The 72089-nt window shown below is 29.8% G+C and overlaps 3 long non-coding RNA genes across 9 annotated transcripts; all 3 read right to left on the reverse strand.

The window, feature by feature from the left end:
• Positions 1–29525: 29525 nt before the first annotated feature.
• LOC129969402 (uncharacterized) lies at positions 29526–34521 on the reverse strand. Of its 7 annotated transcripts, none has more exons than XR_008784506.1 (9): positions 34348–34521; positions 33174–33287; positions 32876–33031; positions 32509–32786; positions 31841–31928; positions 31313–31465; positions 31029–31130; positions 30642–30935; positions 29526–30020 (listed from the first exon to the last, which is right to left on the reverse strand). It is a non-coding gene; the product is annotated as an uncharacterized LOC129969402 (long non-coding RNA). The 7 variants fall into 7 exon arrangements; XR_008784509.1 differs by having other exon boundaries at positions 32863–33031; XR_008784505.1 differs by adding an exon at positions 33384–33564 and having other exon boundaries at positions 32509–33031.
• Positions 34522–37467: 2946 nt separating this feature from the next.
• LOC129969051 (uncharacterized) lies at positions 37468–42655 on the reverse strand. Its single transcript, XR_008784458.1, has 3 exons — positions 42129–42655; positions 39867–40037; positions 37468–39146 (listed from the first exon to the last, which is right to left on the reverse strand). It is a non-coding gene; the product is annotated as an uncharacterized LOC129969051 (long non-coding RNA).
• Positions 42656–44399: 1744 nt separating this feature from the next.
• On the reverse strand, positions 44400–53748 carry LOC129969543 (uncharacterized). The gene is made up of 3 exons (XR_008784535.1): positions 53618–53748; positions 44597–44716; positions 44400–44494 (listed from the first exon to the last, which is right to left on the reverse strand). It is a non-coding gene; the product is annotated as an uncharacterized LOC129969543 (long non-coding RNA).
• Between the last annotated feature and the right edge of the window lie 18341 nt (positions 53749–72089).

Here is a 72089-nt window from a genome sequence, read left to right on the forward strand (position 1 = left end):
CTGGAAAAATTATGAAAATTTAAGGAAAAAAGGAGAGATTTTAGAGAAAAATACGAGAAATGCTTGAAAAAATAGGGAAAAATGTTCAGAAACGTAGAGGAAGTTTTGTCGAGAAATAGTGAACATTATAGTGTAAAACAGGAAAAATTATAAAAATTTAAGGAAAAAAGGAGAGATTTTAGAGAAAAATAAGAGAATTGCTTTGGAAAATAGGGAGAAATGTTCAGAAACATACAGGAAGTTTTAGACAAAAATAGTGAAAATTTCAGTGTAAAACTATAAAAATTATAAAAATTTAAGGAAGAAATAGGGGGAATTTTAGAGAAAAATAGGAGAAATGCTTGGGAAAACAGGGAGAAAGATTCAGAAACATAGAGGAGTTTTTGTAGAGAAATAGTGAAAATTTGAGTGTATAACTGGAAAAATTATAAAATTTTAAGGAAAAGAAGAGAAATTTTAGAGAAAAATAGGAGAACTGCTTTGGAAAATAGGGAGAAATGTTCAGAAACATACAGGAACTTTTAGAGATAAATAGTGAAAATTTTAGATTAAAACTAGAAAAATTATGACAATTTAATAAAAAATAGGAGATATTTTAGAGAAGAATAGGACAACTGCTTTGGAAAGTAGGGAGAAATATTCCAAAACACAGAGGAAGTTTTGGAGAGAAATAGTGGAAATTTAAGTGTAAAACGAAAAAATATCAATATTTAAAAAAAAGGATAGATTTTAGAGAAAAATAGGAGGTGCTTGGGAAAATAGTGAGAAATATTCCAAAACATAGAGGAAGTAGAATAGAGAAATATTGAAAATTTTAGTGTAAAACTGGAAAAATTATGAAAATTTAAGGAAAAAAGGAGAGATTTTAGAGAAAAATAGGAGAAATGCTTGGGAAAATAGGGAGAAATCTTCCAAAACATAGAGGAATTATAGGAGAGAAATATTAAAAATTTTTGTGTAAAACTGGAAAAATTATGAAAATTTAAGGAAAAAATAGGAGAGATTTTAGAGAAAAAAACGAGAAATGCTTGAAAAAATAGGGAGAAATGTTCAGAAACATAGAGGAAGTTTTGTAGAGAAATAGTAAAAATTGAAGTGTATAACAGGAAAAATTATAAAAATTTAAGGAAAAAATGAGAGATTTTTGCGAAAAATAGGAGAACTGCTTTGTAAAGTAGGGAGAAATGTTCCAAAACCCAGAGTAAGTTTTGGAGAGAAATAGTGGAAATTTTAGAGTTACTGAAAAAATTATGAAAATTTAAGGAAAAAATAGGAGAACTGCTTTGTAAAGTAGGGAGAAATGTTCCAAAACCCAGAGTAAGTTTTGGAGAGAAATAGTGGAAATTTTAGAGTTAAACTGAAAAAATTATGAAAATTTAAGGAAAAAATAGGAGAGATTTTAGAGAAAAATAGAAGAACTGCTTTGGAAAGTAGGGAGAAATATTTCACAGAGGAAGTGTTGGAGAGAAATAGTGGAAATTTAAGTATAAAAAGAAAAATTATAAATATTTAAAAAAAATTATAGATTTTAGAGAAAAATAGGAGAAATGCTTGAGAAAATAGTGAGAAATGTTCCAAAACATAGAGGAAGTAGAGGAGAGAAATATTGAAAATTTTAGTGTAAAACTGGAAACATTATAAAAATTTAAGGAGAAATGCTTGGGAAAATAGGGAGAAATATTCAGAAACATAGAGGAAGTTTTGTAGAGAAATAGTGAACATTTTAATGTAAAAAAGGAAAAATTATAAAAATTTAAGGAAAAAAGGAGAGATTTTAGAGAAAAATAGGAGAAATGTTGTAAAAATATGGAGAAATGTTCAGAAAAATACAGGAAGTTCTGGAGAGAAATAGTGAAAATTTCAGTGTAAAACTATAAAAATTATAAAAATTTAAGGAAGAAATAGGGGAAATTTTAGAGAAAAATAGGAGAAATCTTATATTTCAAAACAATATTTTAATTTCAAAATATTTCTATATTTAATCCGAATTTCAAGAGTCAAGTTCGCGCACATGCGCAGAATCTACTCGTATTCTTAGCATTGTGCTTTTAAAACCAGATTTACACTGTACTTAAAACTTTTGCAGAGTCGTAATGAGGTTGTTAGACCCTTCAGACGCTCTCGAGGTACGAGACTTGGTGGCTAGATCGGCATTATGTGCCATTGTATTTTTCTGGTCTTCTGTTCGAATCTCGAGAGCGACAAATAATTTTGTAATTTTTCTTTTTTTGTAATAAATTTTACCTATATTTCTCAATTATTCATGCAGTTATGATGAATTATTCCAAATCATATATTTCAAAACTCTATTTTAATTTCAAAATATTTGTATATTTAATCGGAATTTCTTGCGGCAAGTTCACGCACATGCGCAGAATCTACTCATATTCTTAGCATTGTGCTTTTAAAACCAGATTTACACTGTACTTAAAACTTATTTCCGAGTCGTAATGAGGATCCTAGAACGTTAAGACGCTCACAAGGTACGAGACTTTGTAGCTAGATCGGCAGGATGTGGTGTTGCTGGTCTTCTGTTCGAATCTCGAGAGCGACAAATAATTTTGTAATTTTTTTTTAAATAAAATTTATTTATATTCCTCAATTATTCATTTAGTTATGATTAATTATTCCAAATCATATATTTCACAACTATATTTAATTTCAAAATATTTCTATATTTAATCAGAATTTCAAGATTTAAGTTCGCGCACATGCGCAGAATCTACTCGTATTCTTAGCATTGGGCTTTTAAAACCAGATTTACACTGTACTTAAAACTTTTTGCAGAGTCGTAATGAGGTTCTTAGACCCTTCAGACGCTTCGACGTACGGGAATTGGTGGCTAGATCGGCAGGATGTTGCATTGTATTTTTCTGGTCTTCTGTTCGAATCTCGAGAGCGACAAATAATTTTGTAATTTTTCTTTTTTTTAAAAAAAATTTAATCTATATTTCTCAATTATTCATTTAGTTATTATTAATTATTCCAAATCATATATTTCAAAACTATATTTAATTTCAAAATATTTCTATATTTAATCGGAATTTCAAGAGTCAAGTTCGCGCACATGCGCAGAATCTACTCTTATTCTTAGCATCGTGCTTTTAAAACCAGATTTTCACTGTACTTAAAACTTATTGCCGAGTCATAATGACATTTTCAGACCCTTCAGACGCTCTCGATGTACGAGACTTGGTGGCTAGATCTGCAAGATGTGCCATTGTATTTTTCTGGTCTTCTGTTCGTATCACGAGAGCGACAAATAATTTTGTATTTTTTCTTTTTTTGTGATAAATTTTACCTATATTTCTCAATTATTCATGCAGTTATGATGAATCAATCCAAATCATATATTTCAAAATATTTTAATTTCAAAATATTTTAATTTCAAAATATTTTAATTTCAAAATATTTCTATATTTAAGCGGAATTTTAACAGTCATGTTCACGCACATGCGCAGAATCTACTCGTATTCTTAGCATTGTGCTTTTAAAACCAGATTTACACTGTACTTAAAACTTTTGCAGAGTCGTAATGAGGTTGTTAGACTCTTCAGACGCTCTCGAGGTACGAGACGTGGTGGCTAGATCGGCAGGATATGGCGTTGTATTTTTCTGGTCTTCTGTTCGGATCTCGAGAGCGACAAATCATTTTGTAATTTTTTTTTAAATAAATTTTATCTATATTTCTCAATTATTCATTTAGTTACGATTAATTATTCCAAATCATATATTTAGCAACTATATTTAATTTCAAAATATTTCTATATTTAATCGGAATTTCTAGAGTCAAGTTCGCGCACATGCGCAGAATCTACTCGTATTCATAGCATTGAGCTTTTAAAACCAGATTTACACTGTACTTAAAACTTATTGTCGAGACGTAATGAGATTTTTAGACCCTTCAGACGCTCACAAGGTACGTGATTTGGTAGATAGATCGGCAGGATGTGGCGTTGTATTTTGCTGGTCTTCTGTTCGAATCTCGAGAGCGACAAATAATTTTGTAATTTTTCTTTTTTTGTAATAAATTTTACCTATATTTCTCCATTATTCATAGATTTACTATGAATCATTCCAAATCATATATTTCAAAACTCTATTTTAATTTCAAAATATTTCTATATTTAATCGGAATTTCTTGCGGCAAGTTCACGCACGTTCGCAGAATCTACTCATATTCTTAGCATTGTGCTTTTAAAACCAGATTTACACTGCACTTAAAACTTTTTGCAGAGTCGTAATGAGGTTGTTAGACCCTTCAGACGCTCTCGAGTTACGAGACTTGGTGGCTAGATCGGCAGGATGTGCCATTGTATTTTTCTGGTCTTCTGTTCGAATATCGAGAGCGACAAATAATTTTGTAATTTTTCTTTTTTTGTAATAAATTTTACCTATATTTCTCAATTATTCATGCAGTTATGATGAATTATTCCAAATCATATATTTCAAAACTCTATTTTAATTTCAAAATATTTCTATATTTAATCGGAATTTCTTGCGGCAAGTTCACGCACAAGCGCAGAATCTACTCATATTCTTAGCATTGTGCTTTTAAAACCAGATTTACACTGTACTTAAAACTTATTTCCGAGTCGTAATGAGGATCCTAGAACGTTAAGACGCTCACAAGGTACGAGACTTTGTAGCTAGATCGGCAGGATGTGGAGTTGTATTTTGCTGGTCTTCTGTTCGAATCTCGAGAGCGACAAATAATTTTGTAATTTTTTTTTAAATAAATTTTATCTATATTTCTCAATTATTCATTTAGTTCTGATTAATTATTAAAAATCATATATTTCACAACTATATTTAATTTCAAAATATTGCTATATTTAATCGGAATTTTAACAGTCAAGTTCACGCACATGCGCAGAATCTATTCATATTCTTAGCATTGTGCTTTTAAAACCAGATTTACACTGTAGTTAAAACTTATTGCCGAGTCATAATGAGGATCCTAGAACGTTAAGACGCTCACAAGGTAGGAGACTTGGTGGCTAGATCGGCAGGATGTGTCGTTGTATTTTGCTGGTCTTCTGTTCGAATCTCGAGAACGACAAATATTGTAATTTTTCTTTTTTTATATATAAATTTTATCTATATTTCTCAATTATTCATTTAGTTATGATTAATTATTCCAAATCATATATTTCAAAACTATATTTAATTTCAAAATATTTCTATATTTAATCGGAATTTCTAGAGTCTAGTTCGCGCAAATCGCTGAATCTATTCATATTCTTAGCAATGTACTTTTGAAACCAGTTTTACACCGTGCTTAAAACGTATTGCCGAGTCGTAACGAGAATCTTAGACCCTTTAGACGCGCTGGACGGACGATGCTTGGTGGCTAGATCGGCAGTGTATGCCATTGTATTTTGCTCTTCTTATGTTCAAATTTCGAAAGCGACAAATAATTTTTCTTTTTTTTTAAATAAATTTTATCTATATTTCTCCATTATTCATAGAGTTACTATTAATTATTCTGAATCATATATTTCAAAAATATATTTTAATTTCAAAATATTTCTATATTTAATCAGTTTTTTAATAGTCAAGTCACGCACATGCGCAGAATCTATTCCTATTTTTAGCATTGTGCTTTTAAAACCAGATTTACACCGTACTTAAAATTTATTGCCGAGTCGTAATGAGATTCTTAGACCCTTCAGATGTTCTCGAGATACGAGACTTGCTGGTTAGATCGGTAGGGTGTGTCTTTCTATTTTTCTGGTCTTCTTTTCGAATCTCGAGTACGACAAATAATTTTATAAATTTTCTATTTTTTTTTTCAAATAAATTTTATCTATATCTCTCCATTACTCATTGAGTTACTATGTATTATTCCAAATCATATGTTTCAAAACCAAATTTAATTTCAAAATATTTCTGTATTTAATCGGAATTTTAAGAGTCAAGTTCGCGCATGCCCAGAATCTATTCCTATTCTAAGCATTGTGCTTTTAAAACCAGATTTACACCATACTTAAATTTAATTCGTTTCGTTAATGATACCGAGTATTTGCATATAATTAAATTAGTAGCATTCAGCATATTTGGAGAACTCATTGCTTTTATTTGGTAGAATAGAGATATATTATTATATTTCAATCTTATCTAGTTTTTCTATTTTTAAAAATTAATTTCTTACATAAAATAAAACCCAACCCAAACCATGAGGTATATTCAAAATTTCGACTTTTTTTCAGGCTGAAAAAATGTGTCCATAACATGTACCATCCTTGTTAATTTAGATTACCGTATAGCCGTTATAATTAGGAATCTAACAAAATGTTAAATCTGACATAGTGTAGGAATTATTCCGAAATTATTTGATGTGAAAATAGGGTTTCTGACACAACTGTCAACTTTATTATCCAGGGCCAATTCCTATGCAATAGGTTATTAATATTGCGAATCAAATTCAATATGACAGAAGATATAACAGCTGAAGAGTGAATAACTGCCTAAAAGCACATTTCCTATTTCCCAACTTTCTACATGAAACCTTTTTAGAGAAGGGAATCCAAAAAATTTATGTACAGTTTATTCAGTTATTACAAACAATTAATATCTCTTTAGTTAAAAATAATGTGTGCAAATATAGATTTTTGAGAATCGGATTATTTGAATTTTTGAACGTTATTATTCAATATTGCTTATAAAACTCATTAGTGGAACTACAATAGATTTTAATCAGGTTACCTAACTGATGCCACATCATTTGTGTAACTACAGATGGCAGAATTGGCCAAAAGTAATAAATTAACGGTCTTGGGAAGGCCGTATCTGAGGTTTCACAATCACTTGAACACACATTTAATTCTTCAACTCTACTATCTATTATTTCTAAACATCTCCTGGACACTGCTGATTATTTAGATGGTTCTCTTATAGAATTCTCTTTGGACGGGAGTTCTTTTAATGTTAGTTGCTTTTTAAATATAAATATTACATTCCTTGAATCCTCAAAGACAGAAATTGATGTTGATGTGAAATTCAGTGAGAAGAGTGGAGGGATACTCCATTCTCGTCATTTGTTTTTCTCAGATAATGATAGTAATTCAGAGACACTTAAAACTAAAATTCTTCATCTGCCATCTCAGCATTTGTGTGCAACTTAATGCTTCATTCACTGCGGTTTTTTCAAGAAAAACAGTAATTATAAGATATGCAATGCACTTTAGATCAAACAGTGTTTTCTGGCATGTATAAATGATGTCTTTATTTATTTATGAAAACACTAGAGTTATTTGGGGACGGACCTCATAATATAGAACTGTGGTCAAATGATAAGGATGACATCTGAGCTGATATCCTCTATTAAAACTTCCACATCATCAAGAGAACATTTGGCCCCGACAGATTTAACGTGCACAAGACACGCTCATACAACGGTTTTTCGATGAAATTGGTCTTGAACCTGGAATCCTCGAGTCCCAAACAGGAAACCTTACCATCAAGCCATCACGACTTTCATTACAGTGGGTGCATTTCACCCATTGAGGTAGACTATATGTCGTTTAATCAGTCCTATATGCACTTCCAATCTTCACTGAGATCGAATAATGATTTTGTGATACTCTAAAGCCAAAATATAAACATCAAGCCATCATAATCTCGATGTTTATATTATTATACAAAAAATTGCTTTAATCCTATTGACACAAAGTAAAATTTTCGGTGGAACTAAACCATTTTACCAGGAAATATTCTTATAAATCAAGAAAAATCAAACCTGTATTAAAAAATGAAACCTCATCAATTTACTTGGTCTCCATGAAATAAACTAAAAATCGAATTCAATCTTAACTCATAAATCAGTAACAACTGTTCTTGAAAGATAGTTTGATTTAATTCTTTCAATCGATTTATGGATCAGTTTATTGACAGGTCTAAATTTTTTTTCTTAACAGCTTAAATATAAATCCTTTTATTCTGAAAAAATACTGATATGACATCGCATTTTTTTCATTTGCTGTTAGTTTCATATAATTCACAAATTGTCAAACTTAACGATTTAGAGGAAATTTTCTAAAAAGAGGAAATTTCCAAACTAACATTAGTTTCTCTTTAGAAATAAAATTATTTTTATTTATACACGATTGGCAATTATCATTAAATATTTTCTAAATTGATAAACTTGTATTTTGTATAAAAGAAAATTTCAATGGTTATATAATAAACAAATTTAATAAAAATAATTTTTATAAACCAACACTAATGAAAAGTTATACAATTTAGTACACTAATAACAAAGTAATTTTTTATACATTAATAAAAAAAAATTATTATTGTACTGAATTGTAGATTTTTATATTTTTATTAGTTATTCTTTTTCCAACATCAAATCCATGTATATAAAAAGTAAAATCAAATATTTTATGGATGTTCAACTAAAATGTATTAAAATTATCAGTTTGTCTATAATTTAATTCTTGGTATATTAAAGTAATGTAATGTCGTCGACATAAAATGTAGTATTCCAGGACATAAAACGTAGTATTCATAGTATATAGGAAGAAAATGGAAAATTATTGAAAAATGACGACTTTATAATCGGCAAAAAGTCAGTTAAATAATTAGTGGGAATGTCATTTTTCTATGTCATTAATTAACACTTAGAAATAGCTTGTTCCATAACAAAAACATACACAGTGGTGGCCAAAATTGTGGACACTTTTCAAAATTTTTAAGTTTTTTAACTTTGTATGCTTATATAAAATATAACGTTCCACAAAATGCAAACTCTTATATCTCATTTTAAAGAGAATTTATTACTGATTTCAATACAAAAAGCAAAATTCAAATATTTACAATACAAAAAAGTTGAGCGGCAATAATTATCAAGATACATTAGATGTTGATGACTGCAGTGAGTTATCAGTACTTAGTAGGGTAGCCTTTATTTTTTATTACAGCTCCACACTGTTTTATTGAGCTGACAAGAGGTTTAAGCTCTTCCTTCGTTATTGCATGATGTCAGGAAAAAATTATACACTCAATTAATTCTGTTTTATTTAATGAATGCTTCATATGTACAAGAGTTTTCAAACGGTGCCATAATTTCTCAATAATTTTGATTTCAGGTCGGTTTCCTGGCCATGAGGATAATTCATTGCTCTCTGTACTAAACCACGCTTTCGATATATTTGCTGTGTGGCAAGAAGTTGAATTCTGCTGAAAAATAAATGATGTGTTGTTGGGAAAGAGATCACCGACGAAAGGTATAAGTTTTGGCTCTAGAATAGTGTCAATGCATTTTCTTGCATTTAATGTCCCATAGATAATATGAAAGAGACCACTACCGTCTGCTGACATGCATGACCAAGTCATAACACTAATTGAGTTCTTCATAGGTGTTTGAATGCAGTCAGGATGTAGCTCTTCGCCTATTCTACGTCCTACATATTTTCACTACCGAATAACAATATTTTTGTTTCATCACTCCGTATAACTTGAGATCAATGATCATTGGTACAATTAATGCGTTCCTTTTCCCACTGTAATCTTTTTATACGCTGCTATGAATTGAGATAATTTTTTTCATTGAATTCTACCTCTTAGTTCAAAATCAAATAATCTCCCGATTGTTCTTGAACTGACATAAATGCCAGCATCATTCAATTGACTTCTGATCGCCGCTGATGGCTATCTTGGAGACAGTCATTTTATTCTTCTATCATCAGCAGATGCGGTGCACCTTTTTCAGCCATTTCCTGCTTTGTTTTTAATTGAATTTGTCTCCTGATATCGTAAGCAAAACTTTCGGACTCCTGATATAGTCACTGATCCACCCACATGTCTTGCAATTTCAGCATAGAAAAGACCACTTTCATGTAATACAATAATCTTAGTTCTCTTTCTAGGTGTCCAATTTATTTGATGTCATCACTTCTTAACTAAATATTATAAATATTTACAAAAATTATAACTATATATTATAAAGTTTAACAAAATTTCTAACTTGCAATTTGATTACATAAAAAACAATCTTATACAGAAAAAAGCACAATAATGACTTGTTCCAACATTAAACATGATGTCAGCTTTTGCCAGCAGTTATTAACATTTGATTGGTTCCCGGAACGAGAACAGTGATTTGTCAGGAAAGTTAGAAATTACAATCCATTTCATCACTGTGTTTGTTATTCAGATTAAAGTAAGAATAACTTTTTCTGCTTTCTGTATTGGAATTAGCATTAAATTCCCTATAAAATGGTATGTAAGAGTTGGCATTTTGTGAAATGTAACATTTTCATTAAGCATACAAAGTTAAAATACATAGCCATTTTCAAAAGTGTCCACAATTTTGGCCACCACTGCACATCAGTTAAAGCATATATTTTTTTATATATTTTTAAGCTTTTCGCGATTAATTAGTTAATACGACCAAAAAAACATTCTCGCGCTCTCGCGTGCGTGCGTGCGTGTGTGTGTGTGTGTGTGTGTGTGTGTGTTTGTGTGTTTGTGTGTGTGTGTGTGTGTGTGTGTGTGTGTGTTTGTGTGTTTGTGTGTGTGTGTGTGTGTGTGTGTGTGTGTGTGTGTGTGTGTGTACGCTGATAAAATCGTTTATCCTGAAGATCACTTGGTCATCTTGTCCATCATTATTCTAGTCGAAGTTGCAACTAATAACATCTTATAGAAATGTGAATACGGCAAAATAACAATTAATGGGCGGCACATTTGATAGAAACGGATACTTCCATCAATTTCAGCATATTTGTGCCTTAACAAAGAACCGTTGAAACGTGAGCGTCAAAGCTGTCACTAAATTCAGTCGAGCATTATTAACTTTGTGTTGAATATTGGTTTGAAACCATTCAATTTAGTGTCGAAAATGTAAGCATACTATATGGAGCGTAATATATGTTACAGGCATTGTTGCTGCCATTAGCATCATCTGTCGCCAAATATTTAATATACGTATGCCATCTCAATATTAGTCCTCACATCAATCCTGAATTTGCTTGTGTCTTAGAATGGAATAATAATGGTTGAATTGTTCGATTCATATGAGGCCAAATATCGTCGTCTATTCCCTAAGTAAAAGTGTTTGCTTGAGATACATAAAGAACTTTTTAAGTTTGATGTAACCCATTCCCATCACATTGTGCAATATTGGTTTAAAATTTTGTGAAATAATATATACTTTAAAGAAGTATATATACTTGTTTTATACTTCTTTATGTTAAGCATTTTTTTCTTTTTTCTAGTGTCGAATTTACAGAAATTTGAAAAAATATCAGATCACATAAACCTTTTTAAATGACAGTGAAGTGGTATTAGGAAAAGATTTCATATGAAAGTGAGGAGAAATATCTGAATTGAAAGATTTTGATGAATTATTTGAGATAATCGTCAACCAAAAAGTAGGTACTCCCACCCTGCTGTATCATCCAGGGTGTCTCCATTATTATGTAGCTCGTACGTTCATCGCCCACAAAAATGTTTCGACCCAACAACGGAATGGAGATAATTCAACACTACATCATTTTTATATCCACCTAGGAAGAGCGAATATCTTACCTATATGGAACTTCCTCATTTCCGTATCTGAGATGTTCCCAGTGTGACTTTATTTGGGATATCTTTACTAAAAGTGACGGTTATAAAATTTTCATTAATAAATAATGCGTGATTTTTTTTTTCAAAATAGAATCTATTTAAACTAAAATTTGCAAAAAAAAAAAAAAAATATTTCAAAAATGTAGGTTTATTATATACTATTAATATCAGAAGCAAAACCAAACATTCTATAAAAACAAACTATTTGGGAAAATTGATCACGTTTCAAAGAAATTAAATATTATTGTTTTTCTCATGAAGTCATATCAAAAATTTATTGAATGTGCAAAAAAAAAAAAAAAAAAAAAAAAAGCCCTTTGAAAAAAAAAAAAATGCTTATAATCTAAAATTTCTACGTGAAGTTTCTTTATAAAATTCGCATTTCACTATATTCGCATAATAAAATATTATATTTATGTAATTTGAATTATAATAAATATAATTTAAAACAAAATTGAACTTCGCCTGCATATGTCTAATCCATAGATGGTGGAATTTCTTTTTCTTTTAAAACATGATTCCAGAAAGAGAATGTTATACTGAAAATTCCTCGTAAAAATGTTGACTGGAATATTTTCCGGAAAAAATTACTGTGTATAGTGTATTTTTAGCGCTTCAATGGGAGAGGCAGGAGAAAATTAAATTTCTGGCACTACTGAAAAGAAAAATCGACACCATTTACCTAGATGTCACGACATGTCTGAACAAACAAAAGCTGAGCTGTCTCCAGCTTTATTTGAAAGTCATGAAGGTAGGAGAAATCCTGTCACGTTCTTCCAATAGGCTGATTGACGTTGGTAAAAAGTTAAGTTGCATCACAAGGAACTAAGACTTACTAAAATCGTTGGCAATGGTCAAATGCTGAACTGAATAAATAACTTCTTTTTAATCCAAGGATAACCTAACAATACCATTAAATAAATAAGTCATAATAGTTTTCTATATCTTTTATAGTGTCATGTTTTATTTTTCAAGTTCTTACACTTTTTTTCAATGAGATATTTCTTTTTTTTTTGTGGGGGGAGGGGAAGGAAGGATATGATTTATATATGGGAATAAACTTGTAATATAATACATGACGATTTAGTAATACTGAATTGTTGACCAAAACTTAAATGGGTTGATGAAAATTCTTTGTTTAAATATTTTAGATACTGGGTTAGATAATTTAAATTCCTGATCTTTAAATAGGGAACTAAATAAATAATTCCTTTTTAATCCATGGATAATATCATGATACCATTAAAGAAGTCAGCCATATTAGTTTTCTTTATTTTTTATAGTGTCATGATTTTTTACAAGTTCTTAAACTTTTTTCAATGAGATATTTGGGGGGGGGTTGTGTGGGGGACGAGAATAGGATATGATTTATATGTGGGACTGAACTGGTAATACTTTTAATTGCAAGAGGGTTTAGTAATACTGAATCGGTGACCATATATGGTATACATGGTTTAATATATATATATATATATATATTTGTATTTTAGATACTATATTAGAAAGTTTAATCTTATGATCTTTACAGTTAAAATTTTTCACCATTTGATTTGAATATTATTAAAATAAGGTAAGAAAATTTTGCTGGTAAATTAGATAATGAATGTAATAATAAGCAAAATATAACAAATAAAACTATAAAAACTTACTGAAAACAATTTCTAAGGAATAATAATAATTGTTATTAAATCATTAGAGATAAATGAATTCCTTTACATCCATGGTGTGATGATAACTCCTTTTCTAGATACCTTGCTCTTTTTCTTCCATTTTTAATTTTAAAAGATAAATTCTTCATTACTAGCTTTTTTCAATTTATTTATAAATAGCCTTTTTTCAGGTATAAAAACTTTTAGTTATTTTTTTAATTATATCTTCAATGAAAAGAAGGAATTGTGACCATAATTTTATCAGAATATATTGAATTCACTTAATTTGAAAGAAAAATAAAAAAACATAATGAGAAAACAACAATGCACAAAACGAGTAAATTATTTAATGTTAATTAAAGTGCCTGTCTTATATAAACATTCCTGTGTTCTAATAATTTGATTTAATCATTATAACTAATTGATGTTCATATATTCATTTCTTCATCCCAAAAGCGCTAATTATTTTCTTTCATTTCTTTTAAGGGAATGCTAATTTCCTTTTGATGGTTCTTATCCATCAGAATATTTAATTAAATATATTTAGGTTGTAAATTATCAAATTTATTGTAACATGACTCCTAAGATTTTTTAAAACTTAATATTAATTAAATGTTTGTGTTCTTAATTGAAGACGAAAAATAATGAAACTCTATCTAAATGAAAAATAGTTCATTGGGCTTGGGTTCATAACAAATTTAACAAAAAATAACAAATGGAGATTTCATTATTGTTGTAGAATATTTGTATCTCCTACTAAATAAAAAAAGATACAAAACATTTCAACTGCATATTTTTTAAGAAAATTGCCTTTTTTTACCCCCATTTACTTTGTTTTGTGTCCTTTGTCTCTCAGAGTTTCAAATTTTTCGACCTGAAATTCAGAAAATATTTTGATTTTTACATTTTTCTTCAAATTTGTTTTGTAATAAAAAGGTTTTGAATGATTTTTTTTCTGTTTAAAAGTGTATTTGATTTGTATTTTGCAAATTTATTTATTTTTACAAAAGAATTAACTGTTGAAAATTTATATTTATTGACCAAACAGAGAATGAAAATAGTCTTTAGTGACATAAAAAAGATCCATTAGTGAGAACTAAATTAATCAACTTTTTTATGCTTCGTCAAAACTTCAATAATTTGTATGTCCTTACCGGCCTATTTATCCTAAGTGTGCTTTAAAGATTGACATAGAAAATTTCTGACTGTTTTTATTTCATATATTTTACAATGCTTTATATAATTGCTATGACATTCTTACGATAATGCACTTCGTGGTTATATTTTGCTTAAAAGTGATTTGTATACTTATTTTTCTTCATAAAAAAAGATGACTGTTAAAAGTTTCTATTTTTATCGAATAAAGAGAAAGTATAATTTAGCTTAAACATAGTTTACCGCATGTATACATCTAAAATTTTCTTATTAGATTGTAAAATATATCACTTATTAAATTTTACTTAGAAATATATGATTAAATTTGCCACTTACAACAACTATATAAGTTTTTAATCAAATGAAAGCACTAAATCCGTTAACCTCTCTTGGAGAAGAAACTGCTGTTCATCTAACATATAACCTGGAGGTGATCGAAATTGTGTCTTTCAAAATAAAAGACTTCTTTCTCAAAGAGAAAAAACTGACACTTTGTTCTCAAACCTTTTGTCTAAAAATTTTCGCTTGTCATGAAAAGACGACAAAATGAAAACTTCTAAAGCTTTTGTCACTCGCATAGATGACAAAGTTCAACTGAAAACCATCAAAAATGAGAAAACGAATACAGTGCTTGTCTCTTGTTCTTAAAGATGTCATTTAGAGACTAGTGTTTGATCATATTAAAATAATGCGAGGAAATTATTTCTAAAACAAAATATAATCATTTTAATTGATGTAAATATTTCTGAAGACTGTTACATCTGGAAAGATTTTTTTTTCCTTCACATGATTAAAACTAGCAATTTACGTTCTTATTTCTATTATAGTCTATTATCCTATATTTTTTTTATAAAATCAGTTTTAACTTTAGTTTTCATTATCTATATATAGAAAGATAGAGAAACTTAATTTAAAAAAAGAAAAAGTAGAATTTCAGGCAAAGTGATCCACGGCGTGAAAGGGCCATGTACATTCAATCACAATGTTGCCTACATTGTTAGTTGTCTTGTTTCAGTCAATTTTCAAATGCAGTTAAGAGGAAAAGGGCCAATTCTTAAATGAGCTTCCTTAATATTTTTTTTTTAAAGTTTAAGCACAATTAGGGTTTAAAGCTGTGGCACTTGACAACTTTTCTTTTCTGATTTTGTATAGGATAATTTAGAAACATACATGTCGTAAAAAAATTTCAAGTAGCCGTTTTTGTTGCCGTTCTGCTTGACAAATTGAGTTTTATTATTAGCTATTTCAAACTTATTTGTCAGTATTTGCACTTCTTTTATTCGTTAGTCCATAGCTCATCTTTACTAATATGTTTACAAACACTTCTACCTAAAACTTTTCGTTTTCAAAAAGATATTTTTCCTGTGTTTATAGCATTATATTTAAATTTCTCTTAACTTCTTAAAACCTGTCAAATGCCTAGTTAATATTGCAAAAATTTAAACATTTTTATACGACTCAATTAAAATTTTCTTTTTTTTTTCTTTTGAAATCACAGATTTACTTCTCATTTTATAGCTTTGTGTCACTATTTTAACCTCTTTATTCCTTTCATTCAATGACATTATATTATAATCTGCAAAAAATACAGTAGTTTCTATTCTTTTTTTTTTTTTTTTTTTTTTTTTTTGCATCAGTGTTCCATGATTCAAGATGTACTTATGATTCATAGTGCAGATGTGATAGTTTTATATTTTTCAATCTGGTAATCTTTAATATGACATTTTTAATGTGGAAACCTTTGTAGTTCGAATTTACAAATCGCATGCAATCTTACTTATTAACTTATATTGTACATAAAAGAATAAGTGAGAATCTTAAATCAATTATTGAAATTGACAAATAAGAAATATATAATTCTCCAAACATTTTATACTTTTATATAAAAACAATTTAACTATTAAATTGCTTAAAGCACTTGAATGTTAAATGTTGACTAATTTTTTTTCAGACGAAACACATTAATCAAACTGGTGGCCGCTTCGTAAATGTTTTGATATGATCAGTGACAGAACCACATTGTAGTCTTAAGCCTAGCCAATGATTATTACTAATAGAGGGTTAGCAAAAAAAAAAAAAAAATTATGCGCAATTAATGATTTTCCTTAGTGCTGCATTCTTCAAAGGAAATTCTGTTGAACTATCGAATTTATTCGCTTTTGAATTCTGAATAATTCTATTAATATGTTCAAGACTCTTTCTGCTCAAATAAATATAGGCAAAATCATTGCAAATTTTATAAACCTCTACAATTTTAATGCAAAGACTATACGGCAGAGTTCATTCATTTAACTTATTGCATTCTCTAATCATCACTTTCACATATCCGCGAACAGATAAAAAGTTCTGCCGCTGATAATTTTTTACAGTAAAAAATCTGCTATAGATTTAAAATTTTGACTGTAAAAAAAAACCCCGCTCAACAGTAAAATTGTTGGTTTTATTCCATTTTTATGATCTTCTATTGTCTTCTTTTTATTATTCAAAAAGTTCTGAAAGAAGAGAATTTTCTAACAATCTCGAGACTGAACATTTTTGACAAATATAAAATTTAATAGAAGAAATTAAGAGTTTCTGAAATTCAAAAGTCTTTGAGGAAGAAAAGGAATTCAATCTTTCAGTTCAACCCTCTATTGTATTATTTATTGATATTTTCCAAATGAAGTAACTTTTGTTTATCTAAAATAAAGAAAAGACCCAACACCGACCCTGAACCAAACCCGTACAGTAATTCGAATTCATATATTCATATAATTTCTGTTTCAATAATGATTCATTATTATTAGAAATATCAATTATTATTATTATTAGATTTCTATATAAAAAACATATTGTTTTCAGGCTTATTAATCAATGAGAAATCAGTGTCGTATCAAAGGTAATCGACATTCGAAGGATTATATAATCCCCCCCCCCCGTTGTTATTAGAACTTTAATAAGAATATGGCACCTCCTGGAACATAGCACCACTTTTTCGCATTTTCATGACATTTCATTTTAAAAAGCGCGCTAATGTTTAGTTTCCATATTTCCTCATAAAACTAACACCCAGGACATCTATAGCCCACTTGCACTCTGATCACTACGTCTCTGCTCAAAATACGATTTTAAATCGTATTACAAATTTACATTTGCACACTAGACCTCAGTTAGTCAGCAACCATGAACATTTTAATATTTCATTACATTTAAGATTTAAGTAGAGCCACACAGTTTAATTTCTGATTTGTTTTAATTTAATACAAATACAAAATAATACAAGTTGTAATCATTATAATAAGTCTGTATGAACGGAATTTATATTAAGTTCTTTTTTTAAATTTAAAGTTAAAGTTTTTAAAAAAGTTAAGGGTTGTTTTTTTTTGTTTCAGAAATTTTTAAGAAATTTAATGTATACATACCGTATATAGACTACTACATTGTAACAAAATCCCTACATTTTGTTTCTAATAGTGACCGATCGTCTTTGTAGACAAACTAAGAAGTACCTAAGATTTTTTATTACTCACCACCAAACGCAATGACTAAATTCCATGATGCTAAAGAGAAAGTGTCCGCCTAAATGAAACAGTAGAATAGCTTCAAAGTGCGACAAAGACGGTCGGCTCCTTGAACAACTTTAATTAAATGAGCACCTATTCATTTCGTCTATTTACTTCCATGGATCTAAAGCCTCTTGTTTTGTGAGACAGAGAATAAAGCTACAGCCTCTGGAGACCACCTGTTATAGGTCAGTCTGAGCTGTATTGTCTAGATCCTGTGAAGGAAATCGAAGTAATTGGGAGAGAAGTGCAAAGCGGGTGGAAGATTAATGGCACATTGTAATAGTAGATAGTAGTAGTCTGTTGTTTTAAAAAGCTTAAAACAAGATTACTTAATCTTAGTCTATCTTCGAAACAAATTTCCTATCAAATCACAGCTATTTTTATTGGAAATTTTATATCACTGATCAAAAAGAAATCAAAGTTTGTAATATGTGAGCATAAGTTTTTTTTATTTAATTTATTAAATAAACTGAATGGTTTTTATGGAAGTATTATTTACTAACATTTTATTCAGGTGTCCACTTTAATTGTGACCAAATAGTTAATTTCTAAAGAAAAAATTACATGCATCCAATCGGAAAAATTTTCTAATGATGTAAAAAAAATTCTAATTTACGTTGTTTGAATCAATAAATTTAATTTTGAAAAATTATGATCTACATTTCTACAATTCCTTTGCTCTTTTCATCATAATTCGAAAAATATTCAGTACTTGTTTATTATTTATAGCTCGCAAATTCATTTGTAGATTTTTAGATTTTATCTCAAAGTTGCCAAGTTTCCTAATATATAATGTAAACAATTTTGACTATTTAGTTCGCTTGGCGATGAAACTTGTAGGTATTAAATATAAAAAAACCCAAATATTCTTGTCTCAATAACATATTGCTCCTTTTATAAATTTCTACTTTTCTTGAATTATAATTAAGTGAGTTTTTATTTCATTATTTCAGACCAATCAACGGCTGCCTCGAGGAAACGCATTAGTTTATATGTGAGTTTTTCTAGAAACTTCTATTGAAATGGTTTAAAAATCGATTAAAATATTTGTATTCCTTAACATTTATAAAACATTATTATTAAAAATAACAAATATTTATTATAATTTTAAGACAGAATTACTGAATTACGAAATATGCAATCCAAAATAATCCTCGGCTAATATTTTTTAGTTCTTTTGTTTTTTATCTGTCCACCAAATTCATAAAAACTATCGAAATTATCACCCCCTTCCGTACCATTGATTTTTTCAAAGCATTTTTTTTTGTTTGTTTACAACATTATTTTTCGTCTATATTTTTTACTTCTGTTACTTGGTGTTGTTAAGCAGCGAGAAGAATCCAAATTCGTTAATTTAAATTTGAGTACTTTTTATATTACTAACACTCGAAGGGACAAAAAGCGATGCAAATGGTGAGAATATAAGTGGGATGACATTATATCTTTCTTCATAAAATTCTTGTAGTTGAAATCCAATCCAATAACATAAACTCAAAAGAATTCAGTGTTTCTCTGTCTCTCTCAGAAAATCAATTCAGTTACTCATCTAAGTTTCACTTTTAAAAAAAATCATTTTGTATTAACATGCCTTGAGGAATCCTTATCTTAAATTTAGTCTGGACCAATTCTTATAGCTCTGATGTTCTTTATAAACTAAATTCTATTCAACTGCATAGCTACTAGCAATGCATGTCGATCTTAAATATTGGTTTTCTTCTTCTTTGGTCTGAAAAACAGAATCAACAACTGTTCTAATACCCGGTGTTGAAGAAAACAGCCAGAAGGCGATCTGGTGCTCTTAAATATTTAAATCAATGCTTCAACTATTTTTGGCTCAATTTTCCATGATTCCCGAGGGAAAACTTTTGAATTCCTTGTATAATCTTTTGAATAATCCAAGATTTACCAGGAAACTCTTAATTTTAAGTTCCAAGTATAACTAGGTGTTACTAAGAATACTTTTTAATAAAAGGTTTCGGAAATGCAGGACTCATTTTCTGGACCTTATTTAAAATAATTATTTCCTTCTTTCACTAAAAAATTCATAATTTCCTGATTCTTACTAATTTTTATTATATAAAATGAATTTTTTTACGTATTGTGATAAAATAATTTATTTATTGTATACAAAGTAGAGATGAAACAAATTACTTGGATATTTATTCACTAAATTTTGATAGAATGAATGCCGAAATAATTTACCAAAATATAGTTGATTACTATATATTTTTTTAATAGTTTTATTCGCATAAAATACATTGCAAACATTGGTGCAAACGATTAAGTAATATATATATATATATATATAAACAGACTCGTAAAAATTCGTCATCAAGCATCCAATTTTGTTGATATTTTAAGTTAACATTCACTTACGCTTATACTTTAATTAAGAATGACTAAGACAGATTTTCATTAGTGGTAAATTATAAAATTTTTAATACTTTTTACAGCTTTCTACTTAGTGCATGAAAACTTAAAATCTAAGAAAGGAAACATTTGAAAGAACTTACCTGGTTCCGCATGAATTAATAACAAAAGATTTTAAATTCATTTTTTTAAAAACGGAGCTTTGCTTCTTGGCTATTATCTAAAGGTGTAGTTTTCTACAGATACTTCAACTATTCATTGGTTAAGTGCTTTTGAAAATCCTTCTCCAACCAGAACAAAAGAATTTTAACACGAAGAATTATCCTCATCCTGTCAAAACACTCGAGGTAATATGAACAACCATCTCGAAATTATCATGAATCTGTATGAAGCAACATGAAAACGATTACGTTTTTCTAAGAGCTATCATTAGTCACGACCCATCTTTTCACACTAAAGACACCTGCAGTTACTGAAATAGAAGTGTTTCAATTTAAAACAATTATTATAATTTAAAAGAAGCGATTACCTGAAAAATTCTCATTCACTTGCTCATCGACCCTCCAGGAAATGGTTGTGTTCTCGTTTCCTTTAACACCTTCACGAAGTTAATGTGGTCGCTATAACAAAACTCGTACTCAAAAAGTCTTGAGTATGCTTACATATGAATTTAATTCTACCATTAGATTGAAAATTTGTAATTAGATAATTAATGTATAGAGATATTTTAACATCAACTTTACAGCTTTACATTTTTAGTTGTACAGTTTTAACTTCACCTTTACAGCAAGCACATTTTCCCAATTCTCATATTTTAAACTTTAAGGAATAAATTTTTATGAATTTTTAAAACTAACTTTTAAGGCATTTAATTAAAGTAGATTCATATTTTTAGGCTATTACTCTGATATGTATATTGTTATTTCAAATATCAGGATACTGGGCCAATAAAACGATACCTCATTTTTTCAAAATACTTATAATCCAGAATAAAAATAAGGGACCCCTAAACTAATCCCAAAAGAATTAAGTGTATTATAGATGTTTGCACTAGATATTGTAAGGAATGAAAAGATTCGAGTGAAAAAAATGCACGAATAATTAATCCATTTTATACTTTTGCTTTGTTACTATTCAAAGAAGCAGTTACTTTTTTAAAAAGAAGTTTCCTTAAATAAAAAATCGGAAGATGTTTGATTTCATTGTTACTATTTCAATTAGGTATCATCATTGAGTTTTCCTATTTGAATTAATGTTGTTTCAAGACTTCCTAAAATATTTCTTTTTCTAAAACGATAAATTTTTTTTAAGATTAAGTTTTATTTCTTAACAAAGAATTTTTTTTGAAAGTTTGATTCGAAAGAATTTGAAAGTAATTAAAAATGCCTTAAGCCCTTTTAATATTCAAGACATGTTCCAATAAATATTTGTTTTCTATACTCTCTAGATTAGCTATTTCACAGGTTAAAATCTTTACATTTCAATGATAAAAATTCTGCTAGCAATATGAGTGATTCCACACTTATTATTCAACTTCAAAATAATAGATTCTGTCTTAAAATTGAGTCTGCTTTCATAAAATGAAAAAAACATCAAGATGTTTTCATTTTATTAGTATTAAATCTGTATTTATGTACTACAAAATAATAGAGGTATTACAAGAATAACTACGTTTTTCACAGTTTATTTCTTATGATATTTTTATTAAACTATCATCTTACTTTATTTTTTTTATATTATATAGATTACTTGAGTAAAAGAAAAACTTTTGTGTCATGGAAATGTACATTTTCATTCTACATCCGTCTTAATAAATTATCATTCATTATATGCCTTACGCAATGAATGATATTATTTTTAATTGAATAATGTATATTTTGGTTTGGTTAGAACATTAAAGAAAATCTATAGCATCCGATAATTTTCTGAAATATCAAAGATTTCAAATAGAAGATACAGAATCTCTTACTTGATTCGGAATTCAATCATATATAAAAGTATTATTGTACTTTTTATTAAAATTGTATGGACAAATTTAAACATTTCAGTACATTGAATTTATTTTACACATAATCATTTGAAAAATAAAAAATAAAATTCTTTTTTCAAATGATTACGCATTTCGTTGTGTTTTTATCAAGGTTTGTATCCGTTTGTAGGTATTTTTATCAAGAAATCATGAAATATTTTGATAAACAAGAAAACAAAATAAGTAAAAAAAAAACAAAAAAACCCTGCAAATTATCTTCATATAGTGAATAAGTTCTGTAGTGAAAATTGTTTTAATACATGAAACATAGATAGTTTTATAGAAAAAAAGTGATAATTTTTAAATTGGAAATAGATCCATGTGTTACAGAAAGATACAAGCAGATAATTTTTTATGCCATTTCATGTTGATTTCATTGCATTCGCGCATTTTTTTACAATATATATGTCACATACAAAGTATATATTATATAACAAATCATCTAATTAAAAAAATTTTTAGTTAATATATCTTTATTGAATAAAAAGTTTTGTTTTCACAATTAATATATTTTAAAGAATTTTTCTTGTTTGCTTAAAACTTTGTATAATAAAATATAAACATCGATCTAATAATTTCTTTTTATTCTTTGCAAACATTTAAAAAATATAAGTATTAATCTTAAAAACGGCTGAAAATTTAAAAAAAATATGTAAACATTCTAGATACGAACAAAAACTTATGTTTGTTTGTTTTTTAACTTATTTCTATTCTTAGAACTTATTTCTAAACTAACGGATTTTTTATTCATATTTGTTTCCTTATTCTCCTTACTTTAGATCACTGAGGAACTATTTTTAGAATAAGAATCACCTTTATGGATTTTTTTATTCAACCTTTACGTCAGAAGAAAATCGTCTTTCGTCTTAAGAAACTCGTAGCTTATATGAAAAGATAACTGTAACTCAAGACAAACATTAAAGTCTCATTTATCTCATCTGATGGATTTTTCCAAGTTCAAGTTCCACCTTTTCTCGAAAGCTAAATATTCGACAGGTTATCTTTAAGTTGTGACACAATGTACACAAAGAAGAAAAAATCTGTAACTTAGTCTTCAGAAATGTGAAAAAATGAATTTATGCATTATTATTAAAATAAAATTGTAATATAATGATAGATGTCCTTATTAAAATAAAAAAATGGATAAAGAATTTTATTCCGGAAGTATACTTTTTTATTTGGTGTACATAAAACAGCATGATATAATTTTATGTGAAATAATTTAAATTTAAAAATAATAATAACTTCTATCTTTTTTGAGCAACACGCCCATAATTGTTTGTCGTTTAATGCTTTGTTTGAACATTCTAATATTTCATCTCTTTTTACTTTTCAGAAATTGAATATTCTGATATTACATCTTTTTTTTTTACTTTTCAGAAATCGAAAAATCTGATATTTCATCTTTTTTTTACTTTTTAGAAATTAAACATTCTGATATTTCATCTTTTTTTATTTTTCAGAAATTGGACATTCTGATATTTCATCTTTTTTTTTTTTTTTTTTTTTTACTTTTTAGAAACTGAACATTCTTATAATGCATCTTTTTTTTTTACTTTTTAGAAATTGAACATTCTTATAATACATCTTTTTTTTTACTTTCGTTTAAATGACATCTATTGTAGAATTTGAAAAAAAAATTGGAAGAATGTATCTTCATCTCTTCTGAAATAATTATAAGATATTTAACATACTAATGTGTTTAATATGAAAACATGTTGTTTGTTTTTCTCTAATGGAGACTTAAAGCACATAATGCATTTACGAAATAGCAATTTTATGAACAAAAGACACAATTATCTAATGGCACGTTTTTGAATACATTTCCTTTCGTGTCAGCTTTGCTGTATTTTCAAACCCTGCATGCGATATGTACTCCATTAAAATGTTAACGAATTTTAGAAATTGTGTTGCTTGACAAGTAGTTTTTGGAATGAAAAATTACACTGAGCAATGTAATCCATACTTTACTAAAAATGAAAACTACTTTTAATTGTTAAAGATGAAAAATTAAAAGTTCCACTTAAAAAAAAGTATTATTTATTTCATATTTATTTTCAGAAATATCGAACAAGAATTTTAATCCAATAAATAAATCAACTGTACAGCAGAAGATGATTAGCTCTTCTCCTGCCTTTCTTAGGATTTTTTTTGACACTGCCATAGAGACTGAAGGCAAATGAATATAAGTTTTGTTTCTAAACGACGTTGCGATAGTATATTATTTTGTTGTTGAACTTCATTATTACATAACTCATTTGAACCAGACGATAGTAGCAAATTTAATTTGCATGTTGAATTAATACCCTCTTTTGACATTGGCATAAAGATTGCAGACAAGGGAATATAAATGCACTAGAACTATTCTTAAGAAAGTGGGCATCCGAAAATAAAAATGCTTTTGAAATTATTTAACGTTTTAAGACCATGTATTTTATCTATAATTTACTATAGTTTAGTAAGATAGTATAATAACTATCTTAGTATACTATCTTATTATAATTTAGTATAGTATAAATTTAGTTTGCATGTTAAATAAATGCACTCTTTTGAGACTAGCATAGGGAATGGAATGAAGGTAAGGGAATATAAATCCTATTTCTAAACAATGTTGTAATAGTATATTGTCTTATTGCTGAACATCATAATAACAAAATTCGTTTAAAACAGATGATAGTAGGAAATTTAGTTTGCTTGTGAAATGAATGCTTTCTTTGGCATTGGCATTGGGGCTGCAGCTAAGGGGATATAAATACACTAGCACTAATCTTAAAAAAGAAAGCATACAAAACACAAAAATGCTTCTGTAATTATTTCACATTTTAAGATCAAATATTATGTGGAATTATCAAGTATGTATGGGACGATTGAAATCATTTTAATCTTGATTTCATTTATCTTTAGCTATTTCATATAGCGGCATCGCTCAAAATTAATATTTATTTATGTATAATATTCTTATTTTAAAAATTAAATGTATATAATATATACAGTCTTTTTTATCCTCGAGGCCGTTTTAGCGCGAACAAAGCAGCATTTTGATACCTTTTTGTTAGGCGTTTTGTTTGAATTCCTTACCTCCAACTTAAAAAGATTACACACACATTTTAGCGTATAAAACTTTTATATTCACGCACTTTATTAATCTTTAAACCTACACGTGGTATTTCAAATTTAGTTTTTTTTTTTTAATTTTTAAAGAAGAATGATAGTTATCGCCACGCATCGAATTTTCGAACCAGATAAAGCTGTCACCTCTCGAGTTGCGGCATTAAATCATGTGCCGCCTTTCGTGGACAAAGCATGAATACACATCATGGCTGGATTGAGGCCTCAGATCTTGATCACATATAATCTATTAAATTTGTATGGTATCTCAATCCTTTTCTTTCTTTCAATTCTTTTAGACTCAATTAAATAACTATCTTAATCCAATTTTAAAACATAACATGAAAACTTCAAAAAAATAGTGAAAGATTAGATCATAGTCTTGCTGCTACTGTAATTCAAAATCATCTGTGTTAAATTTTCAAATTAATAGTTTTTTTAAAAAAATGACCCTGAAAGTACAACACTGCATTGATTACATTTTAAATATTAAGATGGTATTAAATCATTCCTTGTATGGTAATTTCTTTTGAAATTATTGCAGATAAATAAAAATTTCTAATTAAATGAATATTTAAATATCTTCGACTAAAATATTGACGGTATTCTTTCTTTTGATTTAATGAATATGGGGAAATTAAGTTGCCACCTATCCTATCGCTTAGAAGGAGAGGAAGCTATGCATGTGTACAAGTTCTAGAATCATTTAAATTAAAATAAACCGCTACCTAGCCATGATTATAGGTAATCTGATAAAATATCTCTTTTGAAACGCCGATTCGCATAAAAATATTAATTTTGAAGTTTAAAAAATTTCCCAATTAATTTCCCTGTTTTTCTTCACATTAAAACTTAATCAGTGAACAACCAAGTTGCAGAGGGATGGCAGAAGATAAAAATGCTTCAGTTGCCACTGATATCCCAAAATTCATTTGGATGCTTATAATGCTTTGTTGGTCACATTCGCTGGATCAAAGTCCTTAAAAGACTGTGCAACTTCTTTGATTAACAACAAAAATTGGTAATTGCGATTTCAAAAGTTATCCACTATTTGAATAAATAATTATATCCTTCCTGAAGTACGATATCATATCCCATAATGAAATCAGTTGAATTTTAAAGGTTAGTGTAAAAGGCTTACATGAAGAAATGGTTGATGTAAGGGGATGACAAACTGCACTCAAATTTATGTTAGCTGTTACTGGAGAAACTAAAAATTAGGAATTGTTTCATAGTGCAATCCTTGAAAGAAACAATTTTTTTAATGTTCTACGACTTAATATTACTATATACAGAACATCTATTCGAATCTATGTTCAATGGAAGTTCGACAGATTGGCAATTGAAGAGAGAATCCAATTCTTATAATAAAAAATTTCTCCACAATACAGGGCTATTATAAATAAATATCCCAACTTTGCAGAGTTATTAAAAGAAAAGGAAAGGAAAGGAAATAAAGTGTAATTTTTGATTGAAAACAGCATTACAAGTAGCCATGGAAAAGTAAATTTAACACAGTCATAAATATTCATTACAAGCCCCATCTAAAAGAACTATTAAGAAAAGATAACTCGTGCCCTATTTTTTCAGCATCCGATATGATGCTTTGAAAGCCTGTCGAGTGGTATGTTTTAAGTTCAGCGTCTGTAGGTGGTGATGAAATAGATGTTAAATGTAGTCCAATAAAATAAAAATTCTAATATTTCAATACAAGCATATATACATATGCTCGAAGCTTCACATCAGGCAAACAAAAAAAATGCAAGACTAGTTATAAGTATCAAATGCGAGTCAACATAAGTGTCGAATTTAATCTTTCAACATTCAGTTATTTTTGATGAACAAACTATTGAATATTTTCATTCAATAACCTTCCAAAGTTAGAATATTTATGATCGCTTTGTAGTAATTGTAGAAAAGATCCTATTTGAAAACTAGTACAAAAAGAAGTTCGGGCTTGAATTGGCGATACATACAAGTATTTATTCTTCCTTCATTAGAATTCTTTATCTAAATAAAATTAAGTAATTTTATTGTGGAAGTTGCTATTCAAACGAAAAAATAAAGATTGGAACTTCAGAGTAAAAAGATGCAATTCACAACTTGCACGTTTTAAAAGATTCAGTTAATGATCTCAAATATGTATTCACTTGCGATTATAGAAAGGAAGATGAAAGGAATAACGATGTTTTATTTTATAGATTGGAATCAAGATGAATTAAAATAACATAACGTTAGATGATATTCTAAGAGGAAATTTGAATTTCTATTTGCCTTCGAACTCGCGCAATTCTACTTTGTTTGCGGAAAATTACCATTCTCAAGCATTTTTTTCATTCAATTCCAGAAAAATGAATTTAGAGAGATTTATATTTCAATATAAATCCCATGACTTTAAAAATAGACTAGAAACAAGTTTCATTAAATCTAGAAATGTACACATTAAATTGTCTTGCTCAAATGAGTAAAAATTGCTTTTACTGCTGTGTGCAACTGAAGCGAATGAAAATTCAGTACATAAATTGCTCGAGTTTCGAGTTTCCAAATTCTGCCAAATAACTCAAGCGTAATTCATAAGAAATAATTTCAAATATTTGAATACAAAATACGAAAGCTTTATTTGCTAAATTTCTATACAGATATATGCAATGCAATGGTTAACAAGATTATTGCAGCAGTGAATGTAATGCATTTAAAATAAAAATTTAGTATATACTAAAGTAAAATATCAAAAGCAATTTTACATTAACTAGACATACATGCATTCAAGTAGTTTAAGTAAAACATTCAATTTTTATTCATATGCTCCAACTTAAAATTAAATAGCACATGTATGAATTTTTAATGAAAAACTAACATTTCCATCGATGATTAATAAAAACATAGCATGAACGGAGGGAAAAAAATCACAACACATCTTTACAAATTACTACATAATGGATAACGGAATTTTTTTTATTTAGAATTTTTAAATGTATAATGCATATTTAAGATTTTATTAATATTTAACATTATACCATAATATTTAACATTTCATTAAATTAGGAAGAATGTTTCGTGCAAATTTTATTCAGTAGAAACTTATAATTCAAAATTCCTAACTTTCCCCTAATCATAATTGGAAAACGAAAATTAAAAATTAAACTATACCATTTACCATTCATTTCATCCATTCGCTATTCTAGAAATAAAACGATATTCCGACAATCTATCCCCATACAATCTCTTAAAAAAGCATTCTGATCACCATGGTGATCAGGCACGGTGATCAAATGCTTTTGAAGAGGACAAGAATATTTCCATTGGTTGGCCGGCCGAACCAGTCAAAATATCCTTTGTCCGCGGATAAAGATTTACAGAAAATTTAGAGCCAAAATGTAAAATATATTTAAAATTCACGATTTAAAATTTTCTATTGATATTGCTAAATTTTATTTTAAATTTAATAAAAAGATTAGTTTTTAAAAATATTTATAAATGGATGCAATGAATAGACAAAGGTAAAATCTCTGAAACTTAAACTAAATTAATTCTTTGCATATATTTTTAAAATTTTAACTTAAGAACAATTAAAGGCTAGAAATTAAGATGAAGATAATGCATGCAAAATAAATCTTGCAATATAAAAATTGTTCTCAAACATTCAAATTAGAAATTTGTTTAAAGACATTTCATATTCAATTAATACTTCTATGCAATTATAATTTATTTTTCAAAACTCGGGATTCTTTCATGTGTTCCAATACAAGATAACTGCAATATTTTCAACCTTATTTCAAACGATTAGAAAAACCAATATATTTGTTAACAATGCATCTTCCTACATCGTATACATAAGACAGAAACATTTTTCCTTTAAGGAATATTCCATACATTAATCAAACACAAGTACATATTAAACGCCACATATTAATAAACTTGTAGATTGAAGCTCTGATTATCGAGATTTCGAGATTGATAACTAAGGGAAATTTAATGAAATTCATTTACATAATTGATACTAGCATTACAGAGATCAAAATCCAAATTTCGTTATAGATACAGGAATGAAACACCTATTCGAATATGAAGGATTCTTTTATAATCGACATTCAAAATCACAAAATGAAGATTTAGAAATAAACAAGGTCAAGAAATGGCTTCAGTTACAACGAAGTGGTTCAGTTTTCTTTATAAAATTGGTTTGTAAATGGAAAGAAATTCTGCCGATATAATAGAAAGATTACAGTAATGAAAATCCAAGATTTTTAAAGTTGTATAGTGGCAATCTGTCATGTCAAACAATTCTTATCAAATTTAGTAATAACAAATATGTTCTCAAATGCAATTTATATTATTATTTGCGAAAATTAAATCTAGGTTTTGTTACAAATTTGTTATACCGCTGTTTTTATAATATCCGTTTCTTCCATTGAGTCAATTAGTTCCGTTTGAAATTTGCTTCTGAACATATTGATAATATAAAAATTCAAATATAGTCTTCGTCCGTAATTGAACTGTGCAGCATCCGCACTCCAATATGCGCTTGATGAAGGGTCCAGGTATTGTCTTATTCCAGGATCACATCGACGAAGGCGTATTCTTAACAGACACCTGAAGGGAATATTAAATATTTTAAATCAATTCAATTTCAATACCAATTCCATTGAATGTCAAATATCATTAATATTTCTCATAAAGTGTAATCCAAGAATATGATTATAGTTGAATAAATTGCCTATTTAATCTTTTTAAAGTTCATACCAAGAATTAAATCCTAATAAAGCTATTTGCACTATTTTAATTGCACTTTTAGAATTTATCTAAATATTTAAGTTATTTATCATAGTAAAAAGCCTTTTCCTGAAAGTTTCGAGTATGTATTATTTAAGATAAACTGTGATGACTAATAACTTTGCTTAATGAAGGATTAATAAACGTTTCTTCGCCAACCACCCTTAAAATACTCTCCAAATGGACGTCTTATATACAGATACAATGAAATGTCGCTTGAAAAGCATTTAGTTTTCATTCTGTGGGCAGAAACCAAAATATTGGGATTTTCACATTAGACTCTTGAAAAAACAATGTAATTAATGCCCTTACCAAGATAATATATTATTAAAAATAAGGAATCATTGAGAAGAGGAAATTGAAAGTCAATAGCAAATAATTTTATGATCCTTGAAAATAAGTTAATCCGGAAATAAAAAGATTTAAAAGAAACGCAATTACCCAACATTTCACGTTCTGTCACTGTACGTGAAGCGGCTTATAGCAGAGCAACATTTTAGTGGTGAGGAGGACTTGCAGAAGGCTGTCACATGGTAGATTCATTCTCAATAGACCGATTTCTACAGACACTATAGTTGCAGAAGTTGATCTCGGAATGGCAAGCGTTTCAAATTCGACGATTCCCATATTGAGAAATAACTGGATATGCTGCTTCTGTTTTGCTGGATATTTACAGATGATTGTGGTTTGTCTCCTTGTGGTTTGTCTCCTTGCAGCTTACTGGAAATTTGCCTTCTACAAGAATAAAAATGATTAGAAAATGTCATGTTCATGCTATTTAATTTGATTAAGAATTCGAATGTATACTTAGATTTCCAATATTTTTACGTCATCAGTAGTGAGTATTTCATAGCATCCAGCTTAGTTGATGTCAGATCAGAGCATGTGTGGAGCCAAGAAAGCAGTATCTTCTGGTGATAAGTGATAAACCTGTAGTCAGCAAAAGATCATGACTATAGATCAAAACCTATTCGGAATTATGTTTAAAAAATATTAAGTTATAAGAGGTAATAAGTCAAATTATAAACCTATTTTACATTCGTAAAGTAGGTTATTTAATGATCAAATGTATGAATGAATATATCCTATATTCATTTCCGTATGACAATTACCGAAATTCTTGCAACATGCCGATATCGCTTCAGAATCATTCAGGTAACTTTCTTCTGTTGAGAAATAGCTGGAAAGCCCGCTTCTGTCTTAATAGAAGCTTCCACATAAATTATATGTAGTTTGCCTCCGCATGGCTTCAGAAAACTTGCTTTCTAGAAAAAAATATTTGAAAATGCCATGGCGTTTCGATTATTTCAAGTAATTAATAAGATTATGCATTGATTGTATTTCAAATAATTCAGTAACTGAAATTTAGCAATGCAAGTATATAGTCATTTTTGGCGACTATTTTATAATATGCAGCATAAATGGCGTCAATTCCAAAGCTATATGGAATCACGAAATCCTTATTACTTCATGGATGGATAACATGTCTTGATTCAGAAAAAGACATTTAATATAAGCAGTAGGTACTCCAAATTTTATATATCTATAAAAGCAAAATGATGTACATTGATTATTAAATTGCAACTTTACCAAATTCTATCTATATTTTGGTACGACTATTATCAGTTCTTGCAACTTACCGTTATCTCTACGATACCATTCCGAGAAAATAAATTTCTCGATCACCCAGATTGCTGGTAGAGAATTTGTCAGAAACTGAAGTAGTCGCTACAAATGAACATTGAAATATCGTCATTAAGAATTTTATTTAATCAGGTGTACATGCATTGACATAATTAAAAATAAAAAAAGCAAAGTACACAAGAATTCATTTCTTTTGAAGCTATCAAACGCTGGCAGCATTTTAAATATATTTGTAAAAAGATCTAAACTTGTTATTGATCATACTAATGTGTTGGTTCGAGAATCTTTCGTGAGCTATGCAAATGTTTAAAAACATAAGTTTTGCATTCAATTAAAATACAGTCGATAACTGTCTAATGAAGATCGCTGTACAGTTTCTCCACCAATCTTCATTAAATGCTCTTCAAATAAAAGCCATCATAAAGCGATAAAATTAAATTTCGTTTGAAAAACATTCATTTATTTTATGTAAGAATCCAACTGAAATTTTGTTCATTGAGGTATTGAGACACTCGGGAAAGCGTTTTATACTTATTAGTTGCATATATATTATATCTAATTAGGAGTAATAGGATTAAAAATGGATTTTTTACAAATTAACAGTAAAATGCTTATTCAGAAAATCAGATCCTCTATATCCAAAAGCTTTATGAAACAAAATTACCTGGAAATATTTCTTGTTCTATTTCTGCACATTAAAAAGGTTTCTGGCCTGGCAACATTTTACTTGTGACGAGGAGACATGCAAAAGGCTGTCGCATGTTGATTCCATGCTCTGGCGATTGATTTGTTCGGTCCCTCTACTCACGAAAGATGATCTCGGGATGGCACGCGCTTCAGTTCCTCTGCTTTTCTATTTTCAGAAATAGCTAGAAATTATGCATCCGTTTTAATAGATGTTGACGAGTAATTATGGTTTGCCTCCTTGCAGTTCAATGTTTTCTGGAAAATCAAATAAAATGGTTAGAGAATGTCATTTTTGTGATTTCAATATTATAAATAAGAAACGAAAGGATACTTGATTTTCCAACATTTCAATGTCATCTGCAGTGAGCATTTCACAACATACATCGCAATAGATGTCGGTTCATAATAAGTGTGGTAACGGAGACAGCAATCTCACTTTTAGTGTAAATGGGGACCCTTTATTGAACAAAAGGTTACTATGCATCAAAATCTAATCCAACCTACATATAAATATTATAAAAAATACAAAGTTTAATTATATAATAACCTACTTCACATTCGTCAAGTTATTTAATAATGAAATGAATAATTATATTCTATATTCATTTTGATATGATAATTATCAAAATTCTTGCAACTTACCTCAATTATTCTGAAGGATATCAGTAACACTAACCAAGTCTTATTACGTTGATAAATAATTGTAAATTCTGCTTCTGTTTTGATAGATAGTTTCAAGTAGTAATGGTTTGCTTCCTAATTTAAGAGAAATTTTTTAGAAAAATATTTGTGAATACCATGGTCTTTTGGTTATTTCAGATAATTAATATAACTATTAATTCAGAAACTAACTATATACATGCGTTGCCAAAATGGGTCATTTTAGTGAGTATTCCATCACATTCAGCAAGAATGCCGTCAATTTTGGACATATGTGGAATCTCGAAAGTTAATTACTTCATGGGTGGATAGTACGTCTTTATTCAGAAAAACAAGTTTAATATAGACAGCATGTGTTCCAATTTGTATATACCTATAAAAATATAAAGTGTACATTGTTAGCTACAATTTAATAGTTAAAACCTCTATTTTGGCATGACAATTATAAATTTTTGTAGCTTATATTTATCTCTTCGATACTATATTGAGAAGAAGTTTCCATATCATCCAGATTGCTGCCGAATATGTGTCAGATATTGAAGAGTCACTCTACAAATGGACATGGGCACATCTCCAATAAGAACAGAAATCTTATTCCATTATTTAAATCGGATATACATGCAATAAACACAATAACATTTTTTGGAAGTTAACAGCAATTTAATTCCCAATTGATAATCAAACTACTCTCAGTATTTTAAATGCATTTGTAACATGTTAAAATAGTTTTATTTATCCTAGTGTTAGTTTCTCAATCTTACGAAGGGTATGCAAGCGTATTATTTTAATGACAAATGTTGCCATCTATTTATTAATCCTCCTTTTAACAATCATTGATTATACTGAAGATTACAGTACAGTTTTCCCTCCGAGCGCCATCAAATATCCTCCAAATAGAAACCAGCGTATAGTGATAAAATGAAGTTACGCTTGAAAAACATTCAATTTTCATTCTGTCAGACGACAGTTGAACTGTTGTGGTTTGACATATTTAGACGTTATAAAAACACTGCTTTGTGATCATAATGACCTACATATACACATCTCATTAGGACTAATATAGGATTGGAGATATTTTTTTCAAACCAATAGTAAAATATTTCATTCATCCAGAAAAATTCTAGGAAAGGCAAAGACTTTAAAGAAAGAAATTTACCTGGAAAAATTTCTTGTCCTCTTTTAGCACTTCAAATGGTTCCATCCAAGGTAGGCAACATTTTCCTGGTGAAGACATTCAGAAGGCCTTTGCATGCTGGCTCCATTTTCAGGCGATTCATTTATTTTATTCTTGCATTTGCAGAAGTTGATCTCAGAATGGCAAGAGATTAAATTTCAGATATTTAAGTTGAGAAGTAGCTGGAAATGTTAAATCCGTTTTGATAGACGTTTCCAGGTAATTGTGATTTGCAACTTTATTAGCTTATGGGAACCTGCTTTCTAGAAAAATAGAACGATTAGAGAATGTCGTTTTTTGAAATTTTAGTATTATAATTAAGAAGCCTACTATACTTGTATTTTAATATGTTGATCATCTGTAGTGAGTATTTCTCAGCATCCAATATACTTGATGTCGGTTCAGTTCATGGGGGGGGGACCAAGGAACCCTTTTTCATGGCGATTGGTATTCAGCAAAAAGGTCATTACTATAGGTCGTCAATTTTCTAACCTATGCATACTTAATGTGCACATTAGTAATGTTGCAATTTAATTATCAGATTGAATGCTTATATTCTATAATCTGGCATGATAATTGTCAAAATTCGTTTAACTTACCGTTATCTTCTATAGCATTCTGAGAAAGTTTCCTAATCGTCCAATTGCAAGTAGAGAGAATTTGTGACAAACCGAAACAGCAGTCATTCCATAGACTAAGATTGAGGGATGTGTCATTGTTCCTATTATTAGCATCTAATGTATTCGACAATAAATTCACATAATTCGACAGAAATCTTCCGGTATAAGTGAAACATTTTAAGTTTAAGGTAACTCCAAGTTTGTTATATTTACTCGCCTAATTCACCTTTTGCTTGTACCAGCTACTACTAAACAGAAAAGTCGTAATGATGCTCTCTGTTGCAGCAGACAATACCAAATATCGCCTATGTAATTGTGGCAATGTCACCGCTAAAAGGCCGCTTCTGCTAAATATCCAGACATTACGAACACTTCTTCCGTACTCAATCAGCATATCAAAAGTATAGATTTCTACAGAATTCTGAAAACTTGGAAACGATTCAAGAAATTACGTTAATCTTTCCAATACGGCATCTATTCAAGCTATGGTGGCGAATCTTACGAAATCAATTTCGGTTAGAATTTTTGAACTATAGTTTTTAAGCCGAATTTATTCTTATGAAATCGTCTGCTCATTTTTAAGGCGACTGTTTCTATCGTTAATAAGTTAAAAAAATACAAAATTTTATAACTTATTCACTCAGTTTGTTATGAACAAGTTTACTCTTAAATAAAATATATTCAAGACAACAATATTTTCCTCAAGTTTTTTTAGCATATCTATTCCTTCTCATAATGCGTTTAGCATATCTAAATAGAAAACTATAAAGATTGATTCAAAATTGTTCAAATCGTTCAATTGAAATGAATAATTTCATTTTGAAACACTTAATTTATCCCGAATGCTTCATCCAACACATTTCTTAAAATTCAATCCTAGCTCTATTTTTGCCGATTTCTCCAGATCATTCAATTGCAATTTAAATATGTTCATATTAAAAATAAATTTGCATTTAAATTTTTTTGTTTACTTGCAACATGAAAAATAAAAACAAAATAAGTTCAAAACTAGCGAAATATTTCATCAAGTAGGCTGAACTATTTTATTAAAAAGATAGTCGCATCTTAAATATTTGTACATTTTTTTATGGCAGATTGAGATAGAATAGAGCCAGACTCTGTGAGATAACGGATGAATTGTTACTTCAACTATAAGAATGATGAATAGGATGATTCAATTGCATGGAATAGCAAAACATTGAGGCTGACTGGATTAAAACTTACATTATAGGCAGTAGAGGGAAATTCTCTCCGAGAGTAAAAGAAAGACCAGAAAGTGCGAATGACTTCAGAACATTTCGAAAAAATTGTATAGAAATAGGTCATGGAAATGCAATTAGTAAATTTCTGAATATTAAAAATTCCTAATTAATTTTTGAAGGAAATAAAACATTAACTTTTTAATTAAAGATTTAGAAGTTTTGAAATGAATCTATGGTTAATTCTTAATCAACTACCCTTTTTATAAGGTCTGGTTAAGCAAACGTATTCGAAGAAATTAGATATTTAAAGATTCCTATTAGACATTTCATAGAATTTAAATTTAAGAGTTGGGAAGGATTTTTTTTATTAAGCTCTACCACGAAGAAAATATAAGGAATATCACCAGTAAAGTCGCAAGAATTTTATAAAAATTTTATTTTATTCAATCCACTGAAGGATTAAGTGCTGTGTGTGTTCTTCTCATACTATAAAGAAATTTCGAATTATCCGTCGGAATCAAAATGAATTACGAAAGTTGACCAATATGATTCCAATTCAGATTGATTCTATGAAACACCGTCACAAAAAGGACCTCGACAATTAAATCTATTTAATTAAAAACTTCCTCACAGTTTCCAAAACCTATAAATTAGTGAAATTCAAATACAAAAGTGCGTTTAATATTAACAAAAGTAAAATTTTTATTATTTAAAATTAACTGAATTTTAAAACTGAGTAGACATTCTGTTCTTCCATTATTCCCAATGGCTACTGGCGTTTTAAATTCTTAACCGATGCCCCATTGTTTCGTCATTTTTCTTTCCAAGACCAAAATATTCTTCACGAAGATTAATTTTCTAAGTTGCTTTCCTTTAAAATTCTAATTTCCAGAAATTAATTCAATAATTCTTACAAAATCTCGCACACAAATTTCCTACACCGCCTCCATACGACGACTCCACAGTCTCGTACACACGATTCCACATTTCTCGCACTCATTACCCACGCCACCAAACAACGACACGATTCCACAGTTCTCGCACTCATTACCCACGCCACCAAACAACGACACGATTCCACAGTTCTCGCACTCATTACCCACGCCACCAAACAACGACACGATTCCACAGTTCTCGCACTCATTACCCACGCCACCAAACAACGACACGATTCCACAGTTCTCGCACTCATTACCCACGCCACCAAACAACGACACGATTCCACAGTTCTCGCACTCGTTAACCACGCCACCAAACCTGACACGATTCCACAGCTCACGCACACCCAACAAAAAGCTCAGAATCCTCGCATTCATTACCTAAGCCACCAAACCTAACACGATTTCACATTTCTCACGCCGGCACCCCCACACAACCAGTCCTCGGCTTTCACATGCATTTCTCACTCATAATTGCATACAATATCCAATTACGCGATAAGCGATTATCAGACATTTTTGCTACCAGGCCCACACCACAACTTTTGAGTATGAGCAATTAATCCACAGCGCTTTCGCACCACATTACAATAGAGTCGGGACTAGCATTGTACTTGCCTACTATGATCTCGCACGGTTTCTGTTTCACATACAACTATCTCTTAAGTATATTGATTTAACTCCATCCATCGCATGTCAATATATATCAATGCAATATTTCCCATTCACATAATGCACCTCTCAATCTGAGGATAAAATGCATCCTACAGCCCAAGTTCGAAAAATATTTCTATGAACATTTTATGCCCAAATCGATTACATAAAATGTTCAAAAACCAAGGGTCGATATTCCTAGTTTTGATGAGATATCGAGTTAAAGCAGGCTAATAGTAATGCAGGATTTGCGATTTATTCAACAGCCATAATTTTGTAGATTCCATGCAAAAACTTCCAACATTCTGCTTAACTCACCAATTTATAAATTTAAAACATTCCCATAATCGGGACAAATACTGACAGCTGTCAAAACCGGGTCATGCACTTTGATAGCTTCGTTGGTTACAATAAAGGTGCATTCTGAAAAGGTGGATTACGTTTAATTTGTATCAAGTCTAAATACGATTTCTAAATGTGAAAGCGATATTTGGATGCACGAATCTAGTTTTATTGCATCTTTAGTTTCTATGATTTGATATTAAAAAATTACCAAAAAGTGAATACAAGATCAAATATATTTTCTCTAAATTTCAACAAATTAAGTTTATAGTTAACCTAAGGGAGCTGATTTCAAATCAGACACTGTTAAATTGAAATACACTTCGATTGAAATGTTAAATTGCTCATGTAATAGCATATCATAAAATTGGCCGTTTGGATACATAAAGATAGATATTCATTAAGTCAGCAGTAAGTATACGGCACTAGTAAAATATAGAATGTTAATATAATATAGATTTGTTCGATTAATGGGAACCAATACGTAGGACTTTAAACCATTTCACATATAAGAAGACTCACATGCACATCGAATGAATTTTTAACTCAGAGTTTACAGGCAGAATTGATAACCGAATAAAAAATTCTGAACAATTTCTCGATAAAAAATTAATTGATGAGCCAAACATTTATTTTGAATGCATAACTGCGATGCACGAAAGATACTTCGTTGAACATCAAACATTTGTAAACGAATTTCTGCATTTTTCAGAAGAGTTCTAAATAATGTTATCCATCATTTGGAGTTACAATGGAAGCAATCATTTCAAAAATATATTAGCAGCCAAAAATGTTGATTATATTAAATATCATTTCTAATGTGCAGATTTTGATAATCCAATTTTTATCATTTTAATCGATACATTTTAAACTTGGTATAAATCACAAGTTTACGATATCATAGCACCTTTTGAATCTTTGTCCATAATTTGTAAAGACTTCGGGTTCCAAGGTTACGCTTGATGAAACTTCAGAATCGTCCAGTTTTGTTGCAATCACTTCGGTCTAAACATTTTAAAAGACACCTAAAATGAGAAAAAAAAATTAAAATAGAATACATCTATCAATGATATGAAATAGTAGAGAAAAGAGCTTTAGATTCAGGAAAACAAGTTGCTCAAGAATTTTTAAAGATCATAAAATTATGAAACCATTTTTCCCACTGGATCTTGAGTGGTGCAATCTATTAACCCTTCGCTCACAATGTTTGACAAGTTCCTCTATTAACAGTATTTAGAATTTAAAACAAAAATGTTCTCCAAACGGACTTTATAATAAAAAAAAAAATGAAGCTTTGCATTAAAAAAAATACGATTTTAGTTATGGATTGTTATATTTTAACTTTTATTTATTATAAATTTACAAGTGAGAAATTATAGTAACAAAATAATTTTAATGGAATGCGTGATAACTAGTTATTACGCAAACGAAATATGAAAAATTACACATTTTGAATTACTAAGAGTAATATGTGATTTCTACAGAGAGAAAGTTTTATAGATTGCTCCATTCTCAAGGAGTCGATATCTATATAAAGAAGTCGATCTCCGAGTATGACAAGAATTTCAATTCCGATTGATCTTGTGCCTAATTGTAACGTAAAATGCTGCATCCATTTTAATAAAGTATTTTTTAGCTTCATTACTTTATTAGACCTTCGGGAAATTTGCTGTTTTGAACGAACAAAATAAATTTGTATCCAAATATCCATGTTGTTTTAGAAAATTTACAATTCAAAAACTTACCATGCCCTTGAATTCCTGATGTTTTGATGTCATTGACAGATAATTACGCACATTCAACATCCTTAGTGTAAATTGCCGAGGTACGCAGAACCAAGAAAACAGTTGTCCTTGTGGTGGACGAAAAGTCTTCATTCAGTAAGATGCACTTGTATAGGTCCCAAGTTATTCAATCTATGAATATAATAAAACTAATATTTTTAAGTTTAAATTACGCATGAATGAAGACAAATGATTATACCCTGTCTTCATTTCAGTATAACAATCACCAAAATTCTCGAACGCCGTTATTCGTTTCAGTACCATTCTGAGAAAATATGTCCTGATCAACAAAATTATTACAATTGACTTGTCAGGAGCTGATTAGTCACTCTACAGAGGGAAAATGGTGATTTACTTTTATGTAAATATCATTACAATGTATCGTCTACAATGTTGCTACTTTACTCTCAAATGGAGGTGAATTTGCTTTATTGAATATGAACGTTGAATTTCACTTGATTTAAAAGAATTGAATCCCAGAAGCTTTCTGCTGTTAGTAAAACCGTGTAAAGGGAAGGTAACTTCACGTTCCTATGGACATTACACAACTTGGTTAAATTCATTGTTTTGGCGTTTAAAAGTAATTTTAGAGGAGCATGTTCAAGGTAGAGAGCCCAAGTATTCCTCAAAAACTGTCCTCGTCGTCTTTGTCCATTAGTAGAAGACAACTTAAGAAACAATCGTAGTTTTTCATCTACCGCACTAAATCATATATAGTCTATACAGTTTGGGTTTCTAAACAGTGAGACGATTTGCGAGACTAAACAGTGAAAATGCGAGTATTTCTCCCGTTCTCAATCAACGTACCAGATGTTGAGATACGAATGCATTTTAAAAAGGTTTTAAAACTTAATAGATAAGAGAATTGTCAGAAGTGATGAATTTCCAAATGAGTAAGAATGCCTGCATAATAAGAAAAGAGAAATATACTAGAACTTAAACATCTCTTCAATAAAATTATTTAAAAAAATTACAGGCGAATTAAAAATTTTAATTATCCTATACATAATTTTTAAAATTTAATCTTATTCATCGTCCTAGTTAAAATTGCTGATTTTTTTAGACCCATTTAAAGAAGTTCGTGAAAGCAGAAAATATCCCATGTCCATTTTGTTTACTGAGAACGAATCTGGTTTCAAATGTAGGTAAGTAAATAAAATTGCAGTTCTTTTCAAAAGACTTGCTTTTGCTCCATAACTATATTTCTCCAACTATTGATTTAATACCCTCTCCTGTTGAATCAAGATTCGTGAATTTTATTCATGTTGTACTCAAATGTATCACTTGCATCCTTTTAATAAGTCGAATTCAAAATTTGAGCAAAATCGAGTGAAGAAAGTTGTAGACCATATCAAATTAGGGCGACCATATATTAAATCGTCTTTAATTACATTTTGAACTTGATACTCAACTACCAGGTTTTACAAACTATTAACTGGATTTTGGATATTTCTCCAATTTACTTTATAAGCTACGAATTCCAGAATACGCTTGATAAAAGGTGCAAGATGATAGTCATGTCGTTATATTCACTTCTACGTGTTAGCAGGTATCTGAAAAAATTTAATATTTCAATTAGAACAAATATGAATAGATCTATGAAGAATGATAAAATGCAAAGCGCAAAATTAAATTTTGCTTTTTAAACTTGAGAAAATAATTCTAAAATAAGAATTGAAATTAAATTACATTATTTAATCAGACAAATATGCATTCAACTCCCTAGTTAAATTTTAAAAAAAAATCCACTTCTCTGCTGGTAATCACACTTACTGGTGTTTAAATATATTTTTAAAACAATTTATCTAACATGTCTTGCTGAAGTGTTGGCTTCTAAATGTTTCTTGGACTGTCCAAGTATTTATTTTAATTACAAAAGTTGAAATTAAGTCAATAATCCTCCATTTAATATTCTGTTATTCTCAATATTAAATTAAAATACTCACTGCCATCTGTCGTCCAAATTCAGACCATCATGTAGTGACAAAATGAAATTTCGTTTGAAAAACATTCCACTTTCATTCTGTAAGAGAGTAAGTGGAATTTTGTGGATTGTCATAGTTAGATGGTTGAAAAAAATTGTTTTGTGATCTTAATGAACTAGATGTACATCTCATTAGAACTAATATAGGATTTAAAAAAAGCTTTAAAAAACAAACTATAAAATATTTCATTCGTTCAGTCAGAAAATAAGTTTGCCGAAAGTAAAAGAATCAAAATTACCTGGAAACATGTCTTATTTCAATACAGTAGAAAGTTCTTGGCAGGACAAAAGTTTCATTTTGAGAACGACGACTTGCAAAAAGCTTTCATATGCTGGCTGTTTCGTAGGCGATTGATTTATTTAATCCTTACTTGTACAGAATTTGACCTCCGAATGGCACGTGCTGCAGTACCACCGATTACAACATTGAGAAATTGCTGGATATGCTGCTTCTGTTTTGATAAAGGTTTACAAATAATAATGTTCTTCCCCTTACAGATAAGGGGAAATTTGCCTTCTATAAGACAAAAAAAAAAGCGATTAAAGAATGTTATTTCTGCAATTTTAGTATTATAAAAAAGGAACCGACTATACTTGGATTTAATATTTTGATGTCATCTGTAGCGAGTATTTCATAACATCCAGCTCAGTAGATGCCAGTTCAGAACACGTGTGGAACCGAGAAAGCAGTCTCACTTCTGGTGGAGTGTGGTAAGGCTTTATTCAGCAAGAGATGGCTATAGATCAAAACTTATTCCAATCTATACAATACTTAATATAAAAATAGAAAATCGGTTAAATTATTAATCTACATTACGAATGTATTAAGTTATTAAATAAAATGAATAATATCCTATAATCATTTTGGTATGACAATTATCAAAATTTTTGCAACTTACCGATATCGTTTCGGAATCAATGAGGAAACTTTCCAAGCCTTATTCTTGTGTTGAGAAATAGCTGGAAATATTGTTTTTGCTTTGATAGATGTTTCCAGGTAATTACGGATTGCCTCCGTATAGCTTAAGGAGAACTTTCTTTCTAAAAATAGATTTGAAAATGCTATGTCTGTTGGGCTATTTCAAGTAATTAAATAATTTTAAAATTTATTAATTATATTTGAAATAATTTAGGAACTGACTGCATACTTCCATTGCCAAAATAAGTAGTCATTTTTAGCTAGAGTTTCACCACATTCAGCATAAATGGGTTCGATTCAGGACATATGTGGATTCATGAAAGCCGTCTTACTTTAGGTGTAAATAGGAAGTCTTCACTCAGAAAAAGAGCAATTATATAAGCAGTAGGTTTTCCAACTTGTATATACCTATAAAAATACAAAAAATGTAAATTAAACAAAGTTACAGTTTAATAATCAAATCCTGTATTCATTTTTGTATGGCAATTATCAATTCTTACTACTTACTAATACCATTATGAGAAAATATTTGCCATCATACAGATTGCTGATAGAGAATCTGACAGAAACTGAAGTAGTCACTCTGCAAATATGACACTTACACATCGCCTATGAAAATATAAAATTTTATATTATTAAATCAGATATACTTGCATTCAACCCAAATACAATTTTTTTTAAGTTAACAGCAATTTAATTCTCTATTGATAATGTAACTACTCGCAGTATTTTAAATTCATTTGTAAATCTATTTTAACATGTTATTGATATTACTAAAGTGTTATTTCCTTAATGGTAGTAAGTTTATGCAAGTGTATTTTAAAGACATAAAAGGAGGATTGATAAATTAATTCAACAATCATTGATTATACTTAGGATTACAGTACTGTTTCTCCATCAAGCGCCGTTAAACGTCCTCCAAACAGAGAGCACTATATAGTGACAAGATGAAATTTTATTCGAAAAACATTCAATTTCCTTCTGTAAGAGTGCAAATAATGTTTTCTGGATTGAAGTATTTTGACGTTAAAAACATTGCTTTGTGATCTTAATGAACATCTCATTAGGAGTAAAAAGGCTTGAAAATTGTTTAAGAAGCAATAATAAAATGTTTCATTCTCCGAGAAAATAAATTTCCGGGAAGCGAAAGACTAACAGTATTACCTGGAAACATTTCTTGTCTTGTTTTAGCACTAAGTGGTTCGTTACTTGCCTGGCAACATTTTCCTGGGGAGGACGGCTACATGCAGAAGGCTCTCGCATGCTGGCTCCATTCTGTGGCGTCTGATTTATTCGGCCCTTTACAGAAATTGATGTCAGAATGGCCCGTTTTTCGATTCAGCCGATTCTTATGTTGAGAAAGAGATGGGAATGCTGCATATGTTTCGATAGATGTTTCTAAGTAATAATGTTTTCTCTCCTTATAACTTGCAACTCATTCGACTAGAAGAATAAATAAAATGATTACAGGATGTCGTGTTTTCGCAATTTTAGTATTATAATCAAGGAACTAAATGGATACTTAGATTTAATATTTTGATGCCATCTTTAGCGAACTTTTCACAGCATCCAGCGTAGTTCATGTCAGCTCGGAACACGAGAGAACCAAGGAAGCAATCTCACTTCTGCTGGCGAGTCGCAAGCCTTTAGTCGGCAAAAGGTTGTTAGTGTTCTAACCTATATATACTTAAGTGTCCACATTAGTAAGGTTACAATTATTTAATAATCACATTGAATGATTGTATTCTATATTTTGGCATGATAATTAACAAGATTCTTTTAACTTACCATTATCTATCATTCTGATGTAGTTTCTTGGTCATCCAAATTGCTAGTTGATAGAATTTGTGACAAAAACTGAAAAAAAGTCATTCCATAGACGAGGGTTGGGGGAGGGTACCATTGTTCCTATTAATAGCATCAAATACATTTAATAATGTATTCACATGATTCGACAGAAATGTTCTGGTGCAATGAAAGCAGTTTAAATTTAAGCAACTTCAAGTTCCTGCTATTTTCACCACCAGAGTTTACATTTATTCTCTTCCCAGCTACTATTAATGAACAGACAAACCAATGATGTTCTTCTGTAGCAAGGGACATACCAAGTATTTCCTATATAATTCTGACAGTTATCGTTGCCAAAGAGCCACTAGTATGGAATATCAAGAAATTACGAATATTTCTGTTATTCTCACTCATCATACCAGAAGAGCAGATTTACACTGAATTTTGAAAGATTTCAAATGAATTGAAACATCTTCACGCAGAATACAGTTATAAGATGAAAACTTCCCAAATCAATACGTGTTTCTACAATAAGTGAAATTCCCTGCTGTTAAAATTGGATATTTGATGCATGATTTCTTTTCAAGTAATCTTTACAGACCAATTTCTGTTAGAATTTAATTGAACTAAATTGTTTGGTTTTGAACTGGACTGGATTGTTTGAGTTTTTGAATTCCAGTTTTTACACTAATTTTATTCTTTGTCTTAATGGAACTCGCTGGTCTTTTTTGTAATAGACGACTTGGCTATCTGTGCAGAAATTTTATTTCCCAATGACTACATCTTGCTTATTATAAATACATTTGATTTTAAATTCGGCCTTTAAGATCAGTATTTCACTTTTTACATGTATACCCGATCCTTAAGATTTTATTTCATTACCATCGCTTAGAACTAAAGACAAACAAAAATCCATTTTTTTTTTAAATCGGCCCCAATTGTTTAATCTAATTCAATTACATTTGCAAAAATTCTCTAGCTCCTTTTGTCAACTTTATCCATTCATTCATTAAAAAATTTAAATTCGCATTCAATATTTCATCGTTAAAACTTCTAAGATTTGATGTATTACAATTCGAAAACGGGTTATATAGAATTAAAAATATTGTTTATAAATTCGGTACGAGTAGCAATTTAAATATTTGCTAAATGTACTAAATCACTAATTTTTTGACATAGTTACTATATCAAAAACGACTTGTATGTTTTGCACCTCAAATATTCGTTTCTTATTATGGCTGATGGATTTGCGAAACTGAATCGAACTAGTCTTCAGGGAATATCAAACAAAATGTTCCTTCAACTAGGGGAATGGCAAACATATGTAAAGCCAAAACAACGAAGCAAGGCTAACTTTATTACAGGTTAGAGGAATCCATGAAATTCAAATGAAACAAATAATGATTAAAAATCACGAAGAGATTAAATATTTGGAGAAATTAAATTTGGATAAAATATGCATCATAAACACGTAACTGTAGCAGTATTGGACGACAAGAGTAGCGAGTTAGAATTCAAAAAGTAATTAAAAGTGAACATTAACACTGGGGTTCAGAGGGGATTTTGAAAATTAAATTGTTAAGAGACTGCTAATTTTTCTATTTCCATCTTCAGTAGGAGTGGTGAATGTAATGCTAAGTTAGTAATTTTCTTTTTATGAACTAGTATTTCTTATTCAGGTTCAGTCACGAAGATGATAAAATGAAACAAAAGGGGTTCTTGCCAGTCAAGCAAATTTTTTTTTATCTGAAGATGTACTTTAATTCATTCTTCCCATCATAAACTGCGAGTCGTTAAAATGCATGCCCTTTCTTTCCATATCATGAAGAAATTTAAGAATATTCTGCCATCAACATAAAATGGCATTTGATTAGACAAATCTAATCGCGAGGAATTCTATTACAAAATGAAAAGTTCAAGCTTCATTCTGGTTTGAAAGTCGAGTGCACGGTGGGAATGTGGTTACATAAACACAATTTTATCGGATAAAAATACAGAATTGGTGAGACTGCAAAAGAAAATATTCTTAAGAGATTAATAACCTCATTTTAAATCTTCGAACCGGTTAATTCCGATATATATTCTGTTTCTCATTTTACTTTTTCAATGAAACGTTTCGAACGATGTTCCTGAATTCTGACTTTCCCAGCATTAAAATATTTCCAACGAAGAAAATCGTTGTAATCAGCCTTAGATGAATGACATAAGCAATTCTTTCGCACAAAATTCTATACTTAGTTCTCTCACTTAGTATTTTACACTTCCCCCATTTTCTTTCACACTCACACACACTATCCATACAGCTATAAATCCACAATTCTCACATTTCCCACATCGCCAACATAAAAACAGTTACAATTCTCGCACCCATAAACTTATCCACGCCATCAACCCCACCACGAGTCTGCAGCTCTCTCTTTCATGCATTACCCACGCCGTCACCACCACTACGAGTCTGCAGCTCTCTCTTTCATACATTACCCACGCCGTCACCACCACTACGAATCTGCAGCTCTCTTTCATACATTACCCACGCCGTCACCACCACTACGAATCTGCAGCTCTCTCTTTCATACATTACCCACGCCGTCACCACCACCACTACGAATCTGCAGCTCTCTCTTTCATACATTACCCACGCCGTCACCACCACCACTACGAATCTGCAGCTTTCAGGTGTACATCACAATGGCTTAATTCAACATCGAACCAAACATCTAGTTGAAAATGGTACGCAAAAGCTCGTAAATTACGATCCTAGTGCTGTTTTCCCATTTAGAAAATGGAATGCCGAGTTGATGCAGGATAGTAGACACGCAATTTGCTCAAGAACATAACTGCTAAAATTCCTTACAATCACCTGTTACATTTTGTACAGCTTAGTCTACAAATTTATCAGTATTAAAAAATTTCCTCTAAACATCGTACCTAACAATTCAAAGACTGACAGCTCGTAATTTTGAGATGACTTTGCTTCTTTGATAATTCATTTTAACTCAACGAAAAGACAAATTAGACGTTGGATTAAGTATTATTTGTATCGAATAATGTAAAACTTGTTTCATATGAAGGATGAATTAGTGAATAGGAATTAAAAAATTGAACATTGATATTTCGATGCAAGAGGACTCGAGGGCACATTATGGGACATTTCCTTTACGTTATTACGGTTTTCTGTCTTAAATTACAATTAGATTATTCAAACTTCCTATAGCAGAAACGATACCAAATGCATTTTCTTAAATTTCAATCAATAAAGACTCGAAATTTAATGATAAGGGAATTGACTTCATAGCGGAAATGGTTTAAATAATATTAGAGCCGAAATGTTACGGTAGTTCATTAAGCAATAACATGTAAAGAATTTTCGAGTTCAATAATTAAGATAAATACTGCGAAAATGGCCATTAAATAGTACTAAGTAAAGAGTGCTGACATGCATACTAATAAATGTTAACATAATTTATGTTTAACTCAAACCGGAATGAATTACCTTAATTTTAATAGCATTAAAATTTCAAACCAAGAGAATGGCTGAAAGACATTTTAAAGCAATACATGACTAATTATTTCAAACAGCAAGGAAATTTTGTTTAGGTTAATGAGCGGCAATTTAAATATGCCTAATAGATAGCATGTATGGAATGGTTAAGTTCAATTCTTTACCTATCGTTAGTATTAAACAACTAACCAACGCCTTATAAAACGATAGAAAATTAGAATTCCAACGATACTTTCTTATATTCATTTGCCTCATCTAGAGTATTAGAGAGAAATTTACTTAAGAATTAGTCAAAAGTTAATTTCAATACTACTGTCATTTCCGAAAGCAAATCAAAAGTTTTTTTTTTAATTTCTTGCCAATAATAATTGCTATGGTTTCATTATCATTCATATGTCATCTATAGTTTTACTAATATATTCTTAAGTATTTAACAGTTTTAAATATATATTCAAGAATTTTATTTCTCCATCTATAATGCAAAAATTTAAGACTTCATTATTTAGGTGGTTTTTCATATGCTTACCATTTACTTTGTTCGAAAAACATTTTATCTTTCATCCTAAAAAAAAATTTCTTTGATTCAAACATCAAATATATATATTTTTAGGTGCAATTCATACAGTCGCCTTTTGAAAAAGTAATTGAATCTACCCGCAGAATAAACAAATTTTTTTTCAAGAACTTAATTTATGTAATCCGTGATTTTCCATAACAATTCGCAAGCAAAAATTTGAAAAGCAGCACGCACACTGAATGTCATGAATAAATCGATTCTATTTGAATAAATTGAAGCCATAAAAAGGCTGGATTCCGTGGAAACAAAGTATTGTAAATAAGTTAGATAGGAAACTTCAGATGAATTAGACATATCCCGAAATGAAGTGACAGAACTTTATTAAAGTTCTTAGAAGAATATTATAATCAATACTAATTAAATGAGCTAGTTCACTAATCAAATATTGGCAATGGACTTTACTTCTGAACCAAGAATATAAATAAAAAATTCCAACTTAATTTTAGATTTATTCTGAAAAATCTACCACCACGATTTAAATATTGATATTAGTAAAATGCTTTTTAATTTCTAGGGAATTTCACTTATCGCAGAGTTAACTGCCTCTACGATTTCAATTTCATAACTAGACTCAGTTTTCCATTTAAGAATTAGTAACTTATTGGAATGAAGAATCTGAACCTCTGGTTTCTGAATGAGCAAGGAAGAAGTATTCTAATCATCAAATATCCTACAGAGGTAGTTTCCGGACAGCTAGATACCACAATTATATAGACATATACCTGGTTAGTTCAATACAACAGAAGGAAATCCACATGAAAATACTTTCCTCCGTTAACCATAAGTGACATGGCTTGTAGAAATAGTGATTAGTATTACTTTTTGATGTCAGCTTGAACTGGAACAGGATTTTCAATTCCAAACTTGGAAGAATGCCACTTGCTGGAACGATGGTTTCAACTTATGCACGATTCATCACATAGCAAGTGTTGGACATAATGATGCAGATGCCGCTTCTACTTTCGAATACAAATTATCGTAAGCAGAAGAGCTGTCAAAGATTATGGTTAATCGTTGCGCAGATAATTAATGGTCAATATTTGAGTTAACACAACATTTAAAAAATGATTTAAGGAAATTTGAAAAATATTTTAATTTAATTATAAGAATATATTAAGTATCCGTATGTACAGAAGTACAAACAATTGCTTTGAATGAGAAAAATCTGGAATTTTAACAATTATGAATCATATTTAACACTAACTCTTTGCAATTTTTACGATTTTTTTTATAGTTGAGCAGCAGCTTAGATGGTAAAAGTTAAGTTTAATTTGATTTAATCTTAATTTAGTTGAATTATTTAATTTTATATTAATATTCTATTTGAAAGTAGAAAACGTATCTGATAAATTTGTACTGCAATCAGAATACAAAAGCGTCATACGAGCTGATGCACCTTCCTTAACCAAGTAACTTTTGCACTAATGGAAGAATGATAAATTACGAACTACAAATAATTTCATTAATACGGGTGATTCAACAACTACTAATTGAATTCAGAACAATTAAATATTCTATATTAGAGTAAATTCACAAAGCAAACATTAGAATGTCATGAAAATATGCAAGCATTTTATTTTACAGAAATGCTCTCGAATTACATTTTACATTGTGCCATAAAAATGTGCTTACATTAACATCTTGCTAAGTCAAGAGAAAAAAATGGTCCATTGAGATAAAAGTAACAATGCAACACAGAATGGAAATTGATACATAAACGTTTTTAAAACTTCAGCTTAATAGTCTGAAGCTAAGAAAAGCATGGGTTATTGAAATAAGAAAAGCGCATATCTTGCATTGCATTGTGGTTCTCTTATGTATTCAAAGCAATATTGTTAAACTAACATACTTTCCATAAATTGCGAGGTATAATCGTGCCATTATGCACAAAACGCAACGCTATTCAGACAAGCGATTGGACCCGTCTCTATGAAGACAAATTTTACTCTTTTTAGAGGAGCAGTCTCTGACAAATAAAGTCCCCCCTCCAAAACTTTAAATGATAAATCTGAATTTTCGGGTGTATTAAAATAATTGGAAGTTAATGCCCTCAATAATTTTAGAACATTTTGCATAAAAATACAGGAACTAAAGTATTAACTTTTCGCTTATATCAATTTTATTATGAATTTTCTTTCATTTCAGTTTTTCAAATTTAATTTTAAGAAATCATAATATTTTACACTCATTAAAAAATAAATTCTTTAAGTTCATGAAGTCATTCTCTTGTTTCCACTTTTAAATCTATAAAAATGACAAACTTTGGATAGGCATCAAAGAATAACTTTTACATTTATTGAAAACGGGCTGGTTTTTCTGTAAAATTACTGCATAGAAGGCAATGACTGAGGTAACACGACTAGACGAAGACAATACAGACGATTCAATTCCGAAATACTGTGATACAATTTTTTGAATAAAGGTTCAAAATTTTAAGAGAGTTTTTCCCAAAACAATGAGGCAAATAATCATTAGGGATTGAAAGTGTTTGAAATGAATAAAGCAAATTAAAAAATACAACTTCAGGTAGTATTTGCTAGTAATAACCGACAAGAAATATAATGAAAATAGAAAGCGACTTCAAATAAACAATTCTAAAAGGAATACATTGTAATGCAAAAAAAATATTAGGTTACCAATTCTATAAAGGAAGAATTTTTTTGGCAGAAAAGAATTTTAATGTAAAGTTCGTAATACACAATGCATTGTAAAATTTAACTTTTGAAAAGTTATGTTTACAATAAGACAAATTTGTACAATTAAATGCTTAAATTCAACTATTTTTATGCAGAGTGACTTGCAGTTTTAATTACCAAACCATTAAGATAAATCAAAAAACATTCAAGACAGTCGTAGCACACTTTTTGAAAAGGCTATATTGCTGAAATATTAAATACTTTACGTATTTCTACGTATTCTATCTTCGTCAATCTGAAAACCTGAAAGTAAACGAACTAAGTATTTTTTGGAAACACTTTATAGGAAACTTTACTTATTGGTTAGATCTACTTTTCTAAGCAAAAGAGAAGTTTTAAATTATCATAGGTTTCATTTATGAAACATTCATACACAAACTTAAAGTCCATTCTAATCAAATTATTTAAAATTTCCTCTGATGTAAAGTTTTGAAAAATAGTCAGATTTAGTAGAAGTGGCCGAACGAAATACCGTCACATCGTGACGAAATATTATAACTTGCATTCATTTTTCAATAATGAAAACATCCATTATAACTTCTTTCAACGATTCTCATAGTTTTTATTTCCATAATTATAAATGAAATTTTTTTTGAAGTTGCAATAAACCTTTTTCAAATAAGATTTCATTATCTTTTTATTACTATAAATAAATGAATTTTATGAATTCCAATTCTTAAATACTTGAACTATAAATATAGATTAATAATTATGGAGCTTTTATTGCAATGGTCATTCCGATACATTTCCCCGTCAGAATATACAATTCTTGTTATTGGACATACAGCTATGGTTTGGAACAATTACAATAAATAGAAATGACTGCCTACTAAAAAGTTTTTTTCTTTTATCAATGACAATGCCGAGTTAATTCGATATTTTCAAGTTGGGTAGTCTCAAGCAGATGAATTTGAGTTCGTCATCCTCAGATTTTCCAATATAAGAGTATCATTTTTGCTACTTTTATTGTGCAGAATAAAATACAATCATTTATAACTATCCTAATAAGTGAGTGCTATATTGAAAGTTCAGATGAACTGAAAGGCTCTTTAGCTAAATTTCAGACGTTTCTAAAATCAACATTATAACACTCAGAATGAAAGAGCAAAGAGAACGGAACTAAGCTAACATATAAATCAGATAAAGTGTTTAGAATATGTGTAATATCGATTGCCTGAAACATTAAATTTCTTTTCTTCTTGACAATTAAATAAATCTGAATCCATCATTGAAGTAATTACCCCATTAATGAAGTGCTTAGATAATAGGAAAGAAGTTTTTGAATAAACTATGGGTTATCGAGTATTGTGCATACTTTTGCTCCAGATACTGTTTTTAACCATAAATATAATTCAAAATTCTTTAAAATAGAAGCAGATGGTCACATGCAGCTATGAAAAATTTGTAGTTATGAAGTAAATTATTTGTAGTAATCAGCCACAAAACTTTGTGGTAATCTTGCTACGTAAAATAACAGTTCAATCAATAATGGTTTCATTTGTAGTTATTCAAATGTCAATCTCTGTAGACAAGAAATTGTTGCTTCCGATTTAAAGTGTTTTATGAACTATTCTCCGTTTTTGCCGAGCTTTGATAACAATAAAATCTTACGTGTCGGAAGTGAAAATTCACATTATATTCCATCAAATAGATAAAATTTTAATTTTAGAGAATTTCTGTAATATACTTCAGTACAAATTTTACTATTTTCAGCACAAAATTCTTTAAAATAAGCAGAATTCCCATGAGTTAATAAAAAAAGTGACTTTGCTTTCAGAATTGATTTTTTAATTTATTGACCAAAATATTACATTTAAAATATTTGTTTGACAATTAATTTTAATATAAAAAAATCATTCTGTTCGCTCAGCCAAAACAAAGTTCACAAAAACAAATAATTTATGTTTCAGATTTTATATTTGAATGCTTTAACAAAGAATTCCCAAAGCGGTAACAAAAACTTTTCTTTCAGAGTTAAAAATTTATTTATTCTTCTAGCGAACGAAGATGTCATGTGTATAAAATTGATCTTTCGCCAGTTACATGGATTAGGGAACACATTTAAAAAAAGAATGTCCGAGTTTAAAATAGTTGCAACATTCCGATTTTTCAAAAAAAAAAAAAAAAAAGACATTTAATGTAAACGGATATTTTAGCAAGAAAAAATATTCTACAATAGACGTAAAACGACAAAACAGTTTATATTCATTATTAGACTTAAACTAATTTGAAACAACAGAACTTACCATCAAAATACTAAGAAGTTGCTTAATAACGCAAAAGATACTAAATTATAAAATATATCTATCCCAGCACAATTCAAAATATTCAAGGTTTAACAAAAATCATTTAAAAAAATTATTCTAGCATGCAAAGAACTACAAAACGAAAACTGATCAATCTTTTGAAACTTTTAAATAGTAAAGATATTGACGTGTTTTATAAATCCTTCTCTTCTTCCAAAGATCTATGCAAGGTGGCTCTGCAGCTAGCTTGGATATTTCTTTTAAATAAAGAACAGTTTTCCAAATTTGAACCCGGAAGAAGCACGCATAAAGTATATGAATGTTGCTTAAAAACCAATAATTATTGCTATAAATTTAAAAATAAATCTGCCAGCTTTGGTTGAATATTAGGAAAATGTGATAAAAAGATTATTTATCTTTCATTCAACAAATGTCATTATTTGAGGAATTTTTACTTTAAGAACTGTAAAAAAAAGAAATGGTTCCGATGCATAGAGGTCAATGAAACAACATACTGACATCTGATTTTTTTAAATGTTTGCTTATCCTCTCTGAAACTTTTGAATAGACTTCTTAAGATTCTCAGAGTATATGTTTTGAGTTAGGAACATATTTTAAAAGTATAAGGCGAATTGAATTTTTTTTAAATAATTTAACCACTCATTTCATCATATCTTTATATCACTGAGTTGTTACTAATATCCCTTTTTTTGATGAAGATAGCATTAATCTGAAATAATTTAGGTCATTTCATATTTTTCAACTTAGTATTTTAGATTCTATCATTTTTTATATGGGATGGACCTTGTAATTTTGAGCTCCGATGATGAGCGTAATCCCTCTTGTAGTCCTCTCTCTCCAAAATTCTGCATATTTGCAATAGCTATTTAGCGTTCACTCGGCCTGCATTAACGATGAATCTTTAGTAGAATCGAATTTCGAAACTGGATCCTTCCAATTCCGTGGGAGAGACCCTACCACTAGGCCACCGTAGTCCCCTAAGGAAGTCATGCAGGAATATTTGCGAAGGTTAGCTGAAATTAGAAACGAAATATTTTCATCTTGTTTCTTCATTAACATCTATGTTGCTTACCGTTTTTTTTGTTTTTTTTTGATACCCTTGACATAAAATTCCGGTTGATAATATTTAAAGTAATAATCTTATTTACATTAGGAGCACAGACCACCTTTATTTCGTCTTTCGCTAGTTTTGGTAGATTTATTTTTAAATTTGCGCAATAATTGTTGTTCATTTAATAAAATTTATATTTCTTGTGGATGCACCTTCCGGGTTCGAATTCGAATAACATTTTTTGTAATTTTTTAAAATTCCTCGTTCTTGCTGCAGAGCCGCTTTTTATAAATCTTTGGAAGAAGAGAACAATTTATGAACACTTTCTACCTCATACAACTTGATAAAGTCTCAGAAAATGATTAGTTTTTTTTATTTTGTGATTCTTTGCATGGTGAAGTATATTCGCTTTAACGTTCAGATATAACCCTCCTTATGATGGATTGTGCGCATATTGAAGCCGAAGTCGCAGCAAGTGACACTCTCCCATGTTGCTTATTTAAAATCCAATACTAGTTCCTCGATGTCGTGACAAAACGCCATCACGCCATATTAGGTCTTTAAGGATGACGGCTAAAATTTTGGATATTGTCGTCTGTCGCACTGGACTTCACTGGGTATGTCTATTTATTGTGGTATTTTAGCTGCTCGGAGGCTGTTTATGCGGAATATTCGTACATCATGGATATTTCTTCATTGTTTAATCGGAATATTAGAGTTCAAAAATTAACGCGTTAAGATCCTTCGTTTAGTTCAAAATATCATATAATTCAAACATTCATTCTCGTATAGGAATAAGAATTATAAAACTAGAATGACCTTGCAATAAAAAAAATCCTTAAAATTAAAATTTCTTTCCTTGATTTAGAGTATTCTCTCAATTTGAATTAATGTAATTTTCCAAAATGAATCTCAAACTAAAATTCAGTTTTATTTTTAGCAACGCCTTCTATTTCTCAGCGCTAACTGAGTGAAAAGTCCATCCATTAAATATTATATTTGTCCAAAGTATTTAACTTAATTTCGCGTATAATTTCAACTCGGGATATTACTAATGCATCTCTAATGCTTCAATTGACTTGTTTATAATTTTTCTAGTTTAGCTTTCCCCGAGCTTAGTTTTTCAAATGCAATAGAAACCTTCAGTATATGTCGTTATTCAAAGCTTCATTTATGAATTGGTGAATTACAGGTCACTTAAAATCTTAATTGAACTCGTAACCTACTTAAGTTTATTATCAGTTTATTCATTATTTTATTAAAACGCGATATAAATTTTACCGGAAGAAAAATCTATAATTTCAGAATATTTTATTGAATTTGTAACTGCGCATAATTAGCATATCAATTAATGAAGCGACAAATTGTTACTAGAAATGTTCAGTAGGCTTGTCTGGTTCTTAAAATAGTTTCTTATTTTATTGTAATCTTGATATTCTTATTCTATATAGCTTCTTAATTATTTGGGACACTTGCTATTTAATTATATACTTGAGGCATTGAAGCCTTTATGATTTTTGCATGTAAAGTTAATACATTAAATTGCATATACTCTTAATTGTGGAGTTAAAAATTCATTTATTCGATGCGCGTGCGAGTCTTGTTTGTGAAGTGGTTTAATGTCCTATGTATTAGTTCCCCTTAATCGAACAAATCTATTGTATTAAAATTCTATATTTTAATAGTGCCCTATACTTATTGCTGATTTAGTGAATATCTATTTTCTTTCTGTATCCAAACGGTGAATTTTATGATATGCTATTACATAATTTAACATTTCAATCGAAGTGTATTTCAATTTAACAGTTTCTGATTTGAAATCAGCTCCCTTAGGTTAACTATAAACTTAATTTGTTGAAATTTAGAGAAAATATATTTGATCTTGTATTCACTTTTTGGTAATTTTTTAATATCAAATCATAGAAACTAAAGATGCAATAAAACTAGATTCGTGCATCCAAATATCGCTTTCACATTTAGAAATCGTATTTAGACTTGATACAAATTAAACGTAATCCACCTTTTCAGAATGCACCTTTATTGTAACCAACGAAGCTATCAAAGTGCATGACCCGGTTTTGACAGCTGTCAGTATTTGTCCCGATTATGGGAATGTTTTAAATTTATAAATTGGTAAGTTAAGCAGAATGTAGGAAGTTTTTGCATGGAATCTACAAAATTATGGCTGTTGAATAAATCGCAAATCCTGCATTACTATTAGCCTGCTTTAACTCGATATCTCATCAAAACTAGGAATATCGACCCTTGGTTTTTGAACATTTTATGTAATCGATTTGGGCATAAAATGTTCATAGAAATATTTTTCGAACTTGGGCTGTAGGATGCATTTTATCCTCAGATTGAGAGGTGCATTATGTGAATGGGAAATATTGCATTGATATATATTGACATGCGATGGATGGAGTTAAATCAATATACTTAAGAGATAGTTGTATGTGAAACAGAAACCGTGCGAGATCATAGTAGGCAAGTACAATGCTAGTCCCGACTCTATTGTAATGTGGTGCGAAAGCGCTGTGGATTAATTGCTCATACTCAAAAGTTGTGGTGTGGGCCTGGTAGCAAAAATGTCTGATAATCGCTTATCGCGTAATTGGATATTGTATGCAATTATGAGTGAGAAATGCATGTGAAAGCCGAGGACTGGTTGTGTGGGGGTGCCGGCGTGAGAAATGTGAAATCGTGTTAGGTTTGGTGGCTTAGGTAATGAATGCGAGGATTCTGAGCTTTTTGTTGGGTGTGCGTGAGCTGTGGAATCGTGTCGGGTTTGGTGGCGTGGGTAACGAGTGCGAGAACTGTGGAATCGTGTCGTTGTTTGGTGGCGTGGGTAATGAGTGGGAGAACTGTGGAATCGTGTCGTTGTTTGGTGGCGTGGGTAATGAGTGGGAGAACTGTGGAATCGTGTCGTTGTTTGGTGGCGTGGGTAATGAGTGCGAGAAATGTGGAATCGTGTCGTTGTTTGGTGGCGTGGGTAATGAGTGCGAGAAATGTGGAATCGTGTGTACGAGACTGTGGAGTCGTCGTATGGAGGCGGTGTAGGAAATTTGTGTGCGAGATGAATTGTGATTGTAGTGTGGCCAGTGTGTGTGCTTATGAGATGGAGTCATCGTGGTGACAATGTGGCCTGTGTGTGTGATTTTGTAAGAATTATTGAATTAATTTCTGGAAATTAGAATTTTAAAGGAAAGCAACTTAGAAAATTAATCTTCGTGAAGAATATTTTGGTCTTGGAAGGAAAAAAGGACGAAACAATGGGGCCTCGGTTAAGAATTTAAAACGCCAGTAGCCATTGGGAATAATGGAAGAACAGAATGTCTACTCAGTTTTAAAATTAACTGAATTTTAAATAATAAAAACTTTACTTTTGTTAATATTAAACGCACTTTTGTATTTGAATTTCACTAATTTATAGGTTTTGGAAACTGTGAGGAAGTTTTTAATTAAATAGATTTAATTGTCGAGGTCCTTTTTGTGACGGTGTTTCATAGAATCAATCTGAATTGGAATCATATTGGTCAACTTTCGTAATTCATTTTGTGTCCGACGGATAATTCGAAATTTCTTTATAGTATGAGAAGAACACACACAGCACTTAATCCTTCAGTGGATTGAATAAAATAAAATTTTTATAAAATTCTTGCGACTTTACTGGTGATATTCCTTATATTTTCTTCGTGGTAGAGCTTAATAAAAAAAATCCTTCCCAACTCTTAAATTTAAATTCTATGAAATGTCTAATAGGAATCTTTAAATATCTAATTTCTTCGAATACGTTTGCTTAACCAGACCTTATAAAAAGGGTAGTTGATTAAGAATTAACCATAGATTCATTTCAAAACTTCTAAATCTTTAATTAAAAAGTTAATGTTTTATTTCCTTCAAAAATTAATTAGGAATTTTTAATATTCAGAAATTTACTAATTGCATTTCCATGACCTATTTCTATACAATTTTTTCAAAATGTTCTGAAGTCATTCGCACTTTCTGGTCTTTCTTTTACTCTCGGAGAGAATTTCCCTCTACTGCCTATAATGTAAGTTTTAATCCAGTCAGCCTCAATGTTTTGCTATTCCATGCAATTGAATCATCCTATTCATCATTCTTATAGTTGAAGTAACAATTCATCCGTTATCTCACAGAGTCTGGCTCTATTCTATCTCAATCTGCCATAAAAAAATGTAACTCGGCAATAAGTTTTAAGTATTGTGTAAATCTGGTTTTAAAAGCACAATGCTAAGAATATTAATAGATTCTGCGCATGTGCGGGAACTTGATTCTTAAAATTCCGATAAAATATAGAAATATTTTAAATTTATAATATTGTTTTGAAATATATGATTTGGAATGATTCATAGTAACTGTATGAATAATGAAAAATAAAGATAAAATTTATTTAAAAAAAAGAAAAATTATAAATTATTTGTCGATCTCGAGATTCGAACAGAAGACAGCAAAATACAATGACACACCCTGCCCATATAGCCACCAAGACTCGTACCTCGAGAGTTTCTGAATGGTGAAAGACTCTTATTACGACTCGGCAATAAGTTTTAAGTATTGTGTAAATCTGGTTTTAAAAGCACAATGCTAAGAATACTAGTAGATTCTGCGCATGTGCGTTAACTTGACTCTTAAAATTCCGATAAAATATAGAAATATTTTAAATTTATAATATTGTTTTGAAATATATGATTTGGAATGATTCATAGTAACTCTATGAATAATCGGGAAATAAAGATAAAATTTATTTAAAAAAAAGAAAAATTATAAAATCTTTGTCGATCTAGAGATTCGAACAGAAGACCAGCAAAATACAATGACACACCCTGCCGATCTAGATACCAAGACTCGTACCTCGAGAGCTTCTGAAGTGTCAAAGATTCTCATTACGACTCGGCAATAAGTTTTAAGTATTGTTTAAATATGGTTTTAAAAGCACAATGCTAAGAATACTAGTAGATTCTGCGCATGTGCGGGATCTTGACTCTTAAAATTCCGATAAAATATAGAAATATTTTAAATTTATAATATTGTTTTGAAATATATGATTTGGAATGATTCATAGTAACTCTATGAATAATCGGGAAATAAAGATAAAATTTATTTTAAAAAAAAGAAAAATTATAAAATCTTTGTCGATCTCGAGATTCGAACAGACCAGCAAAATACAATGACACACCCTGCCGATCTAGCCACCGAAACGCGTACCTCGAGAGTTTCTGAAGGGTCAAAGATTCTTATTACGACTCGGCAATAAGTTTTAAGTATTGTGTAAATCTGGTTTTAAAAGCACAATGCTAAGAATATTAATAGATTCTGCGCATGTGCGGGAACTTGACTCTTAAAATTCCGATAAAATATAGAAATATTTTAAATTTATAATATTGTTTTGAAATATATGATTTGGAATGATTCATAGTAACTCTATGAGTAATAGAGAAATAAAGATAAAATTTATTTAAAAAAAAGAAAAATTATAAAATTTTTGTCGATCTCGAGATTCGAACAGACCAGCAAAATACAACGGCACACTCTGCCGATCTAGCCACAAAGACGCGTACCTCGAGAGCTTCTGAAGGGTCAAAGATTCTCATTACGACTCGGCAATAAGTTTTAAATATTGTGTAAATCTGGTTTTAAAAGCACAATGCTAAGAATATTAATAGATTCTGCGCATGTGCGGGAACTTGACTCTTAAAATTCCGATAAAATATAGAAATATTTTAAATTTATAATATTGTTTTGAAATATATGATTTGGAATGATTCATAGTAACTCTTTTAATAATGGAGAAATAAAGATAAAATTTATTTAAAAAAAAGAAAAATTATAAATTATTTGTCGATCTCGAGATTCGAACAGAAGACCAGCAAAATACAATGACAACCCTGCCGATCTAGCCACCATGACTCGTACCTCGAGAGCTTCTGAAGGGTCAAAGATTCTCATTACGACTCGGCAATAAGTTTTAAGTATTGTGTAAATCTGGGTTTAAAAGCACAATGCTAAGAATATTAATAGATTCTGCGCATGTGCGGGAACTTAAAACTCTAAAACTCTTAAAATTCCGATAAAATATAGAAATATATTAAATTTATAATATTGTTTTGAAATATATGATTTGGAATGATTCATAGTAACTCTATGAATAATAGAGAAATAAAGATAAAATTTATTTAAAAAAAGAAAAATTATAAAATCTTTGTCGATCTCGAGATTCGAACAGACCAGCAAAATACAACGACACACTCTGCCGATCTAGCCACCAAGACTCGTATCTCGAGAGCTTCTGAAGGGTCAAAGATTCTCATTACGACTCGGCAAAAAGTTTTAAGTATTGTGTAAATCTGGTTTTAAAAGCACAATGCTAAGAATATTAATAGATTCTGCGCATGTGCGGGAACTTGACTCTTAAAATTCCGATAAAATATAGAAATATTTTAAATTTATAATATTGTTTTGAAATATATGATTTGGAATGATTCATAGTAACTCTTTTAATAATGGAGAAATAAAGATAAAATTTATTTAAAAAAAAGAAAAATTATAAATTATTTGTCGATCTCGAGATTCGAACAGACCAGCAAAATACAACGACACACTCTGCCGATCTAGCCACAAAGACGCGTACCTCGAGAGCTTCTGAAGGGTCAAAGATTCTCATTACGACTCGGCAATAAGTTTTAAATATTGTGTAAATCTGGTTTTAAAAGCTCAATGCTAAGAATATTAATAGATTCTGCGCATGTGCGGGAACTTGACTCTTAAAATTCCGATAAAATATAGAAATATTTTTAATTTATAATATTGTTTTGAAATATATGATTTGGAATGATTCATAGTAAATCTATGAATAATGGAGAAATAAAGATAAAATTTATTTAAAAAAAAGAAAAATTATAAATTATTTGTCGATCTCGAGATTCGAACAGAAGACCAGCAAAATACAATGACAACCCTGCCGATCTAGCCACCAAGACTCGTACCTCGAGAGCTTCTGAAGGGTCAAAGATTCTCATTACGACTCGGCAAAAAGTTTTAAGTATTGTGTAAATCTGGTTTTAAAAGCACAATGCTAAGAATATTAATTGATTCTGCGCACGTGCGCGAACTTGACTCTTAAAACTTCGATAAAATATAGAAATATTTTAAATTTATAATATTGTTTTGAAATATATGATTTGGAATGATTCATAGAAAATCTATGAATAATGGAGAAATAAAGATAAAATTTATTTAAAAAAAAGAAAAATTATAAATTATTTGTCGATCTCGAGATTCGAACAGAAGACCAGCAAAATACAATGACAACCCTGCTGATCTAGCCACCAAGACTCGTACCTCGAGAGCTTCTGAAGGGTCAAAGATTCTCATTACGACTCGGCAATAAGTTTTAAGTATTGTGTAAATCTGGGTTTAAAAGCACAATGCTAAGAATATTAACAGATTCTGCGCATGTGCGGGAACTTAAAACTCTAAAACTCTTAAAATTCCGATAAAATATAGAAATATATTAAATTTATAATATTGTTTTGAAATATATGATTTGGAATGATTCATAGTAACTTTATGAATAATAGAGAAATAAAGATAAAATTTATTTAAAAAAAAGAAAAATTATAAAATCTTTGTCGATCTCGAGATTCGAACAGACCAGCAAAATACAACGACACACTCTGCCGATCTAGCCACCAAGACTCGTATCTCGAGAGCTTCTGAAGGGTCAAAGATTCTCATTACGACTCGGCAAAAAGTTTTAAGTATTGTGTAAATCTGGTTTTAAAAGCACAATGCTAAGAATATTAATAGATTCTGCGCATGTGCGGGAACTTGACTCTTAAAATTCCGATAAAATATAGAAATATTTTTAATTTATACTATTGTTTTGAAATATATGATTTGGAATGATTCATAGTAACTCTATGAATAATGGAAAAATAAAGATAAAATTTATTTAAAAAAAAGAAAAATTATAAATTATTTGTCGATCTCGAGATTCGAACAGCAGACCAGCAAAATACAATGACACACCCTGCCGATCTAGCCACCAAGACTCGTACCTCGAGAGCTTCTGAAGGGTCAAAGATTCTCATTACGACTCGGCAATAAGTTTTAAGTATTGTGTAAATCTGGTTTTAAAAGCACAATGCTAAGAATATTAATAGATTCTGCGCATGTGCGGGAACTTGACTCTTAAAATTCCGATAAAATATAGAAATATTTTAAATTTATAATATTGTTTTGAAATATATGATTTGGAATGATTCATAGTAAATCTATGAATAATGGAGAAATAAAGATAAAATTTATTTTAAAAAAAGAAAAATTATAAATTATTTGTCGATCTCGAGATTCGAACAGAAGACCAGCAAAATACAATGACAACCCTGCCGATCTAGCCACCAAGACTCGTACCTCGAGAGCTTCTGAAGGGTCAAAGATTCTCATTACGACTCGGCAATAAGTTTTAAGTATTGTGTAAATCTGGGTTTAAAAGCACAATGCTAAGAATATTAATAGATTCTGCGCATGTGCGGGAACTTGACTCTTAAAATTCCGATAAAATATAGAAATATATTAAATTTATAATATTGTTTTGAAATATATGATTTGGAATGATTCATAGTAACTCTATGAATAAAAGAGAAATAAAGATAAAATTTATTTAAAAAAAAGAAAAATTATAAAATCTTTGTCGATCTCGAGATTCGAACAGACCAGCAAAATACAACGACACACTCTGCCGATCTAGCCACCAAGACTCGTATCTCGAGAGCTTCTGAAGGGTCAAAGATTCTCATTACGACTCGGCAAAAAGTTTTAAGTATTGTGTAAATCTGGTTTTAAAAGCACAATGCTAAGAATATTAATAGATTCTGCGCATGTGCGGGAACTTGACTCTTAAAATTCCGATAAAATATAGAAATATTTTTAATTTATAATATTGTTTTGAAATATATGATTTGGAATGATTCATAGTAACTCTATGAATAATGGAAAAATAAAGATAAAATTTATTTAAAAAAAAGAAAAATTATAAATTATTTGTCGATCTCGAGATTCGAACAGCAGACCAGCAAAATACAATGACACACCCTGCCGATCTAGCCACCAAAACTCGTACCTCGAGAGCTTCTGAAGGGTCAAAGATTCTCATTACGACTCGGCAATAAGTTTTAAGTATTGTGTAAATCTGGTTTTAAAAGCACAATGCTAAGAATATTAATAGATTCTGCGCATGTGCGGGAACTTGACTCTTAAAATTCCGATAAAATATAGAAATATTTTAAATTTATAATATTGTTTTGAAATATATGATTTGGAATGATTCATAGTAAATCTATGAATAATGGAGAAATAAAGATAAAATTTATTTTAAAAAAAGAAAAATTATAAATTATTTGTCGATCTCGAGATTCGAACAGAAGACCAGCAAAATACAATGACAACCCTGCCGATCTAGCCACCAAGACTCGTACCTCGAGAGCTTCTGAAGGGTCAAAGATTCTCATTACGACTCGGCAATAAGTTTTAAGTATTGTGTAAATCTGGGTTTAAAAGCACAATGCTAAGAATATTAATAGATTCTGCGCATGTGCGGGAACTTCACTCTTAAAATTCCGATAAAATATAGAAATATATTAAATTTATAATATTGTTTTGAAATATATGATTTGGAATGATTCATAGTAACTCTATGAATAATAGAGAAATAAAGATAAAATTTATTTAAAAAAAAGAAAAATTATAAAATCTTTGTCGATCTCGAGATTCGAACAGACCAGCAAAATACAACGACACACTCTGCCGATCTAGCCACAAAGACGCGTACCTCGAGAGCGTCAGAAGGGTCAAAGATTCTCATTACGACTCGGCAATAAGTTTTAAGTATTGTGTAAATCTGGTCTTAAAAGCACAATGCTAAGAATATTAATAGATTCTGCGCATATGCGCGAACTTCACTCTTAAAATTCCGATAAAATATAGAAATATTTTAAATTTATAATATTGTTTTGAAATATATGATTTGGAATGATTCATAGTAACTCTATGAATAATGGAGAAATAAAGATAAAATTTATTTAAAAAAAAGAAAAATTATAAATTATTTGTCGATCTCGAGATTCGAACAGAAGACCAGCAAAATACAATGACACACCCTGCCGATCTAGATACCAAGACTCGTACCTCGAGAGCTTCTGAAGTGTCAAAGATTCTCATTACGACTCGGCAATAAGTTTTAAGTATTGTGTAAATCTGGTTTTAAAAGCACAATGCTAAGAATACTAGTAGATTCTGCGCATGTGCGGGCACTTCACTCTTAAAATTCCGATAAAATATAGAACTATTTTAAATTTATAATATTGTTTTGAAATATATGATTTGGAATGATTCATAGTAACTCTATGAATAATGGAGAAATAAAGATAAAATTTATTTAAAAAAAAGAAAATTTATAAAATCTTTGTCGATCTCGAGATTCGAACAGACCAGCAAAATACAACGACACACTCTGCCGATCTAGCCACCAAGACGCGTACCTCGAGAGCTTCTGAAGGGTCAAAGATTCTCATTACGACTCGGCAATAAGTTTTAAGTATTGTGTAAATCTGGTTTTAAAAGCACAATTCTAAGAATACTAGTAGATTCTGCGCATGTGCGGGAACTTGACTCTTAAAATTAAGATAAAATATAGAAATACTTTAAATTTATAATATTGTTTTGAAATATATGATTTGGAATGATTCATAGTAACTCAATGAATAATGGAGAAATATAGATAAAATTTATTTAAAAAAAAGAAAAATTATAAAATCTTTGTCGATCTCGAGATTCGAACAGAAGACCAGCAAAATACAATGACACACCCTTCCGATCTATATACCAAGACTCGTACCTCGAGAGCTTCTGAAGTGTCAAAGATTCTCATTACGACTCGGCAATAAGTTTTAAGTATTGTGTAAATCTGGTTTTAAAAGCACAATGCTAAGAATACTAGTAGATTCTGCGCATGTGCGGGAACTTGACTCTAAAAATTAAGATAAAATATAGAAATATTTTAAATTTATAATATTGTTTTGAAATATATGATTTGGAATGATTCATAGTAACTCTATGAATAACAGAGAAATAAATATAAAATTTATTAAAAAAAAAGAAAAATTATAAAATCTTAGTCGATCTCGAGATTCGAACAGACCAGCAAAATACAACGACACACTCTGCCGATCTAGCCACAAAGACTCGTACCTCGAGAGCTTCTGAAGGGTCAAACATTCTCATTACGACTCGGCAATAAGTTTTAAGTATTGTGTAAATCTGGTTTTAAAAGCACAATGCCAAGAATATTAATAGATTCTGCGCATGTGCGGGAACTTGACTCTTAAAATTCCGATAAAATATAGAAATATTTTATATTTATAATATTGTTTGAAATATATGATTTGGAATGATTCATAGTAACTCTATGAATAATGGGAAAAATAAAGATAAAATTTATTTAAAAAAAAGAAAAATTATAAATTTTTTGTCGATCTCGAGATTCGAACAGAAGACCAGCAAAATACAATGACACACCCTGCCGATCTAGCCACCAAGACTCGTATCTCGAGAGCTTCTGATGGGTCAAAGATTCTCATTACGACTCGGCAATAAGTTTTAAGTATTGTGTAAATCTGGTTTTAAAAGCAAAATGTTAAGATTATTAATTGATTCTGCGCATGTGCGCGAACTTCACTCTTAAAATTCCGATAAAATATAGAAATATTTTAAATTTATAATATTGTTTTGAAATATATGATTTGGAATGATTCATAGTAACTCTATGAATAATGGAGAAATATAGATAAAATTTATTTAAAAAAAAGAAAAATTATAAAATCTTTGTCGATCTCGAGATTGGAACAGAAGACCAGCAAAATACAATGACACACCCTGCCGATCTAGCCACCACGACGCGTACCTCGAGAGCTTCTGAAGGGTCAAAGATTCTTATTACGACTCGGCAAAAAGTTTTAAGTATTGTGTAAATCTGGTTTTAAAAGCACAATGCTAAGAATATTAATAGATTCTGCGCATGTGCTGGAACATGACTCATAAAATTCCGATAAAATATAGAAATATTTTAAATTTATAATATTGTTTTGAAATATATGATTTGGAATGATTTATAGTAACTCTATGAATAATAGAGAAATATAGATAAAATTTATTTAAAAAAAAGAAAAATTATAAAATCTTTGTCGATCTCGAGATTCGAACAGAAAACCAGCAAAATACAATGACACACCCTGCCGATCTAGCCACCAAGACGCGTACCTCGAGAGTTTCGGAAGGGTCAAAGATTCTCATTACGACTCGGCAAAAAGTTTTAAGTATTGTGTAAATCTGGTTTTAAAAGCACAATGCTAAGAATATTAATAGATTCTGCGCATGTGCGGGAACTTGACTCTTAAAATTCCGATAAAATATAGAAATATTTTAAATTTATAATATTGTTTTGAAATATATGATTTGGAATGATTCATAGTAACTCTATGAATAATAGAGAAATAAATATAAAATTTATTTAAAAAAAAGAAAAATTATAAAATCTTAGTCGATCTCGAGATTCGAACAGAAGACCAGCAAAATACAATGACACATCCTGCCGATCTAGCCACCAAGACTCGTATCTCGAGAGCTTCTGATGGGTCAAAGATTCTCATTACGACTCGGCAATAAGTTTTAAGTATTGTGTAAATCTGGTTTTAAAAGCAAAATGTTAAGATTATTAATTGATTCTGCGCATGTGCGCGAACGTGACTCTTAAAATTCCGATAAAATATAGAAATATTTTAAATTTATAATATTGTTTTGAAATATATGATTTGGAATGATTCATAGTAACTCTATGAATAATGGAGAAATATAGATAAAATTTATTTAAAAAAAAGAAAAATTATAAAATCTTTGTCGATCTCGAGATTCGAACAGACCAGCAAAATACAATGACACACTCTGCCGATCTAGCCACCAAGATGCGTACATAGAGAGCTTCTGAAGGGTCAAAGATTCTCATTACGACTCGGCAATAAGTTTTAACTATTGTGTAAATCTGGTCTTAAAAGCACAATGCTAAGAATATTAATAGATTCTGCGCATGTGCGGGAACTTGACTCTTAAAATTCCGATAAAATATAGAAATATTTTAAATTTATAATATTGTTTTGAAATATATGATTTGGAATGATTCATAGTAACTCTATGAATAATGGAGAAATATAGATAAAATTTATTTAAAAAAAAGAAAAATTATAAAATCTTTGTCGATCTCGAGATTCGAACAGAAGACCAGCAAAATACAATGACACACCCTGCCGATCTAGCCACCAAGACGCGTACCTCGAGAGCTTCTGAAGGGTCAAACATTCTCATTACGACTCGGCAAAAAGTTTTAAGTATTGTGTAAATATGGTTTTAAAAGCACAATGCTAAGAATATTAATAGATTCTGCGCATGTGCGGGAACTTGACTCTTAAAATTCCGATAAAATATAGAAATATTTTAAATTTATATTATTGTTTTGAAATATATGATTTGGAATGATTCATAGTAACTCTATGAATAATGGAGATATAAAGATAAAATTTATTTAAAAAAAAGAAAAATTATAAATTATTTGTCGATCTCGAGATTCGAACAGAAGACCAGCAAAATACAATGACACACCCTGCCGATCTAGCCACCAAGACTCGTATCTCGAGAGCTTCTGAAGGGTCAAAGATTCTCATTACGACTCGGCAATAAGTTTTAAGTATTGTGTAAATCTGGTTTTAAAAGCACAATGCTAAGAATATTAATAGATTCTGCGAATGTGCTGGAACATGACTCTTAAAATTCCGATAAAATTTAGAAATATTTTAAATTTATAATATTGTTTTGAAATATATGATTTGGAATGATTCATAGTAACTCTATGAATAATGAAAAAATAAAGATAAAATTTATTTAAAAAAAAGAAAAATTATAAATTATTTGTCGATCTCGAGATTCGAACAGACCAGCAAAATACAATGACACTCTCTGACGATCTAGCCTCCAAGACGCGTATCTCGAGAGCTTCTGAAGGGTCAAAGATTCTCATTACGACTCGGCAATAAGTTTTAAGTATTGTGTAAATCTGGTCTTAAAAGCACAATGCTAAGAATATTAATAGATTCTGCGCATGTGCGCGAACTTGACTCTTAAAATTCCGATAAAATATAGAAATATTTTAAATTTATAATATTGTTTTGGAATATATGATTTGGAATGATTCATAGTAACTCTATGAATAATAGAGAAATATAGATAAAATTTATTTAAAAAAAAGAAAAATTATAAAATCTTTGTCGATCTCGAGATTCGAACAGTAGACCAGCAAAATACAATGACACACCCTGCCGATCTAGCCACCAAGACGCGTACCTCAAGAGCTTCTGAAGGGTCAAACATTCTCATTACGACTCGGCAATAAGTTTTAAGTATTGTGTAAATCTGGTTTTAAAAGCACAATGCCAAGAATATTAATAGATTCTGCGCATGTGCGGGAACTTGACTCTTCAAATTCCGATAAAATATAGAAATATTTTAAATTTATAATATTGTTTTGAAATATATGATTTGGAATGATTCATAGTAACTCTATGAATAATGGAGATATAAAGATAAAATTTATTTAAAAAAAAAGAAAAATTATAAATTATTTGTCGATCTCGAGATTCGAACAGAAGACCAGCAAAATACAATGACACACCCTGCCGATCTAGCCACCAAGACACGTATCTCGAGAGCTTCTGAAGGGTCAAAGATTCTCATTACGACTCGGCAATAAGTTTTAAGTATTGTGTAAATCTGGTCTTAAAAGCACAATGCTAAGAATATTAATAGATTCTGCGCATGTGCGCGAACTTGACTCTTAAAATTCCGATAAAATATAGAAATATTTTATATTTAAAATATTGTTTTGAAATATATGATTTGGAATGATTCATAGTAACTCTATGAATAATGGAAAAATAAAAATAAAATTTATTTAAAAAAAAAGAAAAATTATAAATTATTTGTCGATCTCGAGATTCGAACAGAAGACCAGCAAAATACAATGACACACCCGTCCGATCTAGCCACCAAGACTCGTACCTCGAGAGCTTCTGAAGGGTCAAAGATTCTCATTACGACTCGGCAATAAGTTTTAAGTATTGTGTAAATCTGGTTTTAAAAGCACAATGCTAAGATTATTAATTGATTCTGCGCATGTGCGCGAACTTGACTCTTAAAATTCCGATAAAATATAGAAATATTTTAAATTTATAATATTGTTTTGGAATATATGATTTGGAATGATTCATAGTAACTCTATGAATAATGGAGAAATATAGATAAAATTTATTTAAAAAAAAGAAAAATTATAAAATCTTTGTCGATCTCGAGATTCGAACAGTAGACCAGCAAAATACAATGACACACCCTGCCGATCTAGCCACCAAGACGCGTACCTCGAGAGCTTCTGAAGGGTCAAACATTCTCATTACGACTCGGCAATAAGTTTTAAGTATTGTGTAAATCTGGTTTTAAAAGCACAATGCCAAGAATATTAATAGATTCTGCGCATGTGCGGGAACTTGACTCTTCAAATTCCGATAAAATATAGAAATATTTTAAATTTATAATATTGTTTTGAAATATATGATTTGGAATGATTCATAGTAACTCTATGAATAATAGAGAAATAAAGATAAAATTTATTTTAAAAAAAGAAAAATTATAAAATCTTTGTCGATCTCGAGATTCGAACAGACCAGCAAAATACAACGACACACTCTGCCGATCTAGCCACCACGACGCGTACCTCGAGAGCTTCTGAAGGGTCAAAGATTCTCATTACGACTCGGCCAAAAGTTTTAAGTATTGTGTAAATCTGGTTTTAAAAGCACAATGCTAAGAATATTAATAGATTCTGCGCATGCGCTGGAACATGACTCTTAAAATTCCGATAAAATTTAGAAATATTTTAAATTTATAATATTGTTTTGAAATATATGATTTGGAATGATTCATAGTAACTCTATGAATAATGGAGATATAAAAATAAAATTTATTTAAAAAAAAGAAAAATTATAAATTATTTGTCGATCTCGAGATTCGAACAAAAGACCAGCAAAATACAATGACACACCCTGCCGATCTAGCCACCAAGACACGTATCTCGAGAGCTTCTGAAGGGTCAAAGATTCTCATTACGACTCGGCAATAAGTTTTAAGTATTGTGTAAATCTGGTTTTAAAAGCTCAATGCTAAGAATATTAATTGATTCTGCGCATGTGCGCGAAATTGACTCTTAAAATTCCGATAAAATATAGAAATATTTTTAATTTATAATATTGTTTTGAAATATATGATGCCATCAAAAACATAACTTGTAAAAAAAACCAAGTCTTGCAGCTCATTTCTTCTATCGTAAAAAGTTGTGAGATCCATGTAATACCAAGTCGGTCAATTTATTCAGTCCCTACTTAAGGGTCCTTCTGTCTTAAGTTATTACGTAATTAGCTAACTTAACAACATCGTATAGTAACCATATCAATATTAAAAATCTTTTATTTTTAAAATAAATAGATTGACTTGGCAATCGCACCAAACAATCTAATTTAATATAATATGTTAATGTAATCTAATTTAATGTATAGATACATTGTGATTTCATGCGATGGGGTCTCATCCCGAAGTTCACCGAGAAGCCAAGTCAATCTATGCGATGCGATTTATGTATCTAGAAGAAATGAGCTGCGAGACTTGGTTTTTTTTACAAGTTATGTTTTTGATGGCATCTCATTTCTTTTTGTAGATAGTCCTTTTCTTATTTTTGTATGTAGTCTTCCTCTTTTTCTTTTCCGGTACTACTTCTTGAGATTCAGCTACAGTTTCTCTCAAAGCCCAGTCCCTGTCTCTATGGGTTTTTCTCGTAAGCTTTGATGTTACAATTTTTGATAAGTCTGGACGGTAAAAGCTTCTTAGTCTGTTGTATTCACAAATTGAGGATTCCTGCGCTTTAATACTTCCAAAGTCGACATTTATTAGATAGATTAGATAGATGCCACGTAAGCGTGACCGGATGTGAATGCTGCAGAACCGATATCCATCAGTGCATTATTTAGACTTAGGCCCTGACTTTTGTGTATAGTTATAGCATAGGCTATACATATGGGAAACTGTTCGCGATGAACATAAATTCTATTAATAATTTCAAATTTAGTTTTGACCGGACTAAGCTCGTAAACATGTTCTTTATTAAATGTAATGTACATTTTCTTAATTATTTTTTGCATTTTCCGGATCAACCTTTACTCTTTGCACTAT

This window comes from Argiope bruennichi, chromosome 1 (assembly GCF_947563725.1).
Source record: "Argiope bruennichi chromosome 1, qqArgBrue1.1, whole genome shotgun sequence".
In the NCBI taxonomy this organism is placed as follows: Eukaryota; Metazoa; Arthropoda; class Arachnida; order Araneae; family Araneidae; genus Argiope; species Argiope bruennichi.